We start from the raw sequence: 72,089 nt of genomic DNA, 5'->3' as shown, positions 1-72,089 counted from the left end.
GATGTTATTATCAAATTGTTTGTAGTAATTAAAATTTAATAGCATCCTAATTTCAAATGGTAACAGAAACTCTAAATAAATTTGTGTTTAAATCTTTTAGATTGTCATTTAAGCCGTAACTTAAATGATCGTCACTGGAGCTGCAATGGCCCCTCAAAGCTGTCCTGCGTGGGTCAGACAGGTTTTTATCCTTCTACGTTATCAATCACTGGATGTGGGCAGGGCCCAGGAATGTGTGACCTTGGGTGAGGTGACTCCACAGCTGAGGCAAATGCTGAAGGATCTGAGCTACACTTGCAGTACTCTAGTAGCTGGGGCAATGAAGGAGAATCTGGGGGCATAGCTCATGTCTCCTGCAGTCTACCAAGATCAACTTCATGTACACACAGGAAGCGGCTCTTCCAGGATCTCTCCTCTTGCTGGGAGAAATGTGGGAGAGGAAATTAAGTGGGAAGAACTGTATTGCCTGCACTGCAAATGATCTTGGAATGCAACACATATTTTCTCCCTTCTCCATTATCCGCTGTAGATTTCCCTTCTCTTCAGCTAGCAACTCTGCTTAACCTTGAGGCTTCCTGGGGACATGATCCAGAAACTCATCCTTGAAGAGCCTAAAGCCCTGATCCCTGTGACCTTCTCAGGTCAGGATTGCTGCACTTGTCTATTTACCATCAAAACAGGGCAAAAGAGTGCCAAGAGTCACCTAAGTGCATCACCTGAGCTTGATCCACTGGTATGGGGTCGCACCTAATTTCATGTTCAGAGGACACATTTCCCTCAGAGGAGAAGAATGAGTGGGCCCATGACTGTGAAATCCATTAGCTTAACACAGGGCCTGGCCCGAGAAAGCTGCCATCCTCCTCAGCAAATGTGCAAGGGAGGAAAAGGAGTTTGCTATGCAGCTGAAATGAGTGTGTGTGTGTGTGTGTGTGTGTGTGTGTGTTGAAAACAATCTGTTGCATAGACAGCACGATTAGTTAGCTCAGATGGCAGCTCAGGTGGGTCTCTGAATCCATGACCTCTGCTGTAGAATAAAGCAGTCAGCTGGACCTCAGCTCCTTTCGAAAGGGGCTGTTTGATGACAATCGTTCAATGGAAAAGCGCCGCTGTAGCCGCCGCGAGAAAGCATTTCCGTTTCTGCCACTAGAGGGCACCGCAGCCCAAGCCCCGAGATGAGGTTGCGGCTAACCTCACCGCACTGCAGCCGCGCTCAGACATCGCGTTGGTTTTTGCCCTATTGTACCGTACGGTATTACACTGGGTTGCATGAAGTGAAGTTGTGTCATACGGCATGGATTTGTACGGTATTTAATTGGATTGCCTTAAAGAAAATGCTACTTGCTATTATATTTTTAAATTGATGCCTATAACTGATGCCTCTAATTGTCATTTTGTTTGATATTGGTGGCTGAAATTGAAACACAGCAAAGCATAATTCATGTCAAGAATTCTTAATCAGACTCACCGAGGAAGAGATGGCGTGGTATAGTTGAAGGTGCAGGGCTGATTCATTCGATCTAATGAACCGTTGCCTCTTCAGCGCCTAGACCATTGCTTAGGCAGAGTAGGCATTCGAGAGCATATTTCAGTGAACCAGACAGGGTTCTATTCCGTGTATACTACTATCTGGGTGAACTTGGGGAAATTATTTAATTAAATATTTCTGAAAGTGGGTCCCCTGATTACCCATAATAGATTCACCTGGGTGTTTATTTAAATGTTACTTTTTTAAAAGATTTATTTAGTATCAGAGAGAGAGAGTGCACACAAGCAGGGGGAGCAGCGGCAGAGGGAGAAGCAGGCTCCCCACCAAGCAAGGAGCCCGATGTGGGATTCGATCCCAGGACCCCGGGATCATGGCCAGAGCCCAAGGCAAATGCTTAACCCACTGAGCCACCCAGGTGCCCCTAAATATTATTTCTTAAACTACCTTGGACCCAATACACCAGCACACCTGTGCGGTGATGGTGGTGTTAGCGGAGAACCTGCATTTTTAATAAGCATCCCATGTGTATATTAAAGTTTCAGAACCACCGGTTTAATCTATTCCTAGTCTTGGTTTTCTCCCTTTCTTCATCTGAGGAACTAATAAACTAAATCAGTTCTTCAGTCCTGGTGTCATCACCACTTGCAAGGGCTAGAAAATGTCAGTCCTCATCGTTGGAGAAGCAAAGCTCAGCTGGGAAGAGTGAGACTGAGCTTCTTTCCATCCATCACTTCTAGTCCCTCAGCCGCCAGCACTGGCCCTGGATATGAAGTCCCCAGATGAGACAACTTGCAACTAAACAATATGAAAAGGGCTTGCTCAGCTTTGTTAAGATTCGGGGGAAATAGTCCTTTTAAAATTCTCTTTCAGGGTATATTGTCTATTAGGCTAAAAGTTTCCCCCCGAATATGGTATTGGCCTGAGATGTTCAAATTCTCAGACCGTGATATGCCATGCTGCCTCATCTGGGGAGGCCAGGAGGAGGGAACAGCAATCCCGAACACGCTGAGTGACCACCAGGAGGCCACCAGGAGGCCACGGTCATGAGAAAACACTGCGCGGTGTAGAGAGGACAGGAAGGTGGGGCCCATTGTGTAATGGAGAGCCAGAAGCACAGAGCCTTGAGAGTCACTGTCAAGACTTTTCCTCTGAGTGAAATGAGGAGCCATTGAGCTTTTTCAAGCAGCATGAATGGCAGGATCTAAAAAATGGGCTCTGAAAGGACCACTTTTGCTATGGTGCTAAAAATAGGCTGGGTGGGAGTAGCGGAATGGAAGAAAGAGACCCCTTACTAGGTTTTCCAAAATTCATGAGTGAAACCATGATGCCTCCAACCAGATGGTAAGGAGAGGTGCTAATAATTGGGGCATTCTAGATATATTCTGAAGAGAGAACGAATCGGATTTGCCCATGGATTGGATGGTGAGAACGGGAGAGGGGTTGGGGCTGTCTGTGTTTTATGGTCTGAATACCTGGAAGGACTACCGTTTACTGGCATGGGAAAATTGCAGTTGGGGTGGGTGCTGAGCAGGAGTTTGCTTTCATATATTAGGTTTGAGATGCCCATTGGAAATCTAAGAGGAGAGGTTGAGTTGGCAGTTGGATTTACGAGTCTGGAGGGGAGGGGCAGATTTAGGCTGGAGATATAACTTTAGAAGTCAGCCATATATAGAGACAATAGTTGCCCTGAGGAAGAAAAGCACAGTTTTATAAGACCAGCTTGTAACTTACACAAGGTTGTTCAGGACCACTTTATTCATAATCGTTAAAAACTGGAAAAAGCTCAGGTGTCCAGCAATAGAAGAATAGATAAGTAAGCTGTGGTATATACAGTGGAATATCACTCAGTCATAAAAAGGAATATACTTCTGAAAATAACAGCCAACTCAATGAAGCTCACAGAAATGATAATAGAATAGATTGGTGTGTGTAAAAGAAGTTGGGCACAAAAAATACACATTGTATGATTCCATCTACCCAGAACAGGCAAAACTAATATGTATGGGGTAAAAATCAGAAGAGTAGTTGCCTCTGAAGGGCAACCCCTGCAAGAATCAACTGGGAAGGCATATGCGAGAACTTTCTGGTGTGATGCTAACTTCTGTATCTTGATAAAGGGTGGGGTTGCATTGCTATATGCATTAATCTCAACTCATCCAATGGAACATGTAAGGTTTGTGCATTTCACTGTATGTAAATTATATGTCAAAAAGAAAAAAAAGAAACAATGTTTGCTCATATACAAATTTTGAACTCTAGCTAATAACATTAATGATATGCATACAAAGGTGTTCAGGGGTAAAACCAACTGATTTCTATAATTTACTTCGAAATATATCTAAAAAAGATGATAATGAAGAATGGATGGATGGATGGATACATTGGTCTGCAGTTTTAAAAACAAGTATTGTAAAGTGTTAATGGCAGAATTCATGTGGTGAATATATGGGTATTCATTGTAAATTCTTTCTACTCTACGTTGAAAATTTGTTATGAAAATTTTGAAAATGATGAAACTGCTGGAAAAAAAATCAGTCTACTACAGGTTCAAAGCATAGGTTACTTTTATACCCTTAAACTTCCATCTAAGCTTACTAGAATTCAAGTCCCATGGGAGCTCAGCTTCTGTCTTCCTGTAAGCTCTGTGACGATGTCTGTCACAGCACACGGGGATGCACCAGGTACAGGTATTGGACTGTGACTGACTCAGCGGCTCAGTCAGAGGTAGTCTCAATTTATCTACTGAACTGGGAGACAACGCCACAGTTAATTGATATGGGTTTGTACTGGGGGAGAAGAGTTTGTCAATAAACTAGAGGAAGTTCAGGAAAAGAGAAAAGGACTTCGCTTCTTGGGACATTTTAAATACTCCCCACTCTCTGATGTGCTTGGGCTCTGAGGACAAGTGGGATGTAATTCTTATCTTTGCTCCTCAACAGGGAAGGTACTTTTTCCTTTGGCTTCATTTAATAGTTTTAAAAATCTTGGATTTTCTGCAGTTTAAATATGAGTTTTGGCATTTATCCTGCTCGGTGTGCTCTGGGCTTCCTGGCTCCGTGGTTTGGTGTCTGGCATTAATTTGAGGGAAATTTTCAATCATTCTTGCTTCAAATATTTCTCCTGATTCTCTCTCTCTTTCCCCCTCTTCTGGTATTCCCATTAGGAGTACTTGTCCCACAGTTCTTAGATATCCTATTCTGTCTTTTTCAGTCTTTTTTTCCCTCTTTTCTTTTCTTTTTTTTTTTTTTTAAGATTTTATTTATTTATTTGACAGAGAGAGAGAGCACACAAGCAGGGGGAGCGGCAGAGGGAGAGGGAGAAGCAGGCCCTTCGCTGAGCAGGGAGCCTAATGCGGGACTCGATCCCAGGACCCTGAGATCATGACCTGAGCAAAAGGCAGACGCTTAACTGACTGAGCCTCCCAGGCGCCCCTCTCTTTGCTTTTCAGTTTTGGATGTTTCTGCTGACATATCCATAAGCTCAGAGGTTCTTTCCTCAGCCACGTACAGTTTACCTATGAGCCCATCAAAGGCTTTGTTCATTTTTCTTGCCATGTGTTTGAGCTCTGGCATTTCTTTTTTATTCTTTCTCAGAATTCTCGTCTCTCTGCTTACATGGTCCACCCGTTCCTGCATGTTGTCTGCTTGGCATATTGGGAATGTGAGTTTTACCTCCGGGGGCTCTACCAGAGTAAATATCAGGGAACGTACTAATCACTGGTCTGATAATTTCTGGTCTGATAATTCCAATATTCCTGCCATATCCACCTCTGGTAATTAATAAATTAATAAATAATAATAAATATCAGGATAATTAATATCAGGATATTAATATCAGGATAATTAATAAATATCAGGAGTTTTACCTCTGGGGGCTCTATCACAGTAAATATCAGGGAACACACTAATCACTGGTCTGATAATTTCTGGTCTGATAATTCCAACATTCTTGCCATATCCAACTCTGGTTCTGATGCTTGTGCAGTGTCTTCAAATTCTTTGTTTTGCCTTTTAGTATGTCTTATAGGTTTTTCTTGATAACCGGACATTGTGTGCTGGCTCAAAGGAACTGAGGTGAATAGGCCTTTGGTAAATGTGGTGGTGAGGTGGGAGGAGGGGAAGTGTTTGTTCTCTCTCAGTCTTTCAGTGAGCTTGTGTCTCTGGACTGTGAACTTCACACAAGCTTCTCAGTTTTCGCTCCCCCTCAGGAGGGACCAGATGACTAGAAGGGTCTGCAGCTGGGTATTTTCCTTCCCCACATGGAAAGCTACAGGAGGCTGTAGTTGGGTATTTCCCTTCCTGCAGCTCGGTTAAGTTCTAGTCGACTGGTTTCCCCTGCAGGCAGGCCTGGTTAGGAAGAACCGAGTGCCTTGGGGTGTATTCCAAAATGGAACCACTCCCCACTCCCCACCCCCACACCAGAAGTGTGAGGGGACGGTTCTCTGGTGTTTACCCTGAGGATCTGGTAGAATTCCTGGAGAGAAAACTCACCAAAGTGCTCCCCTCCCAGCCCAATGACTGGGTCCCCCTGGAGTTTCTAACTCTCAGACTTGTCCACATGAGCCTCCAGCAATTCAGCAACTTCATTCAGGTCAGGTTTTTCTTACCCCTGCCCTGGTTCCCCCAGAGGTTTCTGCTCTTGGGTTTCTTTCCTGGTAAGTTGTGATTCTCTGTACCAGGCTGTAGGTTTCTCCAGTTTTCTGGGAAGCCGTTGGCCCTGTGACTTCCCCTCCCTTATGGATTTAGGAATTTTTGGTCCATTCAGGTTTTTACTTGTTGTTTAGCAGAGTGGTGACTTCCAAGCTCTTTACATACCACACCAGAAACCAGAAGTCTCTACTTTGTTCCTTAGATTTGCAACTGAGGCCGTGAAGAGGTTCCCTGTGGCAGCTGAGGGACCTGCCTTCACAGGAAGGATCCTCGGAGGCCTGGACCTGAACAGAACAATTTAGGACACTGGCAGGATAACTGAGGAGAGCAGCAGGATCCTCTCCTCATAGATGCACACACCACTTTGGCCCCTGCAGAGATGACAGATTTGGAAGCCTTAACACCAAACATTCCAGCTTGGACATCAGCCTCGGTCCCAGCAGAAACCCAGGGAAAGTGGTGTGGCTTCGAATGGTTACAGGAGGGCATCAAGGACAAGAACATAGGATGGCAGGGCTAAAAACCCTGGGGGAGATCTAGAAGCCCTTAGTTGGAAGGGATTTTGCTGGGGCTGAGTTCTGGTGCCATTAATTAGAGAACAATTGGCAGCGAAATATGGGGCTTACCATTTACCCCATGTTGAGCCATGTTTCACCCCCTTGTGAGCGTCCATGTCTCTTTTTACAGTGTTTCTGGGTTAAGTCAAATGATTAGAGCAAAGACAGTCAGGAATACGGCAACTCTTCATTGGCAGCAAAGAAAATGTGTCCAAATTTGCAATGTAAAGAGCCATAAATAGGTCAGATACAGTTGACCTTTGAACAATGCAAGGGTTAGAGGCACCGACCCCAGCTCGTTTGAGAATCCTTGTGTCACTTCTAACTCCTCCAAAACTTAACTACTAATAGTCTACTGTTGACCAGAGCCTTACCAATAACATAAACAGTTGGCTAAAACAGTGCATAATTGATATGTATTACATACTGTATTCTTACAATAAAGTAAGCTAGAGACTTCAGCAATCAGACAACAAAAAGAAGTAAAAGGCATCCGAATTGGCAAAGAAGTCAAACTCTCACTCTTTGCAGATGATATGATACTTTATGTGGAAAACCCAAAAGACTCCCCCCTAAAACTGCTAGAACTCATACAGGAATTCAGTAAAGTGGTAGGATATAAAATCAATGCACAGAAATCAGTTGCATTTCTATACATAAACAACAAGACAGAAGAAAGAGAAATTAAGGAGTCGATCCCATTTACAATTGCACTCAAAACCATAAGATACCTAGGGATAAATCTAACCAAAGAGGCAAAGGATCTGTACTCAGAAGACTATAAAATACTCATGAAAGAAATTGAGGCAGACACAAAGAAATGGAAAAACATTCCATGCTCATGGTTTGGAAGAACAAATATTGTGAAAATGTCTATGCTACCTAGAGCAATCTACACATTTAATGCAATCCTTATCAAAATATCATCAACTTTTTTCAAAGAAGTGGAACAAATAATCCTAGAATTTGTATGGAACTAGAAAAGTCCCTGAATAGCCAGAGGAATGTTGAAAAAGAAAAGCAAAGCTGGTGGCATCACAATTCTGGACTTCAAGCTCTATTACAAAGCTGTCATCATCAAGACAGTATGGTACTGGCACAAAAACAGACACATAGATCAATGGAACAAAATAGAAAGCCCAGAAATGGACCCTCAACTCTATGGTCAACTAATCTTTGACAAAGCAGGAAAGAATGTCCAATGGAAAAAAGTCTCTTCAACAAATGGTGTTGAGAAAATTGGACAGCCACATGCAGAAGAATGAAACTGGACCATTTCCTTATACCACACACAAAAATAGATTAAAAATGGATGAAAGACCTAAATGTGAGACAGGAATCCATTAAAATCCTTGAGGAGAACACAGACAGCAATGTCTTTGACCTCAGCCGCAACAACTTCTTCCTAGAAACATCGCCAAAGGCAAGGGAAACAAAGGCAAAAATGAACTATTGGGACTTCATCAAGCCTTTGCACAACAAAGGAAACAGTCAACAAAACCAAAAGACAACCAACAGAATGAGAGAAGATATTTGCAAATGACATTTCAGATAGAGGGCTAGTATCTAAAATCTATAAAGAACTTACCAACTCAACACCCAAAGAACAAATAATCCAATCAAGAAATGGGCAGAAGACATGAAAAGACATTTCTCCAAAGAAGACATCCAAATGGCCAACAGACACATGAAAAAGTGCTCAACATCATTCGGCATCAGAGAAATACAAATCAAAACCTCAATGAGATACCACCTCACACCTATCAGAATGGCTAAAATTAACAAGTCAGGAAATGACAGATGTTGGCGAAGATGCAGAGAAAGGGGAACCCTCCTACACTGTTGGTGGGAATGCAAGCTGGTGCAGCCACTCTGGAAAACAGTATGGAGGTTCCTCAAAAAGTTGAAAATAGAGTTACCCTATTACCCAGCAATTGCACTACTGGGTATTTACCCCAAAGATACAAATGTAGTGATCTGAAGGGGCACGTGCACCCCAATGTTTATAGCAGCAATGTCCATAATAGCCAAACTATGGAAAGAGCCTAGATGTCCATCAACAGATGAATGGATAAAGAAGATGTGGTATATATACACAATGGAATATTATGCAGCCATCAAAATATGAAATCTTGCCACTTGCAATGACATGGATGGGACTAGAGGGTATTATGCTAAGCAAAATAAGTCAATCAGAGAAAGACAATTATATGATCTCACTCATATGTGGAATTTGAGAAACAAAACAGAGGATCATAGGAAAAGGGAGGGGAAATGAAATAAAATGAAACCAGAGAGGGAGACAAACCATAAGAGACTCTTAATCACAGGAAACAAACTGAGGGTTGCTGGAGTGGAGGGGGGTGGGAGGGATGGGGTGGCCGGGTGATGGATATTGGGGAGGATATGTGCTATGGTGAGTGCTGTGAATTCTGTAAGACTGATGAATCACAGACCTGTACTCGTGAAACAAATAATACATTATATGTTAATAAAAAAAGAAAAAGAAAAAAACACAAAAAAATAAAAAATAAAGTAAGCTAGAGAAAAGAAAATGTTATCAAGAAAATCATAAGGAAGAGAAAATACATTCTTTTTTTTCAGATCTATGCTTTACTTTTTTTTGTTTTTTATTTTATTTTATTTTATTATTATGTTCAATTAGCCAACATATAGTACATCATTAGTTTTTGATGTAGTGTTCAACAATTCATTAGTTGCGTATAACACCCAGTGCTCATCACAACACATGCTCTCCTCAATACTCATCACCGGTTACCCTATCCCCCCACCCCCTCCCTTCTGTAACCCTCAGTTTGTTTCCCGGAGTCCAGAGTTGAGAAAATACATTTCTAGTACTATACTGTATTTGTTGGAAAAAACCCATGTATAAGTGGACCCACAAAGTTCAAACCCATGCTGTTCAAGGGTCAACTGTACTAACGTGGAAAAAGGAGAAACTGGTGATTTGTGTCCGGGAACTATAGTTTTAACATCAGGAGCTCAACATCATGGGTTCCTGCAGCCTCAAGTTCCCCAACTTTATAAAATAATGGCAGCAAAACCTCACTCAAAGTGAAAGACGGTAACCAGGGAACCTTCTGGCTAGAAAACAGCAATGGAAATGTGAGCCTCTAAGTTTCATGTTCCAAGGAACTGTACCCAAAGCTTAAAAAGCCAACCCACTGCTTCTGATGACAGCTGACATGGAGTTCTAAAAAGAGGTGCTGATGTGTTTGCACATTCTCTCTGTTTACTCATTTTATCCTCACAACAACCCCTGAGACACGTATTACTATTTTTGTCATTAGTCCTTTTCTAGGGATGGGGAGGCTAACACACGGAGGCATGGGGACTGGAGAGGGGTTTGGATCCAGGCCGTTAGTGCTACAGTCCCTGGACTCTAGGGGCTCACTCCCTGGGGTCCATTTAGAAGGCACTGCACCTCTAGCAATTTGGGGGTGGTGTCTTCCCGGTTTTCTATGTAAAGTATCATGTCATCTGCAAATAGTGGAGGTTTGACTTCTTCCTTGCCGATTTGGATCCTTCTATTTCTTACTGTTGTCTGGTTGCTGAGGCTGACTTCCAGTACTATGTTGCATGAAAGTGGTGAGAGTGGACATCCCTGCTTTGTTCCTGATCTTAGGGGAAAAGCTCTCAGGTTTTCCCCATTGAGGATGATATTAGCTGTGGGTTTTTCATATACGACCTTTATTATGTTGAGGTATGTTCCCTCCAAACCTACTCTGTTGAGGGTTTTTATCATGAATGGATGTTGTACTTTGTCAAATGCTTTTTCTGCATCTATTGAAATGATCATATGTTTCTTATCCTTTCTTTTACTAATGTGGTGTATCATGTTGATTGATTCACAAATATTGAACCACCCTTACAACCCAGGAATAAATCCCACTTTATTGTGGTGAATGATTTTTAAGAATATATTGCTGGATTTGGTCTGCTAGTATTTTATTGAGAATTTTTGCACCCAAGTTCATCAGCGATATTGACCTGTAGTTCCCCTTTTTAGTGGAGTTTTTATCTAGTTTTGGTATCAGGGTAAGGCTGGCCTCATAGAATGAACTTGGAAGTTTTCCTTCCTTTTCTATTTTTTGGAATAGTTTGAGAATAGGTATTAACTCTTCTTTAAATGTTTGGTAGAATTTGCCTGTGAAACCATCTAGCCCTGGACTTTGTTTGTTACAAGTTTTTTGTTTTTGTTTTTAAGATTTTATTTATTTATTTATTTATTTATTTATTTATTTATTTATTTACTTGCTTACTTACTTATTTATTTTAAAGAGAGAGAGCACTAGCCAGGGTAGGGGAGGAGCAGAGGGAGAGTCAGAGAAGCTCAAGCCAACTCTGTGCTGAGCGTGGAGCCCCACTCAGGGCTTGATCTCATGACCCTGAGATCATGACCTGAGCCAAAACCAACCAAGAGTTAGACGCTCAGTCAACTAACTGAGCCACCCAGGTGCCTCTACTGGGAGTTTTTTGATTACCAATTCAATTTCTTTGCTGGTTATCAGTCTGTTCAGGTTTTCTATTTCTTCCCTTTTCAGTTTTGGTAGTTTACATGTTTCTAGGAATTTATCCATTTCTACTCTCCGATCCAGCAATTGCCCTACTAGGTATTTACCCAAAGAATACAAAAATACTAATTCAAAAGGATACATGCACCCCAGTGTTTATAGCAACATTATCTCCAATACCCAAATTATGGTAACAGCCCAAGTGTCCATTGACTGAGGAATGGATAAAGATGATGTGATATATATATATATATATATATATATATATATATATATATACACAGTGGAATATTAGCCATAATAAAGAATAAAATCTTGCCATTTTCAACGACGTGGATGGAGCTAGGGAGTATTATGCTAAGCAAGATAAGTCAGTCAGAGAAAGGCAAATACCATACGATTTCACTCATATGTGGAATTTAAGAAACAAAACAGGTGATCATAGGAGGAAAAAGGAGAAAGAGAGGTAAACCAAGAAACAGACTCTTAACTCTAGAGAACAAACTGATGGTTACCAGAGGGGAGGTGGGTGGGGGGATGGATTAATTAGGTGATGGAGATTAAGTAGAGCACTTGTTGTGATGAGCACTGGGTGTTGTATGGAAGTGTTGAATCACTATATTGTACACCTGAAACTAATATTATACTGTATGTTAACTACACTGGAATTTGAATAAAAACTTTAAAAAAAAAAAGAAAAAGCCACTGTACCCTTGAGACTACTTAATTCTGCAATTCAATTTCATTCCCCTGATACTGGTAAAAGAGCTTTTTCTGCAATAGCTTCCTTGTTCAGATCTTTGCTTGCAGGAACACGTTGGGAGGTTGGAACCTTTGCCTGTAGGATAGGAAAACGACAGATTAGGGGAATGGAATGTCACATATCAAGACATGTCTAGGAAAAAAAGATTTAGAACATTGAGTTTCTTTGACTCCTTCCTCCTTCCTTTCAACAAGGGCTTTCTGACATTCCTTCTCTCATTGACAGGCATCTACATAGTCCAAGACCAAAAGAAAACACCACACTTTCTCCCTAAACTGTAAGTCTTCTGGGCATTGCAAGGACTGGGATGCATTTGTCTGCCAGTGGTCAGTTGTAAAGGGTGAGCACAGCTAAAATGTTAGAGAAGGTTTGATCTAACATTACATAATTGAAGAAATGTCTTCATCTCTGCAGCAATTATGTAATTATAATTGTAGTCACCACTTAATAGAATAGCCACTATTGGTTGGGCAGTGTCATATGTTCTCACTAATCCATAAGATAACCTTATTATCCCCAGTTTACAGACAAGAAAACTAGAGCTTCTGACTCCTTCTCTGGCTGTCTTCACTCCACCTACACCGAATTTTTCTGTCTTTTCATTTTCCTTGCTCCTTTCTGTCAAAAGCCTTTTGCATACACTGTTAGTTCTGATTATATGCTATTTCCCCCACCCTCTAACTTGTAATGCAGTTTAGAATTTATCTCAGTGTGTAATCATACATTCATTAGTGTCATTTTTTAAAAAGATTTTATTTTATTTATTTGACAGAGAGAGAGAACGCGAGAGAGGGAACACAAGCGGGGGAGTGGGAGAGGGAGAAGCAGGCTCCCTGCCCAGCAAGGAGCCCAATGCAGGGCTCGATCCCAGGATCCCGGGATCGTGACCCAAGCCAAAGGCAGACGCTCAACTGACTGAGCCACCCAGGTGCCCCTCATTAGTGTCATTTTTAAATAATGTCTGTCTCCCACCTGATCCTCTGAGGTCCATAAGAGTGGGGATGGTAGGTGTCTTTGCTTATTATCATATCATAAGAAATTAGTGCAATACCAGGGACATGGCAGGCACTCTAAAATACAGGTTGCATTCGTTAATTTGCCCTAATTAGCAGGGCTAAGAGTCAAACCAAGTTGTGCCTGACTCCAAAGCCTGAACTGTCTCTATTGTGCCATGCCACCTCCAACATATTCATGGCACTTTAGGAAAATAAATAAGCCTTAAATTAATAACCTACATAGAGATGCCAAGAAAATGGAGCCTGGCAGATAACAGGACAATCACAATTGCAAAAGGTAAGCCTTGGTATGAATGTCATTGCAAAGTCTTTCAACCTTTGAATTTACGGAGACTGATCTACCTGTCTTCTGTCATAGTTATCTGTCCCTCCGTATATCTAGAAATCTGTGGTTTGGGTGTCCACCACTCTTCCTACTCTTTGCCCATCCCAGACTGAATTTCAGTGGCTGCCAGTCCATGTTTGTCACTTAGATGGGTAGATAGATAAATGTGATAGAGATACGGATGATATAGATGATACAGATATAGATATGTATATATGTCCATCCTTTGGGAAAGGATTAAAATGGATACTGGAGTCACAGTGGAAAAACAAAATTTCAAACTATGAATTTTCTTTTCTAAAAAAAATTTTTTTCACTGTTCACAGTCTATTTTCATTTTTCCCTTAGTTCCACCCTCAGTTATAACTCATAACTTCAGTCTTGGAAATGTCAGTTTCTTGCTTTAGAGATCCTTGCCCTCTCCTACTCACACCTCAGCAAACAGCAATATGGTTACCATTTATTAAGCAACTATTATGCGCCAGGCACACAGTACTTCACTTACATGCCCTTGTGCAATAGGCTTCCCATCTAAGGTCTCTATCAAGGTTCTCATTCCCCAGAGTAGGGCTCCAAAAGGCAGAGTAACTTCCCAAGGTCACACCTCCAGTATGGAGCAGAACCAGAATTCAAATCCATGTGCACCCCCCCCCCGATCCCAATGTCTTTGTGTTCCTTCTGTCACACTGAAAAATGGCTAGAATATTTGAACCCAATTTAAAAGAAGTAATAAAGCCAGTCATCTCAATGGCAGGGGCTGCTTGACCCATATGAATACTGGAAGGGCAGATGACAAGCTACACTTACCTTTCCCTTTATTGTCTCAAACTTTCTCTCCCTGCTCGCTTCCTTTCTCCACTTGCTCCTGCATAAAGGAAAACAAAGAGTACTTGACTAGTCATCTGGCACATGTCTAAAAAATTAATTCTATATTAGAATTAAGAAAGATAAAAGATTTAAAAAGAAAAATAGGAAGTAAATGTCATTAATTGAATGCCTTCTTTATTCCAAATGCTTTACAAAAGGTGACCCATTGAACAACAATGCATACAATCACATTTTGGAGATGAAGTACACTTGGACAGGTTAAAAAACTAAATCTCAGCATTTCATTATGAGTCATATCTTTTCCTTTTAGAAACTTAGCCAATTTCATCCACATGCATGGATAAATCACCAGCCAAATGCTGATTACTCCCAAAATTTAATACTCTAGGTCCCATCTGTCTCTTTGTTCCCAACCAGAAATTCTCATTTTTTTGTTACTAGAACCTCTTTACATTTTTCAAAAGTATTGACAACCTCAAAGAATTTTGCTTCTGTAGATTATATGTATCAATGTTTACTGTGTTAGAAATTAAAACTGAGAAAAAATTTTAATTTACCTATTAATTTATTTAAAAATATGAATAAATTTAAAAATTAATACATGTCAATTACATTTTATGAAAAATAGCTATTTCCAAAACAAAAAAAAATGTGCTGAAGAGAATGTCATTGTTTTGCAGTTTGCAAATCTCTTTAATATCTGGCTTAATAGAAATAATTTGGGTTCTCATATCTGTTTCTGCCTTTAATCTATTATAATATTGACAAAACTGGCATCGTACACAATATATAGTTAGAAACAGGAGTATTTTAATAGCTCCTCCTTTTTATTCTAACTAATAAAAGGACACTCCCAGAAGATACATAATTACATTACTCAAGGGTTTAACCTTGCTCCACAAATATATTGTTTGATGTTACAAGAGTTTACCCCAGGAAGGATCCCTTAGTGCAAACAGGATATACACCGGGAGCTGCATGTTGTGGGTGTAACCAACACAAGCCCAACTATCTCATTTTCTGAAACTATACAAGCACCTATACCTAGAATAAATGACCTGTATGTAGCTGGAGTTCTTAAGGGTGGGATAGAAAGCAATTGTGATCCTTCTAAGAAAAATAATAGTTGACAGCTTATAACATTTTAAGTCTGCCATTAAGTATGAGAACTTTTGAATGAAAAACTAAAACCATACACACATGCTTAGTTACTTCCACATATGACTACTGAGCCAAGTGTGTGCTGTAAGCAACAGGATGGTTTGAATAAATGTGAAATGATGGGAGCTGTCAAAACTGTGGTCCTTTAGTAATAACGTAGACAAGGGTCAAGAACACTCCACTTATAGTCTGCATTAATGAGAATTGTGTTATTTGTTTAACATTCATATGTCCATGAGACCTAGCAACTTCCTAAATTCACGTATTCTGTCCAGAAATCAGACCAGATATTCCAGTTTTTATTGAGAAATATGGTCACTATTACAATACTCCATTAAAGAATGCCCAGGCTATGACTTGACTTTCTTTCTTTCTTTTTTTTTTAAGAGTTATTTCTTTATTTCAGAGAGATAGGGAGAGAGAGCGTGCACTAGTTGGGGGAGGGGCAGGAAGAGAGGGAGAGAGAGAATCTCAAACAGACTCTCTGCCAAGCACCAAGCCCGATGCGGGGCTTGATCTCAGGACCCTGAGATCATGACCTGAGCTGAAACCATGAGTCCAAAGCTCAACCGACTGACCACCCAGGCACCCCATGACTTGACTTTCAGTATTATTCAACTGCTTATATTGAGATTTAAGAACATTGACCTTAATTGCTTATAAGCTATTGTCACATGGAACAAAATTTTTTATGTGTTATTGTTATTGTTATTGCTATTATTACTATTGCTATTATTTTATCCATCTTTTTCCAAAACTTGAAGAGTGTGAAGTGGGTGTATGTATGTGTTGGAGGAGAAGAAATGAAGAAATAGAATGGTATAAAAATTAAATTGGCTAACTGCCATATTTAGAAAAAAGCAATCATTGTCACATTCTGTTGGATTTATGTTTTGTACACAATTACAATATTAAAAGGCAGCAACATTTGGGGTAGGAGAATGATTATTGCTTATTTCATTTGAAAAGGATTCTCCACTCATTTAGAGAGTACGTTTATTTGTTTAAAAACAAACAAACAAAAATGTTGAGGATCCCACCTCTTAAAAATCTATCAAAACACCATTACACCCTGGGTTTCCTACTGTCACCGAAGTTTGAAAGCATGTATGCTTTTAAGTCTCCTCTCTCCTGTGACAGAGAAGACTGAATGGAGTCCATGTCAATGTTGAAGATTGTAGCACCTCCAGGGCAGACTGTCTTACTCACCTTCATGTGGCCATGCCTCCATCTGCCTGGCACACAGCAATTTTTCAATGACTGAGTAAGTTGAATTCTCTCCACTGGCCATTACAGTGTTGAAAATAGTTTATATTTAAGATTAGAAACTTTCTCTTAGAGAGGAAACATGCTTAGAAATAGAAATTATTTTTATCACTTCTCAGTATTATTTTTCATTGCTCAAGTTGTAAAAGCAGTTGTGTGGCTTTTATCCCCATCATTAGGACAAATTATAGCCTGATTCCAAAGTTAGCCTTCAGCCCTACAATATAACAACAGAAGGTGAACCTTTTTCAAAACTCATCAACTATGTAAATGTTTTTAAATGACCTATACATCAATAACAGCATTGCTTTAATGAAAGTTTTGGAGGAATTTTAAAAGGCAGTTTCTCCTCCCTTATTTTCTCAACAAAGGAAAATTTTATTTTTTAAAATCGAAGTTCTAAAGTTTTTCTTTCTTTTTTTTTTTTTAAGATTTTATTTATTTATTTGACAGAAAGAGACACAGCGAAAGAGGGAACACAAGCAGGGGGAGTGGGAGAGGGAGAAGCAGGCCTCCGGCAGAGCAGGGAGCCTGATGCGGGGCTCGATCCCAGGACCCTGGGATCATGGCCTGAGCCAAAGTCAGACGCTTAACGACTGAGCCACCCAGGCACCCCTAAGGTCTTTGTTTTCATAGGAAATATATTATACATTACATATTCATAAAGCTAAACAGGAAATAACGGTTTACTCCTTAAATTCAAGATCAATGTTAGGATTTTTCTCAGAGAATTAACATTATAACTGTAATTTACTTAGATCTTGAAAGTAAAAATTCACAATTATAAAATATGTTTATTTTAAACTTTACATGTTGGAAAAGTAACTTATCATGTTGCATCATTATGAATGGCTGGCTTCCTTAATAAGGCAATCCAGTTAGGTTTTTATTGGGAGTCCCCTCAATGCTTAGAGTTATTCTACTTACCTTTTTACTTCACTTATTGCCTAGCATAGGCCTCAAGTACAGCTTCAGATATAAAATGAGGTGCATGGCCATGCAACAAGCTGATAGTGTTTTGGGTCACACAGTGTTAGAATCAGGCAATTTCTTGTTCTTCATATATTTTCCTCAAGTTACAATCATCTCTAAATGTTCTTCAGAGGTGATTTAGTGGTCTGTGGAAATGACCTAATCTAATGATAACCCACATTTCTTTTTGTCTCCTTTTTTTTATTTTTAAAGATTTTATTTATTTATTTATTTAAGAGAGAGAGACAGAGCACAAGCAGGGGGAGGGGCAGAGGGAGAGAGAGAAGCAGACACCCCACTCAGCAGGGAGCCTTATGTGGGGCTTGATCCCATGTGGGGCTCAATCCCAGAACTCCCGGATCATAACCTGAGCCGAAGGCAGATGCTTAACTGACTGAGCCAACCCGGCATCCCTTTTTGTCTCCTTTTCTGCTCTATTGCTATGGGTCATCATATCCCTGCAGCAGGATTGTGGTAGAAACACATTGTAATCCAAGTACTTCTCTTGATTTCCAATTAATGAGATACTGGTGTGCATGCATGTTTGTGTGTGTCTTACAAAAACAGACCAGATGTATTCTTCCTCTCGTGCTCTGAAACATACCACCTCAAAAGTTAGTGGCTTAACACAACCACCATTGATATAGCTCATAGTTCTGTGGGTTGGCAATGTGGGCTGGGCTCAGTGAGACAGTATTTCTGCTGTTCTCAGCTGGACTCATTTGTGGGTCTTTAGTCAACTGCAGATGAGTTTAGAGTTTAGGCTCTGCCTTTAGGCTGTCAGCTGGGTAATGGAGCAACTGGGCCAAGGGTCTCTCATCATCCCACAGGCTAACCCAGCCTTGTTCATATGATGGTTCTGGGCTTGAAGAGCAACAAAGGTGAAGCCTCAGGGCCCAGCTGATTTTTCAAGCCTCTGCTCTTGTCACTTGGAACTGACCCATTGACCAAAGCAAGTCACGTGTCCAAACTCAGAACCAGTGTATGGAAAGTCCTTCCAAACAATACAGGGAGGCATGAACAAAACAGAGTCATTCTTGCAGTCAATGTAGCACTCACTAGAGTACCCTAAAAGAAGGCATTAACCAAGAAAAATATCTCCTTTTAGGAGCCTTTCTCCCCTAGACCCGAAGTCAGTTGCTAACATGGATTAAACCTGCTGGCCTAGGAGAAATTGCCAACGACAATGGTTAATGGTGAAATCACTAAATATAAACTAAATTGTTATCATTCCACAGTGAGAAGCTATTTATAATATTATAAGGCTAGAATAATCAAGAAAATTTTGGAAAAAATGCTGATCAGATTGTACTGCCAGACATTGAGCTGTACTATAAACCTATTAATAATGGGAAACAGATGCCCGTGTAGCTACATAGCTCAATGGAACACAATATAAATTCTAGAATCATGTTAAAAAATAGATATGTCCTTAGTACTTGATAAAAGTGTCACTCTAAGTCAGGAGAAAAGTAGATTTGTATTTATTGGCTCACTACATATGTATGAAGCCATCATTATTTGTTCCTGAACCAGTGTTTCTTAAACCTCTGACGTGGACCCAGCATTGTTCTAGGCACAGAAGACAGAGCAGTGAACCTAGAAGTCAAGGTTCCTGTTTCCTTAGAGCTAATGGTTTAATGAGAGGAGATGTAAAATAAAGTCACCGAAAACAATAAATACATATTCAATAATACATAAAACAGTCAAATGCATTCAGATAGTGATAACTGCCATTAGGACAATGGAATAGGGAACTGTGTTAGAGAAAGATTGGAGGGAGGCCTTATTTGGACAGGATGGCCATGGAAGGCCTCTCTGAGGTGGTTACATTTAAGAAAAACCAGAAAAATGAAAAGAGACCAGCTGTGATGAGAGCAGAGCTTTCTTGGCAGGACAGTAACAAGAACAAAGGAAATGAGGCAGGAAGCAGCTTGGTCTGTTCCAGGAACAAAAAAATCAAACCAGAGGGTTTAGTCAGTTGAGCAACTGACTCTTGATTTTAGCTCAGGTCATGATCTCAGGGTCCTGGGATCAAGCCCTGCACTGGACTCTGCGCTCAGCGTGAAGTCTGCTTGAGACTCTTTCTCTCCCTCTGCCCCTCCCCCCTCTCTTTCCCTCTCTCTTAAAGAAAAAAAAAAAAATCAAGCCAGAGCAACAAGTGTAGAGTCAGTACCATGGAAGCCGAGAATCAATCAAGTCGAAGACGTAGGGAAGAACTGGGCCATGGGGGCCTCTGAGGCCATGGGAAGGGGGTCAGGTTTAGACTTGATCCCAGATTCGGGGGCAGCCAGCAGAAAGGTTTTCAGCAAAGGAAATCAGAGGTGGTATTGTGACCTGATTTTTGTCTGTAGAAGATTATGCTGGTTACAGGTGGAGAATGCACATAGTGAGACAAGAGTGAAGGCAAAGACCAATTAGGAGGTCATTTGCAGTATCTGAGGAAGAAATGATGCTGGCCTAATATAGGGGATAGTGGAGATGCAGACTAAGATATACCTCCAGACTTGCCGATTTACTGGAAGTGGAAGAAGGGAAGGAAAAGAATCAAGAGTGACTATTAAACATTTGGCCTGAGCAACCATGAGTCTGTTTGCCACTGTGCTAAGTTGTGTGGATATAAAGGAGACTAAGACATAGTCCTTGCCTTGTAGAGTTCATAATCTACAATTATTTAATAAATGTTGCTTGGTTAATAAACTACTAGTTTAGAAAAATTAAGTTAGATTTAAATATCAGTTTTTACATCACAAAGTCTAGATGTGTTGAAATGCTAAATTTAATATATGAATACTACCTAAATAAATAAGCTAGAAGAAAATAAGTATGCATATTTATATCCTTTAAGGATGGAAACACTTTTTAACATTGAGATCTAAGTGATAAGGGAAAATATTAATAGATTGAATATTGAAACTTTTAAACTTTTGAATGTAAAAAAATATACAATAAACAAAATTAAAAGGAAAACAGTACTTGGGAAATATACTCATAGCATATATGATGAAGAGTTGATGTCCTAATATGTAAAGAATCTTGAAAAGGTGAAGCAAAGAATACAATAAATAAAAAAGCAAAAGTACAGGGTAAGTCTAAGGAATGAGTTCAAGCTTTCAGATAATCAATAATACACATATTTAAAATAGGATATGATTTTTTTTTACCTTTCAAATTGGTAAATAAAAAAAGAAGAAGAATCTAGGAGTTATCTAAGGAGTATAAAACTGACACCTTTTCGAGACAAATTCTTTAAAAATGCACATTGCCTTTCCATTGGCAATTTCATTTTTTGAACTTATCTAAAAGGCATTTTCATGGTTGTATGCAGCTATATATAAACATTTTCTGAAGTCTTGTTTACAGTAATACAAATTTCTCACAATAGGAAACTGATTAAATAATACTTTGTATGGTATAATATAGTGCAGCTAGTTAAAATCACATTGCAGGAGAAAAACCTAACTGACATATGGTCAAGTGTTCATAATATGTTTTATGTGATAAAAGCAAGTTATAAAACATCAAGGCAAAGGTAATAACATTTTGGTAAATACCCATAGAGAAACTATGTCAATGAAGGCATTCACCAAATTGTTTGTAGTAACTCTATTTGAGGGTTGGGATTGTAGGTGAATTTTTCTTCTGCATATCTGTGTTTTTCAAACTTTCCGCATTGCACATGTGTAATTATGTTTTTTTTTCATATTACAAAATAAAAAATCATATATTTATAAAAGGGTAAGTACTTGAAAATAAAAGGAGTCACTGAGCCTCTAACTAAAGGTAACTAACTAGAAAGCAGAAGTCAGAATAAAGGCTTCAAGGATGCTTGTGATAAAAAAATGCAAAACAAAGTTGCCCTGATACTGATAACAAGCAAATGAGCCCCATAGAGTGGAGACAGTGGAGGAAGAGCATAAACTTAGACAAAGAAGTTCTGGAACCTGGGGGCCACAGACACTCCAGGTCCTGTTAGTCATCATTCAAAGGTCAGTCCACACTGCAGGTGGTCCCGGGGCCAACTAATCAAGTGAACACTGACAAGTAATCCCAAGTTACACTGTCCTCATATATGAGGTTGTAGAAGCTTTGATGGTGACCTAATAAGCCCATTGGCTTGATTCTGCTCAGTTTTTTGTTTTGTTTTTTTTTAAGATTTTATTTACCCATTTAACAGAGAGAGAGACAGCGAGAGCAGGAACACAAGCAGGGGGAGTGGGAGAGGTTGAAGCAGGCTTCCCGCTGAGCAGGGAGCCCGATGTGGGGCTCCATCCCAGGACCCTGGGATCATGACCTGAGCCAAAGGCAGATGCTTAACGACTGAGCCACCCAGGCGCCCCATGATTCTGCTCAGTTTATTAAAATAACCTTCCAACATGATAAAGCCAGTCACTCTTGACCCTCATGCACAAGTTAAATAGATAAACTGTCTGACCTCTTGAACATACAGAATCCTTAAAACACCATATTTATCGAACAGGTAACCTGCCAATCTATAATAATGATCAGTCTATGACTTTAACATTTGAACTCAAAAGACACCACACATCAATTCGGCTTACTGTACTCATTGTTGAAATTATATTGAATTTCTTTTGAGGGCTCTAAGGTTTACACTTGTAAAGATAACATTTTTTTTTGAATTATCAATAGTTGCTTCACATGTGAAACAGATAAATGAACAGTGATACTAAAAAGTGTGTAAGCGGGTGCGAGAGTGTGTGTGTGTGTGTGTGTGTGTGTGCGCGCGCGCGCACGCGCAAGCGCGCACGCAAACAAAAGCACTTTGTATTCCCACAGCCTCTGTCATTTGAGGGTCTCTAAGTCTATGGGGCCCTTTTTGAAACTGGAGGTATTGAGGAAGAGCAAAGTCCCCAAATTCAATTCAGTCAGTTAACAACTAAATTGTTATCCAATTCCTCTTTTGTACTTCATTACAATAGTTTTCAAACTTTGATGTCTACCGGATTCTTCTTTGGAGCTTATAAAAATACAGATGCCTGCAGCCTACCCCAGACCTAGATCAGAGTCTCTTGGGTGCTGAGGCCCAGAGGTATGCAGGTTCAGCAAGTTACACAGTGGTTCTGGGGTGCCCTGAGGTGTGAGAATCACTGCTCTGGGTGAAAAGGTGCTGGCAGGGAAAGGAGGCGGCATAAGGACAAAGGAAAGAAAATTAGACATTTCTAATTCAAAGACCACATTTTAAAAAGGAAGACGTGAATAGTGGCATTCATTCCTAGGTAGCATCATATCTTATGAACTACTCATCCGTAATCTGGATAGAGAGTAGAAGTCAGTTTTAGAGTCAGTCCAATTCCGTGGTTAATGTCCATTCACGTCTCAAGATGTGTGTCAGAGAGCAAAGGAGGGTTCCTATCAGCTGCTCCTAAGAAAGAAAGTAAACAGTCCCAACATGCACCGAGGCACAGGGAGTGGCTCAGGTTTCTAACACTTCCCTGCTCCGGCGAACAGGGGTAATAATTAACAGCTCCTTGGGCTTGATCGTGCGGAGGGGCACTGCCAGGCGCAGAGCCTCGAGCCGCCCCTCCTCCGCACTTGGCTCCGACCTCAGCGGCAGGTGAGTGAGCCCTGCCTTTTCCTGACAGTCGCAATTGGTAATTTGTGACCGAGCGCGGGGAAACAGACTCTCCGGAGCAAGTTCAGCTCAGTAACTCAGGTACAAAGGCTTCTCCTGGCCCCAGTGTGAATCACAGGTGAAAAATGGGGGTAGGGAAAAGAACCCCTTTCATCCACCCCCTGAGGTCAGGTTGAGGACAAGTTATTAGAAAGCAGAATTCATGGGCAGCCAAGTTGAGTTGTGTGCAGCCTGAAACCCGGACATGGCTTTTCCTTTTGATGGTTTCCAGAATACCCATTCCTGACCAAGGTAAGCATGTGGGGAGGAGGGAAGGGCTTGGAGGTAAGTGTGGCCACTGAAGCCCTTCTCTCCCTTTCCTCAAGGGAAATAGCTCAATGAGCGCTTTATCTGAAATTGCACTTACCCTCACCAAGTACTAGCTCCTGCGTGACAGCCCCCTTTTCTTGAATCAGCGGGCTTGAAAGTACTTTTAAGTGAGGGTTCTGCTAAACTTTTATTTATTTCCACAAAGCTACAGAGGCATATCCCCCTAAAAATTGAAGAGGATTTCTGATATTAACACTTCACCGAACAATGAATGACTATAAATAATTAAATGGGAGTCCATGAGTTAAGGATACCAGTTCTGAAGCAGGAGAGCCCTAAGTTCAAATCCTGGCTTTGCCACTTACTGGTGTGTCCCTTAGCAAGTTACTTCACCTAAGTGAGCCTCAGTTGGCATACCAAGATATGCCATTGGGGCTTTGATAGGAATTAAAGACTTATAGCAAGAATTCTGTAAGTGGTACCTCCAGTTAGCATTAAGAAATAAGCTCCACCAAAAGGGCCAGATCAGAGAGGGTGAGCTAAGCTGGGGAGACCAGACCGTGTGAAGGTGGTAAAGGTAGACTGGTTTCCGGAAAGTGGGTCTAGGATGTGAGCAGATGGCAAATGGGCAAAACATCACCTCTATGAATGGCAGTGAAATTATCTGGCTTCTTGCTACTTTTCGAACAGAGTACATAAAGTGACAAATGCAAAATTATTACTCAATCACTTTTACTTTGGAAAAGTCACATTCATATTAACTTGTTATTTCTAAACAGAAAATATAATTTTGTAGTAGGAGAGTTACACACAACCCCATATTGTGGAATGCATGACATTTAGTTTTATAAGACAGATGGCCCTTGAACAACTTTGATAAAATAGACCATGTAGTCCATGACTGTGTATTGTTTGTGTTGAAGTGTTACAGACTTTCATTTGTGTTTATGGACAAGAAACATACAAGAACGATACCGTGTTTTGTTGGTCTTTACCTCTGAACTTAAAGTATAGGGAAGTGACCTTACTTTATGAAACTTTATTTAAAGGGCACTTTTGTTAATGTTGCTGTTAGTTTTATTAATGTTGATAAATTTGAGGAGGGGACAAACTTAGAAGTTTTGACTAGCAAAGTATTCTCATTGACAACGTTTTATCTTTTCACGTCATTAATATATATTTAAATGGTTTACAGTTGATCCTAGCTTAATATCATCATTGTTTTAATGGATTCTTATTTCAAACTGCAGATTTGAAATTCTCCAGTATACTTATAATTGGATATTGACTAGATATTTGTGGATAGAATTCTAAAGCCAACCAAACTGAACTTTACTATGTTATTGTCCTATGGGGTTTTATTGTGTTTAGTGTTTATAGCTAAAAATTTATAAAATAATCTCATCCATTTAGAATAAATTACAGTATCAGTAGTCACTAACTGTTCTTCAAAGATGAAATATTCCTTTATGCTGAACAGATATGGTTGGAACTTCTTAAACCAAGTTATATAATACTTCTTAATGGTGTATGTCTACACAACAAACAGTAGCCCCAATTGAGATAAATCTACTTAACCATACCTGAGATTAATTTGAGATTAATTTATCTAACCACATAAATGTGTTAAGTCTTTGTAGTTAAATTCTCTTTTAGCATACATATATTTCTCTACTATTTCTAATGTGTATATGTTTTACGATAAACTATTAAATGCTTTGTTCCATCGAGAGAGAGATAACCAGCAATGATTAAGAAAAAATTAACTTTCCCAATTATATTGGAAATAGTGTAACACATATGTAACATGTTTTTTAAATATGTAATTCAAAGTTTCATATTTGATACTTGTTTTAACTTTTAACTTCCTAAATTAAGAAGCATCCTATACTTTTCATTGAAATAGAAATCTAACACTAACCATCAATTTACTTGTACAGATTCATTGAAGATAGGGAATTTGGGATTATTAGAGATACATGGGCTTCCTATAAAAGTTTGATTTTTATCTTGCCATTTGCAATGACATGGATGGAGCTAGAGAGTATTATGCTAAATAAAATAGGTGAGTCTGAGAAAGACAAATACCATGATTTCCCTCATGTGTGGAATTTAAGAAACAAAACAAACAAAGGAGGGCGGAGAGAGAGAGAGGCAAACCAAGAAACAGATTCTTAGCTATAGAGAACTGATGGTTACCAGAGGGGAGGTGGGTGGGGGGATGGGTTAACTAGGTGATAGGGATTAAGGAGAGCACTTGCTGTGATGAGCATCGGGTATTGTATGGAAATGTTCAATCACTATATTGTACACCTGAAACTAATATTATACCATATATTAACTATGCTGGAATTAAATATTTTTTTTAAAAGTTTAGATTTTTAAATGTAGGTCAATCAGAAACACAACCTCTGAGAAAGAACTTCTGAGTATTCTCTCTTTGCCCTGAAGTCTAGTGTTAGAGAGGGTTAGGTTTTGTTGCAGAAATCCATCTATGTCTTTCAAAGCTATCAGATATAATGATTTCATCACTTCATAACCTCAGTTCAAGTAGCGGACAAATGCTGCTGCTTTCAGTAGTTGAATGTGAAGGTGTCTCCTTTTTAAGTGATGACAGTGCAATCTTAGTCGCCGGGATGACCGAAGGACCAATTCTCCGTCATCATCCCAGAGCCTGGCAAATGGGGCTCAAAAGCAGAAAGTGCTCCCTCTGCAGCCAACACACAAACAAGAAAAATGATTCACAGTCCCTGGGAAGTCAAGTTGAGAATTTCCTCTTGAAAACTAGATGAAGCAGAGAATCCTTGGGCTAGACCACAGCAGCAGTTCCAGAAGATGCCTTTGGCAGACTGAGCGGCTCCCTCCCAGACAAGTGGTGGCAAGATGCCTCAAGTCCTGAGGTGGCTGCAAGCTCGAGTGCTTCTGCTACAGCTTCTGTCCCCTGAGGACGCTCTGGGGAGAATCCAGCCACGGCGTTAGTGCCCTGTCAGTACGCACTAGAATAGCAAAGGGTGACATTTCACATGGGGTTCCACTGGGACTAGCGGGAGTGACACGTCTGGGTGTTTGAGCTATATCCTGTCCGGTCCTGTCTTAAAGTCAAGCACTGTAAGACATTTTTATTTGCATCTCAAAACAAACATTTCCCAATTGCAACACATATCACTTAATAAAGTGGTAGTTTTTATATACCGGTTTCCCACTTTTACCATCTTTGTGAATGAGGCAAATTCTTTAGAAAAATGTGGAGCCAGATGTTTCCCAGAAACCACACTTCTCTGGATTCTTTTCCTGTTTTACTAAGAATTCGATAATGGGTGGAATTACCGATGTTTTTTTTCTCTCAGTTCCTTGAAGTCATATAATTGTATACAGATCTGCTCTTCTCAACTTCAAGGTTCCTGGTCAGAGCTTAGAGGAAACATCTCTATTTTGGAGCTGAATACATATTTGTAACTTTCCATTGCTTCTTCAGGCCAAAACAATATTAAAAAAAAAAACAAAAACCACATGTGTACAGCCCTGAATATAATCTTACTTCATAATTTAAATATACATTTGCTATTCCAATGTGTTATTTTCCATTCTTTATTTTTTTTAGTAACCTTTATGGTTTGTGTTATGTAAGATATGTTCATTGTGTATGATTTAGAAAGAACATATCAAATCAAGAAGAAAATAATTATCACTCATAATTTCATGGCTCACAGTTTTATGGTTAATATTTTAATATATCTCCCTATATATTGAATATATTCATTCTTTTACATATGTTTTTCCCTATATACTTGCATCCATACACTCACTCTGGGAAGTACAGAAATGAAATAAGCAATAATCCTACTCAAAAGGAACAGTTAAATTCAGTAAAGTAAAATATAGTCAGAGAGAGAATGCAGCAAATCATGAGAAAGCTGCAGATATTTCACTGGGTGAGTTCAGAGGCAGGAGAAATTCTCTTCGGCTGGGAAATCTTGGGACGTTAGCACCTGTTTTCTTTCAGTTCGTTGTGAAATTATGACTCTTTTGACACCCCATGCACCCAGTGGCCCCAGGAATAAGGGGCTGCCGATCCAGAGAGAGGCTACCCTTCTGGGACTAGCACCAGGAGCAGGCCCAGAGAGGGAGCTCATGAACCCTTTGTTAACTACACGAAGGAGTGAACCAAGTTTCCTCTCTTAAACAAGTAACCATTTAATCCATGAGAGGGCACAGGAAGGTACTTTAGGTGACTGGCCCATTTGAGTTCATCAGGGCCGGGGTTCTCCTCACATCTTCTGGCCTCCTTCTGGTAACTGGCCAGTCCAGGCAAGCTCCCGTCTAGGCAGGATACAGAGCGGGGGGAGGCCAAGCACGGATGCTCTCTGCTGGGCTCAGGTCTCAGTGAGCTGGTGCTGTCTGATCCTGCCCTTCTCAGGCTCCTGAGCTCGTCTGCCTGCTTAGACCGAGTCTCCTTTCCTTGTCTCTGCCCTTCCCTGCTGAGCCACTGAGGCCTATCTGAGCTCAGACCTACCTGGTACTTCTGGGACTATTTATTTCTCCAGGACTGGATTGCTGACCTGTCTGATTTCTTATCTCATGAGCTCTGTTCAATCTGAACAAAATGAAAAAACAAATAACCGAACTTACTGAATAATAATCTTATTTCATACACAGCCTAAGTCAATAAACTCTGGCCTCAGGACCAGAGAGCTTATATGGTTTACCCTTCCAGTTAAGTACATAGATTTGTAACAACTACCTTCCTCCTCAAGGCATAGTTTATTATGTTCTACCAAACTAATTGCGAATGTCCAACATAAGACCTCTAGGCTTCTAGAATTATCATTTTTCCTTTTTTCATAAATCCTCATCTCTGCATATCATGACCTCTGTTGTCCTTCTCTTAAGCCTTTTGAGGAAACTAGCACTGACCCTTAAATCTACCAAATCTCTATAATTTAGAAGATATTCACAAAGGTCCTACCAGGTTTTAAATTGCTATGAATCATGGTTAATGGGAGAGGGGAAACTGTTTGAACTCACAGATCTATTTCTCACCTTGATAATTAATAATCAAATGAGACTTTGATCAAATTACATTTTTACCTTTCGGATATTTGGACTGCTTATATAGTCAATATTATTTCCTGTTCAATTAGCGTATATTGCCCATGAACAAGAATTTTATCCTGTTTTTATTTTCTTCCATAAATTCCTTTTAACTTAGGCTTCCTTCCTAAGGTCAGAAAATAATGTAAGTGTTTCTGAAATCCTTTAATCACATCTGAAATCTTCTGACTTGCTTCAGCGTAGCTCACAGGTTGACAATATAATTCCACAGTAATGTTTTGGGATCTTTAATGATACCTGAGCTATTTTCTTATAAATACAAATAGGGAGTTAACCAGAAAGCTCTTGCAATGGCTTTCAGCCCATTACTGTCAATGGCACTTTGTGATTGTAAGAACCTTCCATTGGTGATTCTTCAGTTCAATATATACCCAACTTCTAGTCTCAGCAAATCTATCATGTTAACTATGAAATCAAGAAAACTTTATAACTAACAATAAATCCTTCAGGCACATCTGCAACTTTACATTTAGTCAGCCACTCAGCAAATATTAATTGAATTCCTTCCATGTTCCTGGCAAAATTCTAAGAGCTGGATGAACACAGGTAAATACAAAAAGCCCTGATCCAAAGCAGTTCGTGTTGTGCTTGGGGAGGACAGACATGGAAATAGATGAGATCCTTTCAGATGCTGTCACGTACCTACATGGAAATCATGTGGTAGTGGCTGACTGAGACTTGCTTAGGGAAAGCCTTTGAGAGAAGAGATACTTGGCCTGAGATTGGCAGGATGGGAAATAGATGTGAAAGGCTCAGGGCAGGGTGCTCCCAGGAGGAGCAACAAGTATAAATCTCTAAAATGGGAATGAGCTTAGGGAGTGACTGAAAACCAGCAAAAATCCCCAACATAGATGAAATGTAATCCATGGGGAAAATAAGGGAATGAATACTCAAAAGATTGACTGGATTTTGTGGGTCATCATAAGGAAGCTATATTTTATTCTAGTTCATTCTTGGAAGTCATTGCAAGTGTTTAATCATGGGATGATGACGTTTGTTCAGTCTTTAATCACCCTAGATGCTGTGTGTGCAATAGAATACTAGTCACAACGTGGATGCTGGGAAACTAATCATGAGGCTGATGCAGAAATCCAGGAGAAAGATGACGATGATGACTTGGCTCAGGGTGGTAGCATTGGAAATAAAAGCTTTTGAGGTTCAGGTGACATATTGGAGGTACAGTCAGTAGGATTTACTTTTGGATTGGAATCTGGTTATAATGAAAGAGGAAAAAATAAAACTGAGTCTTAGTTATGGTGCCTAATTGAGTAAATGGGAAAGAATTGTGGAGGAGGGAATTCTGGAAACAGAAGAAAGTCTGTGGCCATGTCTTGGCCATGTTGATTGATATGGAGATGCCTGTTAGACGTTCAAGTAGAGACTAAGTAGATACCGACATGAGTCTGGGAGTCTGGAGTTCAGCAGAGAGATTGGGCTAGAGATGGATTCAGTTACCTGGGAGAAAGCGCAAACATGGAAGAAGACATAGCTGAGGATGGACTAGTAGAACCAGCCAGCATCCCATGATTGTACAGAGTACTCCAGAGAGGAAACTAAAATGTTGAGACCTGTGAAACAGCAACAAAACAAAACAAAACAAAACAATAAGGCAAGTTGTTGTGGTTACTGCTTTGTCTGAAAACCTCAAGAAAAGAAAGGGTTTCAAATGCAGGAAACAATCAACCTTGTCAAATGCTGCTAAGAGGCCGAGAAAATGAGGAAAGAAAATGAACCATTTGGCAAGACATAGGCCACTGGAATGTGGGAGGGGAGGTACAGGGAGGGGCAAATTAAAAGGATAGATGGTAAATAATCGGGATCCAGGAGAAGGTAGTGTTTGGACAGTGAGGTCACCACTGGGGGATTCTCACTAGGGGGCAACAGTAACCCTTTTTGTAGGTGATTAGAATGACAAAGCCTAGGGGCAAAACTCCGGTTTTAGAAGCAAGAGCAAGGGCTGTAGAACCAAACCCCCCAGACCAAATCCTATGAATGAGTAACTGGGATTGGTTGGACTCATGGAACATGCTACGTTTTTGTCCCAAGGCAGCCTAAAACACCCATGTGACTTCTGACCTACACAGAGTGAATCTGCCTGGTTGGCTAAGCTCCCGTCCCTTCCAGCGTGAGTCCTCCTTGAGACCCCCTTCCGGTGATGAGCTATCAAAGAGGATATATGCCCAACTAGACGAGCACCAGTCTTTGAGCAAGAAGATATGAGTAGGAAAAGCAGTAAGGTATAAATCAAGAACGACAGTAGAAGGTGGAAAGCAGAAAATGGCATCACAGCAGGTGCAGATAATAGGCTCTGGGGAGACTTGATAAGGTCCCACTTGAGCAGAGACGAGGAAGAAGCAGAAACCTGGACCTCAGCCTCTGGTGACGAGGGCCCTCTCATGTGAGGTAACTAACTGGTGAGAAGAGACTCAGTGCTTTGAGATCCATTAGACTAGTAGGCCTGGTATTTGAGAAAAGCTTCAATTTTCAGGTTGGAAAAGTAAGTGTTGGTGGAATTGCAGAAAACCTGAATGTCAGGTTGGGAAACTTGGATGGTATTTGCTAAGAATGAGATCCCAGGAAGGTTTGTGAACAAGAAGATGATGTGATGGTCAGAATGCTAAAAGCATAAAGGGAAATTAGCCAAGCACTCAGTTTAGAGACTGTTACAATCTGCCGGGCCAGATGTGCTCATAGCTTTCAAATAGATTATATAGTTTCAAATAACATGCTATAAGAAGACTATGCATCAGGGATTTTGTGAAAACAGCTTTCCTTTCTTTTTCCTTTTTCCTTCCTTTGGGTGATGGGGTGGGGGGAATTGCTATTCTCCTGGAGAAAGAGGACAAGCAATTCCTTCTAAACACCTTACTCCAACCAAACTAAGCTAATTTGGAAGTAAAAGGAGGAAGTCCCTCCCCCTCTTTTTTTAAATAAAAAATTAAACATTTCTCTCTAGCCTAACTTTTTATCCTGGTGATATCCCCTATGATTCTATAGGCTTGAATCAATAGTAATTAAATATTTAATTCGGCAAAACGGAATGACTAGAAAATATTATACTTAAAATCTCTGGTCACACCCTAATGCCATTTAGATGAAGACATAAAGGAGGATGTTTTTCATGTCTGACCACGGTTTCCAGAGCCTGAAGGAGACTTGAAGGATGTTACGTCACACTTAATCAACACTTGCGAGTCAGAGCTTGATTTTAGCTGCCTGGAAACTTAAAATTGTGTTTGCAGGACTGGGGCAGGGTTCAGCCAATTTGGGATGGGTGGCTGCAATAGAAGAAATGTCTTCCCTTGCACAGACTCATATAGGAGAAAACTCGTTCTAGAAATACTGTAAAAACAGACTTACCAAATCCTTCCTTGCCTTGGGACAGTGATTCTGGAGTTTTTCGGTTTACATAGTGCATTTTCCTCTTTTCTGCACATCTCCAAACGTTGCCCTAGGATTTCTTCTCTACTTTAGCTATCTTGTATTCCCACGTTGACAAAACATTTCAATGATTATAAAATGTCTTTTTTGGGGATTGTAGAAGCCTTTGGGAATTTAATATCTTCTTAAAGAAAATAACACTGAATTGCTAAGGAAGCAGAAGTTCAAAACCGACTGAAAATTTTTTTCACAAGTCTCTGGAAATTCTCTTTAAAAATATGATAACAGCAAGACATCTAATATTTTTTCATAAATTTCTGGAAATTTTACTATAAAATATAAAACCAGCAAGGCTTCAGAAACATCATTCCAAGCCAGGCAAAGTTCCTTATACAGTTTCTCCTTTTTTTCCCCTCCTTTTTATACTTCTCAATAAAAAGTAACCTTCGCACCAAGAAACAGCACTTTCAAACATCCTGAGCACATCTGTGCATTTATAGAAAGATAAAACAGGAAGATAACTTCTGCATCACTAAAACCTGGTAGTATCAGAACTGTGGATAAATCGAAAAATGAAAAAAAAAAATCCCTAGAGTGATTCCAAATCAAATACTAAAAATTCAGAAATCGTATTTCTAACAGGAGTTATGCCAAATTTAGCCATACTGGATACATTCATTACCAAAAGCGTAGCTAATACGGCCACCCACTGGAAAGTGATTTTCAGCACAATTTTGATCCAGGGTTTCACTTACAAATTTGCAAATCATTTGCATTTATCATGGGCCAGCACTGTGGTTTGTATCGTACTTTCTTAGAAATATCACTCTATCCTGTCTGCCTTTCTCTCTCCCTATCTCTCTATTGCATAGCTGTCCGCCTCTCAAATTCATTACCAAGAGGAAGACCGTATGTCAAGTTATATATTTCTGGTTCATTTAGTATTTTTTCATATGCCTCTTTATGCCCATTTTTCTTTAGAGATTGTTTTAATTAAATCATATGTTCCTCTTCTATTACTACTTATTTGCCTTAAATTACGTGAAGAATATAATTTTCAATTTTAAATGGGAAGTATATCATGAGAGATAAAATGGATTTTTCTCAAAAGCACATATCGAGTAAGAAAAACAGAGGAAAACACCTAAACCTCTGAAAACTTATATGGGGGGAGTGGGGGCGAGAGCAAAGAACACATTATTACTTGTTCTCAAACAAGTCACTTTGTGAACAATTATGAAACGAAGGTTTAGAGGCTGCCATTTGGAAACTCACTCAAAGCAAGTTGTAGTTACAACTCTGAACTCTGAGCTTAGTTTCTTACCATTGAACATTTTGGAGGACATCTGACTTATCCTCATTTTAATTCCCTTAGATATAGAAAAAGTCTTTGAAAAGAATCTTAGAACAGACCAACTGATAGGAAATCAAAGATTTTAATCTGTATAACCTTTCTGAAATGCAAAAACAATGTTGGTGAAAAGCAAAAAGTAGAGGTCTTAAAGACATTTAGACTTTGCTTCGAATGATCTGTCCCATTACTTACAAAGTGTCAGAAATACAGGTAAGAATACCCACACCTTGCTGGGATGGTCTGAGGATTAAACACGATAACATCTATAAAGTGGCTCACATACAGAGTATAAGATCCATGGCACATGGAAAAAAAAAAAAAAGAAGGCTCTTTCCTTCCCTTCCCTCCCCAACCCAACCCTCATGCCCATGTATGAAACACTACTTAAAAATTTTCCTGAAATACGTTTACACGCTAGGGACATGACAAAGCATTTCAATTTAAGTCAGAAACTCATTTCTGAATGCATCACACGAATATACCAGTAATATTATTCTAATGTCTTAGGGTATCCTCAGATGACTTCAGAAAAGGGGAAATGAGGACTGTCATGGCTCATCAGCACTCTTCGTGGATCTTCGTTAATGAGAGGACATTCATTACCAGGTAATTATATGCCTGTATTACATGTTATGCTGCTCCATCGTCATTTGTGGATTCTGCCCTCACACCGTGTCATCCTGAGCATGATATATGACCCAAAAAATCAATAATATGAATCAACGGTGGAGACATTGAATAGGAATTTGAATAAATATGGTTAAAGACTGCTAACCCATAACCTCTCATGGAACAATCACTTGTATGTCCTAAAGAGTGGTCTAATTTCACTAAATACTAAATTTCTATTTTCATAGTTGGCAGAATTCTCAGGAACAGCCTCAAGGAAACGCCTCAGGCTCCTCATAAATGATATAGCCAAAGAATTAGCCCGGGGGCCCCAAACAGGTTTTTCTCTCCTCTTCTCTCCCTCCCTCGTTCCTCAGGACACACTTCATTTTCACTGTGTCTCTCTTGATGTTAGGTTATGCAATATACGGGACATCCACAGTTGTTTTCTTGCTCACAGCAAATAGCATCTTATTATATTGGTTGGGGAACAATAGGGCAGGGACTTGAAAACTGTAAGAGTAAAGCTGAGGACTGAGTTGGCTAAGCTGGAACAGAAGCGGATGAGGAGAAAGATGACATAGTAAGAAAAAAGAAACCAAGGGGTCCTGGAACAGGACCCACGTCTCACCAGGAAGAGGAACAAAGCCAAACAAATGACAGAGGGAAATTGATGTAAATGATGCCGGATTGGGCCATAGGAAAGCAGAGAGAACAACTGTGGTCCAAAATGGAATTAGAGTCACACCTGGAGGATACATATGACTTATACAAGGTGAGAAGAAGAGTAAAGTAGAAGATAGTGGATCCATCTATTCATTCCTCAAGTACTTATTAACTGCTCCCTGTGGACAGGGATTCTTCTGGACCCTGAGCATTCAACAATGAGCCCCCCCCCCCCAAAAAACCCTTAGCCTTATGGGGTTGCCTCCTAAAAGGGGGGGGATACAGTGACTGTGTAAGATAAATGAGTAACAATATATATAATTAGATGCCGAAAGGTATGAAGAATAAAAATAAAGCAGAAAGGGAGTAATGAGGGCTAGGGGAGGACAGCAGGGAGTCATGATGTCCTTGCAGATGGCCCGGGAAGGCCTCAGTGGGGAGGTAGCATTAGAAGAAAAGTCTGGAGGAGGTGAATGAGCAGGCTGTGCAGGTAGCTGGCTGGGAGCAAAGGGGACAGCGGGGTCACAGCCCTGAGGCAGGTGCATGCCCCTAAGAGTGGAGGAAGCCAGTGTGGGGAAACGAAGCGGGAAGGACAGCAGAAGCTGAGGTTCCTGACATCATGGGCCAGAGCGTGCGAGATCTCACAGGCCGTTGTGAGACTCCAGCTTGCCCACTTATGACAGGAGAAGCCACTGAGGGATACTGAGCACATGAGTGCCTGGGTCAGTCTGGCTGTCCTGTTAGGAACAGGCTGAAGTGGGGACAAGGATGGAAGCAGAGAAATTATCAAGGAGCTGATAGTTCAGGGTCGAGATGATGGTGCCTTGGGCCTAGGGGGCAGTAGTGGAGGTTAAAGAAAAAGGTCAGATTCTGCATATATTTTGATGGAAGAGACAATGAAACCACATTTTGGTGGGGGAGGGGGAGGGTCTGAGATTCTAGTGACCCTTATTTTGTGTCATATTTTGAATTGACCAAACTGAGGACTGATCGTTTACCTTCTGTAACCCAGAGCCCCTTTCAGGCCCCGGTATCCACTTATTAATGGGAGCTCCAGGTGGTAAAATAAAATATTGTAACATTTACACAAACACCAGACTTAAAGATAGCATTTCTCAAAATGCGGTCCATGGGCCACCCACCCCCCAATCAGACAAGTTGGTAACAATGCAGATCCCGGGTTAATCAGGTCATTCTGATGCATACTCCGGTCTAAGAACCACTGCCCGGAGGAGGAAGGGATTAACGTTTGAGAACTTCTGACCACCTGAAATAAACAAAAGCCAGGGGAAATTATAAAGAGTTGTCAGTTGTCAGAAATTATAAGAATACCACTGACCACCTGTGATATCCAACGTGTCACAAATCTACCGAACACTTCCATTCATTTATTCTCTGGACAGGGAGTCATTCAGCTCCCACTCCATACTAGGTGAACGAGACAGAATTTACAAGCTTATGAAGGGATTTTTATTTCCCTGCACAGAAATACGTGAAAAATAATGGAAATTACTAGGAAAATAGGATCTGCTTAACGGAAATTTTGGCTTCAGCAAATTTCATGAGAGCTACATATGATCAATAAAATCAGAGGTCGTGATATTAATAGTGTAGCAGCAATATAACATTTATGTCTTACTGCTGAATGAGAATTCTCTGAGTTTAGAAATTTCCCTGGGTGAAGGGTGTTGGCAGAAGTCAGCTTCATGCTCAAATGACTAAGTTTCCAGCTGCCGTTTCATTGCCTGGGGTCATCACTGCTCTGGTGCAACACATGGTAAATATTCTAAGTGAGGTGAGTTTAAAAAAATGGTTCCATCTGGTTGCTTTCAAAGTACTTTCACTTCAGGTCCTAGGCTGAAATCAGGGCACTTTAGAGGTGAGTAAATGCCAACCGTGTACTTGAAAAGTGTTCAAATCCGGTTTGAGAATGCAGATCAGATTTCATTCTCGGAATGGTAACTTTTTCTCCTACTTGGGAATCTAATACAGACCCTTGCAGCGGCAGACCACCAGGCACGTGTGCGTTCCCATCCTCAGTAAAGAGCTTTAATTAGCATGATGTAATAACGTTTAGCCGAAAGTGCGTTATTCCAAACAGTGTCTTTTTCCAAGCATGTTGCCCAGGCACCCTTTGCTGAAACAAAGGAATCAGCCACCTGCACCTCTGAGCACATTCAGCACAAAGAGCCAGTGTTCTGGAGGCTGCTCCTACCTGGCCAGGAGAGCCAGAGGGCAATGTTTGCCCAGTTTCCATGGCCAGGGTCTTCTCTCGATCAGAGGAACTGGAGCAAACGCTGCGTGCCCCAGCGTGCTCTGCAGGTAGGCTTAGGAAGAGGGCACCACTCTCCTGAAGGCCACTGGACTGTCTTCAACAAAGGATGAGAGAACCCTCCCTGACATATTTATTTTAAGGAGTCAGGATATTAAAATAAATCAGGGACCAAAAGTTCGAGACCTGTTTGGAACCATCTCCTTTAAACATGAGAATTTTTTTTCTATGTGAGGATTGTTTCTAAAAATTTGTTTTAACATTTCCATTATTAGGTTTGATGACCTAATGAAAACAAAAGGAATTTTCATTATGAAAATTGGATATCATGTTAGTTACTATGTCAAAAAATGCTCAATAATGTCCCCCCAGATCCATGAAAAAGATCATTTATTAAGCTTTCTTTATATAAAATATTTTTCAATGAGCATTGACAGTCATGAAGCATACCAATATGACTGTTATTCCCAATAAAATTTACTTATTCCACATTTACCTATTTTATCACTTTGGTCAGCTAAAAAATAAGATCATCTATCTCTCCAAGATACACTGAAAATATTTCAATAGAAAATCTGATAAAATCAAAATTCAGAGATGAGAAATACATTAACTTATGGAATTTACTTGAATTTCTGGATATGTCAGTTGGTGACACTGGTGAAAGATTTTTTTTCCCCTCTAAAAATATGTCAGGGGGCACCTGGGTGGCTCAGTCCATTAAGCGCCTAACTCTTGATTTCGGCTCAGGTTGTGATCTCAGGGTCGTGAGATTGAGCCCCATGTCAGGCTCCGCACTCAGCTCAGAGTCTGCTCCAGATTCTCCCCCTCTCCCTCTGCCCCATCCTCCTGCTTGCGTGCTATCTCTCTCTCTCTCAAATAAATAAATAAAATCTTAAAAAAAACTAGGTCAGGATTTAATTTTCTATATTTTCTTCCCAAAACAATTGCTGAGAACATACCATAAGCCAGAAGTTGTACTAGAAACGAATATGGAATTTTTTTTTTTTTTTTTGCAAAAACAGAACAAGAGATGCCTGAAGCTACAGATTTCCAATTTGAGCCTTCACCAGAATCACCTGGAGGGCTTGTTACACGAAAGATGGCAGTGCCCCATTCCCAGATTGTGACTCAGTAGGTTTGGATTGGAGTGAGCATTCCTATGTCTAAGTTACCCAGGTGGTGTAGGTTCTACTGGTCTGGGAATCACACTTTGAGAACCACAGGTCTGAAGGCCTGATAAACTGAGCTGAGTGTTCAGAAGGAAAGGGACCCTTTAGAGAATACGGACCTAGTCTAAGGAGGGCGCGTTCCCTGAGATCTGAACAAGGAGGGGGCAAACTAGTTTAAGAGAGTGAGTGGGAGAGCATTCCTGACGTGGGGAGACTGCTTGAAATCCTTACGGCCAGAGGGAGCTCAGAGTTCCAGACAGTAAAAGTACCCAGTGTGGGTGAGGGACAGGACACAGGGAAAAGCATCTCTTAAAAAGTATGTTAGGTAAAGCAGATGCTACGGTGTGTTCTCTGTGCTCTGTATAGAGTGTGGAGTATATGGAGGATGCCCAGAAGAGAAACAAGGAGGTCACTTAATATATATCCTTTCTTTTTCTTTTAAGATTTTATTTATTTATTTGACAGAGAGAGAGAGAGCACAAGCAGGGGGAGCGGCAGGCAGAGGGAGAAAGAAAAGCAGGCTCCCCACTGAGCAGGGAACCCGATGCGGGACTCGATCCCCAGACCCTGAGCCGAAGGCAGACACTTAACGACTGAGCCACCCAGGCACCCCAATATATATCGTTTCAAATGTAAAGGAGAATCAGTGGTCAGAGTCATGGCAGTGTCACAGAAGAGCGAGGAAAGAGCCTGTGTACCAGGAAAGCTCCTGTTGTGAGCTCCTGCTCAGGGACGTGGCCAGACACTCTGGTAGCAATCCCAATGGTCTAAGAGGCTGTTGATGAATTAACAGAATAGAGAGCTCATTTCCCCATCCCTAGGGAACAGGGGGCCTCGGGCTCAGGAGACAACGTAGCCCTCCTCAGCAAGCACAAAAGCCTCCTGTGTTCGTACACAAAGGGTGTTATTTGACAGCGAGCCGTGTCTGCTCCAATCATGACCAGAGTTGCATGGCACACTTGTGTTTACTTGTCAGCTGGTTTAAAAAATGTATAAGGCTTGGATTAAACAAACCTGAAATGAAAGTTTGACACGTGGGAGAATGAGAAGCAAGATCACAGTATAAGCTACATACCCACCCAGTTGCTCCATTCCCTCATCTCTATACCCAGCCGTGCAGCAAGTCCAGCTGGCTCCCCCTCCAGAAGCCAAGCCCTTCTCCCCATCTAGTCCAAGCCCCCATTATTTCTTGCCTGCGCAACTGCGGCAGCCTCTTTATTGGGCTGCCTGCTTCCATTTCCCGTCCCGATAGCCACTGCCCCCCAGCGGCCAGGATGGCCCTTTACAGTGTGAGGCACAACATCTGCTTAAAGCCTCCGAGGTTCCTATTACAGACTCCTTACCGTAAGGGGGCTCTAAGGCCCAATGTGATCTGGCCTGGACGACCTTTAGAACCTCATCTTTAACCACTCTTCACTTCTTTCTCTCCTTCAAACATGCCAAGCTTAGTCTTGCACACAGGGCAATGCATCTCTTGCTTGGGACCCTCTCCTTGACTCTTGACTCTGCTGACTCCTTCCCATGACCGTGGTTTCAGTTCACTATGGCAGTCCTCCTGATGGCACCCTCTGACATGTCTTCCACCGTGCATTGCATCACAGGATCCTGTTTTATTGTGCTCCCAGTATTTATCCCTGTGTCAAATTAGCCTATTTCTGATTTTGCTCTTCTGTTTTCCTCCTACAGAAAGGAAGTCCCGTCACTGCAGGGGCTTCCTTGGCTGTATACCCTGCTACCCCCAGCATCTGTTACATTGTCTGTTACACAGTAACCCCTCAAATTTTTGCTGATCATGCATGAGTATGGAAATAGCCAACCTCAGAGAACTAAATCAGGACCTTAGTGTTTTGACATGCGCTACCCTTCAATACTGTTTCACATCTAGGGGCAAAGTGATGACACCAGGGCTTCTCTTTGATGTCCATGCGGATTTCCTGGGCATCTTGGGTAAAATACAGATTTTAATTTCTAACAAGATGCCTCCCGGGTGTTCAGACAATACTAGGATAGGAGTCACTTTATTTAAATCTTGTTGTAGACATATTAACGGCCTCCCAGAGATGGCAACATCCTAATCCCCCGAACCTGCGAATATTTCATGTTGCACGGCAAAGGAGAATTAAGATTACTCATCAACAACCTTAAAATAAATTATCTAGATGGGCCCAATGTAATCCCAAGGGTCTTTAAATATGGGAGGGGAGGAGAGTTCTGTGAGGAGAGTCTGTGTCAGAGCAAGGCTGCTGAGAATGGTCATTGCTGGCTTTGAGATGGAAAGGGGGCCAGGACCAAGGAATGAGGGCAGGCTCTGGAAATGAGAAAGCAGGGCAACAGGTAAATAGGGTCTCTGATTCACAGCCCTAACACTATTCACACATCGGTAGCTGTTCTCTCCAGAACATTCAGCTGCAACAAGAAAGGGGACTATTTCATCAAAGTGGAGGTAGTTTCAAGTCCTTACTTTAAAATAGAAATATAAAAACCGGTGCTGATTTGTGAACAGTATGAGGGCTGTGAACCAGAGACCATATGTCCCTGTGTTTCAGGCCAGAGAAGACGATTGTAGAGCAGAGATTTCCTTCCTTCTTTCTTCCCTGTCCACACACTACTCGGGCTGCCCCTAGGAATTCAGCTGTGTGTGATAACAGAAAACAGGGTCTGATATGGGAGCAGCACATTGCAGCTGCCAACTGGAATAATAGGTTGTGAATTTTTTTTAGGCTTTTTCATAAAAGTCTTTAAAAGCCTAACCCTAGAGGAAAAGGGAAGAGATGAGTATCTTCCCTCATCTGAGGTTGTTGGAAAACACGCTAGTGGGTTAAAATTTCAAATACTGAGATTTACCCTTAGAAAGGGATTCTCTTAAAAATCAGATGTCAGATCTAGAGCACACGCCTGTTTTCTTCAGAAGCACTGGCATTTTAACGAAAGATACACTCCTTCGCCTCTCCCTTTTTATCCCCTTTTAGGTCTTATCCACATCTAGTGACATTAGTCTGTGTAGCTAAAGCCCCTCTCTTCAATGGTAGAGTTCATCATCAAGAAAACCACTTTGGGCATTTTTCTTTGTTTTGTATCCACCAGCAAGCCATCACTTCAAGTTACTTTGTAATACTACAAAATTATTCCTGAGTCTTTAATCCTTTTGCTCTTACCTGAGTTCTCGGGGTTGAGGACCCAAGAGAAGCTGACCCACTAATGGCTCTGGGCCAGTTTTTGCAGGGCTCACCAGGAAAAGATGAATGCCCAGAAAACACAGAAGTCCAAAATGGCCAAAAGCAGCCGAGGGGCGATTGTGGCGGAGGAGACGCACATCTGGTTATACTACCTTATTGATCAGATTTGTAGTGGAGTTCATGCAACTCCCAGGTCCTTTTTATTATAGGTTGTCAGCAGTGAAGAGAGAGTTGGGTCTTAGGATAGAACTGTTTGGGAGAACAAAGCGAACAAAGCAAACAAATCACAGGCGCCCTCATCCCGACCCCCAGCAATAATTACCAATACTTTAACAGAATTACTAGAAATGTTAGAAACCCTTCCTCTTTGAAAAAGGCAGTCCCTTCAAAGGAAGTCAGGAGAGGTAGACAAATTCGGGGTTCCCGGATCATTCAGCGTTTGCATTTTTACTGCCATCAAGATAGACCTCTTCTTCCCAACTTCCGCTGTTTTCAAACAGTGGAGCCCAACCCCTTCATTTGCAATGGAAATGTGAAGAACCTGCTTGGCCCCCTGAGGGAGGTGTCTATGCAAAGGTTGAAAGGCAGTCTTCTTTCTTCATGTGAACCAGAAGAGGAGGCCACAGGCAAAAAGACCCGGAGCTGTAGCTGCTGGTAGGAGAGCAGCTGCAGAAGTTTGCCATTTTAATTCCAGGATTCACGTTGACAGTAATGAAGGATAAAGTGGGTTAAGAGAATTCTGCTACCATTTGCAGACATCACGCAGACGTCAGTAATATGAAATGATGTGTTGTCTTGGCAAATGGCTTCGTGATAAGGCTTTACTTATTTTTTTCTGTTGTCCTAGTTCCTGGTTCCACCTTTCCAAAAACATACAGGAGTTTATATTACGCTTTTATGGAAGCAAAACTATGACAACATTATACATGCTTTGTGCACTTATTATATAAAGTTGGGGAAGTAGACAGAACTACAACCCATAAAATAGATCATCGTCTTGATTCCCAGCACATGGTCCCAGCTGGGTCACCTTTACATGCTTCACTCATCGTTCTTTTATTAAAAACATAGTAAGTTTTAAATTCAGTTTTTTAACCTAACACGAAATTGTTGATCTCATAGCTCAAATTTAACCTTAGGAACAAAATCCATGTGTGCTGGGGGGAGAACCAAATGCATAAGACAGCAAGTTAGCATTTTTATTCTGCCTCAATTTTTCATCTCTTTGAAGATATTTTTTCAGATGTCTCAGGTTCCTGCTCCTAAACATGGCAATATGCACAATAGAATGTTGTTTCTAATGCTGTGGTCACAATGCAGTTCAGTGGCTGCCTGATCTGGACCCTGGACATTTTTCAGCAAGTCTCCATGAGGCAGAAGTCACATAAACTCAGGAAGCACAGCTGTGGCCAAATACGCCTTCCTAGGCTAAGCTGGGCTGTATTTTTCTCTGGTTTATTTCGTGTCATGTGGCACAAACTTCTGAAGTTTGTGTTGGGTTACATTGTACAACAGTATTTCTGGTTTACCTTTATTGGGTTCAAATAGTAAGAATCACTTAGCAAAGAGTGGGACAGGGTTTTTGGTTTCCAGGAAAGGGATCGGATATCCACTTAATTACACTGTATATCATTACTACAACAAGAGCAAGAACTCTTATTACAACTAAAATTTGACATCCATTCTATCTATGGATGCAAGGCATAACTCCGTTCCATCCATCATGCTGTCCCATGTCCGTGAATATTACAGTTTTATAAGATCAAATAAAAATGTTTCTTCCGGGGGCGCCTGGGTGGCTCAGTAGGTTAAGCATCTGCCTTCGGCTCAGGTCATGATCCCGGGGTCCTGGGATCGAGCCCTACATTGGGCACCCTGATCGGCGGGAAGCCTGCTTCTCCCTCTCCTACTCCCCCTGCTTGTGTTCCCTCTCTCGCTGTGTCTCTCTCTGTCAAATAAATAAAAATCTTAAAAAAAAAAAAAAAAATTGTTTCTTCCGGCCGGCTAAATAGCATGATAAGATTGAGGAACTCATTTCTTGCTAAGTCCATTATTCATGGCAGACGTTCAGTGTGTGGGTAATTCCCATCTGCTGAGCGACTGCAATTCAGACCACAAAGTACAAAGTACACCTAAGCATTTTACAGTTGATTCTGGATCCACTGTTGCTCATAAAACCAAGCTGGGAGCCTTAAAGGAACAGGAGCCCTGAGCCCTCTTCTGCATCCTTGCCCTGCATCTGTCATCCCCATGTGAAGTCTCTTGCGGTTAGCACTCTTCACGAGCTGCTGTGAATAATTCTGGGTGTCTATCAGCCTCTGTCAGGACCTGATCTCTGCACTGCCACTGCACGGTGCCAGCTTCTGTCTTGAGAAGCTTATTCTTCTAGCCCTTCATTTAATTAGAAGTCCGGTTTATATGGAAGTTTGCCATTCCTCAGTTTCCTTAAAACATTATCTGTATCAGGGCGCCTGGGTGGCTCAGTCAGTTAAGCGTCTGCCTTCGGCTCAGGTCATGATCTCAGGGTCCTGGGATGGAGCCCCGAGTCGGGCTCCCTGCTCAGCGGGGAGTCTGCTTCTCCTCTGCTTCTGCCCCTCCCCCCCGCTTGTGCGTGCGCCCGTGTGTGTGCTTGCGCACTCTCTCTCTTTTTCTCTCTCTCAAATAAATAAATAAATCTTTAAAACACTATCCATATTACATACTGTTTGATTTTTTTTTTAAACCTTATTGTATATTACGATGCAGTATTTCATGTTCCACAAAACCAAGCTTTCACAAAGTCAATTTCTTATGTATCAAACATATAGTGTATAGGCTGTTTGAACTTTATGTCTATTTCATGGGCATCCCTGTGGCTTCTAGACTTCACAGATTTTTAAACTGAGAAGATTGGATGTGAAATCCATTTCTTCTCACCCATTTTATGTTTTGTTAGGGCAGCTGAATAGTTGCTTAGCAGTCTGATCGAGGCTGGGTGGGGAACTTTTTGGTGGCTGAGAGGGAAAGATACCCAGATGCTTGTTTCCTTTCTTGAGGGGAGGAAGGTCCATATGTAACATTTAAGCGGATCCAGAAAATCTGTTACAGTCACCATTGACAGGGCACAGTGTAAATTAAATCACTGCCCCCTTTGCTGACTAGGGACTGCCTAGATAATTCTTTTGTGGTTACCTTCCGATGTCCTAAATCATGTAATCCCTTTACTTATTTTAGGGCCCATCTAGACTTCATTGCCTTCTGTACATGTGGGACACTTGAGCACCTTTCCATGGAACACAACCTTGCCCCTGCACCTCCACCCCCGTACAGTTGGAATAGTCCCACTCATCTCTGCTGCCATCTTGTCCTGAAATCTGTCTCCTGTAAGTTCCCTGGTGGCCTTGATCATCATGTCTTTCTTTGGCCTAGAACTTTCAGTGTTCAGTAGCTGCCCCCTCCCTGCAGGGTAGAATTTTAAGCTTCTTAAAATGGCTCACGAGGTTCCTGTCTGCTTCTTCAGCTCATTGCTCACCACTGCCCATTTGCATGTTCTACTCTTAGAATCCCAACGCTCTGAGCTTTCTTCACAAAAGCTATAGAAGTAGCCCCGTGTCCTTGTGAACATTCTCTTTGCCTGGTAAGCTCCTCACACTCTTCATGTTTAATTCCCCCCTCCAAAGTTCACAGTAGGCCACATCTATTCTTGAAACTCTGACCCATCCTCAGAGTATGACTGAAACCCCCGGATTGGGCTCACACGGTCACTGATGAGTGCCTGAGTGAATGACCATTCACTATTAGAAGACACAGGCAGACACGGATAATCAACTTGACAATCACTCTTCACGTCCTGTGCCTTCAGTGCCAACAAGTCAGATTAACATGTTGCAGGCTAGGTTTTATTAGCAGGGTTATATTAGACCCGTTGTTTCATCCGATACACAAAAAAATCATCTTCAAAAGTTCCTCTGGTAAGGTATATGCAATTAAAATATAATGCTGTTTTAATATTTGCAATGCATTCACCTTTGCTATAGTTGTTTACATGACTTGTGAGCTTTCTTCCTAATGCCTCACTTTATCCCAACCCTTCATTTTACTGAGCTCTACTACTCTTCCACACTCCGGAATCCTTCAAAGTGCCATTAATATTCAGTGAGAGAGATCCTGCCTGTGGTAAGAAAAATACGGACAACTTCTGTGGTATTCAGTACCCTGTGTTATACTTGGGAGGGGTTGGCCGACTTTCTCTGTAAAGGGTCAGATAATAAATATTTTAGGCTTTGTGGGTCATGTGGTTTCTGTGACAACTACTCAACTCTGCAGTTACAGCAGAAATGCAGCCACAGATAATAAGCAAACAAATTAGTGTGGCTACATTATAATAAAACTTCACTGATAAACACAAATAGCCCAGGACCACAGTTTGCTGACTCCCTGGGTCATCTGGAGACTTATTTCTGTGGGAGAAGATTCAGTCAGGTTCTGTTCAGGTACAGAAACATTTTCCAGGTGGCTTGACCTCAGAGAATATCTTCTAAGTATACATGGTCCTGAAAGTAAATACTTTGAAAGGTACTTGTAATGTATCTTATTGTGCGGTTTTATCAGAGACAGAAGCTGAGGGAATAAGATTATATAAAAATTCATTTGCCTTAATAACAACCCTCACAGCTCAGCATATCAGAAGTTGCATCCCAAGTGAACCAGAAATTTCTATATGCTGCCCTGGTACTCAATAATGAAAGCTATAAAAGCATTCATGCTCCTTACCAGTACAATAATTTTTAGAAAATATCCCGCAGTAATGACTCCAGGGCAACAAGTCCCTTGTGTGTGCAATGATATTTAGAAGAGAAATATTCATCAACACTGAAATTCTAAAGTAACTCAGTTGGGAATGGAACCATAGCATGGAAGACTTCTGTAGAATGTTTTTGTGTGGTGACTGTGTGAAGTATATGGAACCTTGGAAATGTGCACATTAAAATTACAATGCCAGATGGAAAGAGTACATTTACATGATCTCAAGCAGAAAAATCAATATACATGAATTCTGTCATTCAGTATTCAATAAGTATTTATTGATTAAGAGCCTACTATGAACAAGTGTCTGCTCTAGCACGGGGAAGACAATAATGAATAAAATAGACCAAAATTCCTGCCTTCATGGAGCCAATATTCCTATGGGAGGGAGACAGATATTGAGGATCAAAAGAATTTTAAAAAATAATGTATTTGGAAACTTAATAGGAGATTTTTTCCCCATAAAACTGCTTATATAAAAAAGTCTTTCCCCCTTTATTTGGTACGTTTCATTTTTTAGGAATAAGAATTTCTCTGATCATTTCATTCAACTGGTGTTCATAGAGTTCTTACTATGTGCCAAACACTCTTCCAGGCACATGGAATATAGTGCAAACAAAACATACAAACACATCTATTCTCATGGAGATATGGTCTGGTGAGAGAGATCGAATATAAGACAAATAAGTAAAATATGCTCAAGGTTAAAGGTGACAAAGGGGCAGAGGTAAGAAAGCAGGTTATGAATGTCTGGAGAATGCAAACTTTTAGATTGAGTGGTCAGGAAGGACTCCTTGAGATGGTGAATTCTGAGTAAAGAGTTAAAGAAAATGTGTAAAAAGTGTGACAGTGGGTTGGGGGTAAGAGGGGAGGTCATTCTGGATAGGGGGATCAGCAAGTGCAAAGGCCCTGAGGTGAGAATGTGCCTGGCATATTTAAGGAACATCAAGGAGGCCAGTGGCTAGAGTGTAGTGAGTGAAGGAAAGGATAATAGGAAATGAGATCAAAGGGAAACAGAAGACCAGATCACATCTGGCCTTTTAAGTCATCGGAAGGATGTTGGCTTTTATCCCGAATAATGAAAAGATATTGGAGAGTGCTGAGCCGAAGAGAGAGATGATCAGGTTTGCGTTAAAATAATACCTGCTGTTACAACAGACTACAGATACAGGAGGCTTTTAGGAGACAGTCGCACTAATCCAGGTGAGAGAAGATGGCTCGGACCAGTAGGATAGTTAGGAAGGGTAAGGATCTTAGGCTGTGGACGCACAGGCGAAGGATAGAGGAGGGGGCAGGAACCAGTATTCCCGCAGCCAGATCCCACCTGCCACGAAGGATAAGTAACTCGGGAGCAGTGACCATTTCTGAACTGTTACCATACCGTGGGTAGGAAACACGATGTCAGGCACATACTAGATGCTTAATTTAGGCTGATTAAATGTTGCAAAACCAAAAAGAAATGTGAAACCAGATCTCTATTTTATGGCTGTCTCTTGTCACAGAACAGTCTCCCCACCACTTTGCCCTCAGTCATTTTCCCTTCTTTGGTTATTTATTTATGAATTAGCCTCTCCAGTGTTTGTTGATGTCCCAAGAAGACTTCCATTCTCAATGACCTGCAGTAAGTGAAAATGACAGAACAGTAAAGATTCCATTGAACCATTTCTACCTCATACCTGTATGAACTGAATGCACTGTTTTTGCCTCTTACTGTTAAAGAGCTCGATTGTAACCAAATGTAACTTTTTTTTTAGGGAACAACTTAATTCTTTATTGAAGACCTATAACATTTTTTATGGGAACCAGAAAAATCTGCATATTTTATATGGACAGGTAAGCCCGTCAAAGAAATACAATACAGTTTGATTCCCAGAAAGGAATTCCTTAAAGGTATAGAGGAATCAGGATGAGTTGGAGTCCATAATCTAGCGGCACAAGTGGTCTGGAAAAACAGGTGACTCTTTGACTTGATCATGATTTTTATTTTTAGACTATATCACAAAATCCCAGTCCTGGAACATGTGACTTTTTTAGCATTTTTGGGGATAGGAAAGCATTTAAAAATAATTACAATGACCTATTTACTTTCTATTTTTACAACAGTGTATAAGTATCTTTTGCACAGCAATTACACTGGAAATCTATCATAATACTTTCTGACAAATGTACCAGAAAGTATAGAGAAGGTGGTGTCATCCCATGGTGACATCATTTGTAGTAGAATTTGAAGATACCTTAAGTCTATACCAATGGGGGATTGCTCAAATATATATGATATGGGCAGTGACATAGTTTGATTTGGTCGTTAAGATGAATCAGTTAGATTCCAATGGATGTGTACCATGTTATAACAAATTTTAAAATGTGAAAGAAACAATTCAGAAAAGTCCTGAAGCTAGAAAGCATTTTTAGGCACGCAAATGACAGGTTGTTGTACAAACTGCCTTAGATTTTTTTATTTTTCCTCTTCTTCTCCTTCTTTGAATGCTTCATTCTCCACATGTCTCTCCACTCAGTCTTGTATCCTAATGGAGCTCACCTCACATCTTTACAATATCTTCCTGGTCCCAGGGAACTTTAGACTTTTGTACCTCTGATTCCAGTCTTCAAATTTGATGGTAGAGCATTGACTTTAGGCCACTGTGATTTGGCTTAAAATAGTCATTGGGACAGAAGGAAACTTACAAACCACTGTGGCCTTTACTAGAGAAGTTAAATGATTTAGTTCAATTGAACATTTCAGTTACCTTCCCAAATGTAATAGCAGAAGGAAATAACTAATCTCTTTACAAAGAAATGGGCATAATTTTAAATTATTTCAATATTGTCCTATATCTTAGATCTCTAATATATGTAATTATAAAGATAATTTAAGAAAATTTAAGAAAAGATCAAAACTTTAAAAAATTACTGTTTATATTTTACTTGAAGTTTCTACAAAATTCATGATGTTAAGGTATTTGTTTCCTTTACGAAAATGTTGGAATTTTGATGTTCTGAACATATAATTTGAGGCATATTCTTTCCAATTCTATGAACAGTGTTCAATTTATAATACAAAAGTCATTTAATTTTTTAAAATTACATGAAGTGAAGTACACAGTGAGACTATCAGATCACTTAATCTTTCCATCTTTACTTACTGGTCAATAAAGTTAGAATTCAGAATTTTCTAAATATCCTTGGTTACAATAACAGACACTGTTCAAAGGGGAAATATGGAGGCTAACATGTAGCTTTCTTAATCTCTGGTTAGTTAAGCAAATCTTGATTGTCTGCCATGTGCCAGACACTGTTCTAGAAGCTGTAGATATAGCAATGAAGAAACTGAACAGAATGTCTTGCCTTTATGCTCCTTACATTATAGTAGACAGATAAGAAACAAAATATACAATATATCCAATGGTAGTAAAGATTGTGGACAGTAGCAAAGCAGGGGATCTAAGTGGGGTGGGGGAAGAGGACCACTTGACCAAAGACTCTGAAGGATGCGAAGAAGCCAACTTTGCAGAAGTCTGTGGGACACACATTCTGGACAGAGACAGCAGCTTGAGTAAGGGGCCGAGCCTGGCTACTATAACTGAAGTACAGCAGGGAAGCCAGGGGAGCCGGAACCTTATGAGAATGGAGAATTAGTAGACAGAGTAGCTAGAGACATAACTGTGAAAGGAAAGCCCCAGGGGGTGTGGGTCTTGTACACCATTGTGAAGACCTTAGCATGTGCTTGGAATGCGATGGAAAGCCACAGGGGAGTTTTGCATAGAACAGTGACATTATCTAAAAGGATTCATTTTAAAAGGATCTCTCTAGCGATGGGGAGTATAGGGAAGGGCAAGAGAACAATGAGAAAGAAAACTCTTGCAATAATCCAGGCAAACAATGACAATGGCCTGGGCCAGAATCATGGTAGTTGATACAGTGAGTGTGGTCACGTTAGGGATATAATTTTTTTTTTTTTAAAGATTTTATTTATTTATTTGAGAGAGAGAGAATGAGAGAGAGAGCACATGAGAGGGGGGAGGGTCAGAGGGAGGAGCAGACTCCCTGCAGAGCAGGGAGCCCCATGCGGGACTCGATCCCGGGACTCCAGGATCATGACCTGAGCCGAAGGGAGTCGCTTAACCAACTGAGCCACCCAGGCGCCCAGGGATATAATTTTTAAGATGGAGCTAATAGGATTTGCTAATGCGTTGGATGTTGAGTACAAAAGAAAGATTAAAGGCGACTTTAAAATTCCTGGCCTGAGCAACTGGAAGGATAAAGGTGCTATTTGCCAAGATGGGAAAGACTTGGAGAGGAAAACATTCATGGGAGAGAGATCAAGAGTTAATTAGGAAGATATTAAGTTTGATGTCAGGTAGGCAATTGGACAACTGGAGCTCAGGGGGAAGGTTTGGACTGGAAATATAAAGTTGGAAGCTATTAGTTTAGAGACAGCTTATAGGGACCCTTGAGATCACCAAGGATACTGGGGTAGATCTAGAAAAGAAGAGGCCTACGGATTTTAGACGAGATTAAATAAGTGCACACAATCCATGTTTGCATGGAATTTCCTTCTTCTGTTATAATTCCAACTTAAAAATTAGTCAAATGCTATTGATTTTTTCAAATAAATAATTTCTGTTACACATTTAACACCGTTTTTGTACATTTTCCACTCATCCTGCATAATAGTTTTGTGAGTTAAAATTTCCTGTTCAGAAATGAGGAAACAGCCACTAAGTCTCCGAAGAGCTGTTCTTCGATTTCTAGTTTAGTATAGTGTTTAGTTCTGTTTTAATTCGAAGATAACAGAGTTAAACTTCCAGTTCATTGAAGAATGTTGGAGTTCAGAAAGCATTTTAGCATACCATGCCCTCTGGTGGGCATGTCATTACCATTATGACTTACTCACTTGGCTGGTTAAAGCTGTTTCCAAAAATGAATTATTTTGAGGATAAATTGAAAAGCCAAACAACCCCACTGGGGAATTTATTTTTATCTATTAAAATGTCTTACAGACTTGATTTCTACATTTTCCGTTAAAAGATTTACTTTCTATAAATAATACAAAAACCGTGTTTGAGATGATTGATTTCTTCCCCAGACAGAAGATGGAGAACCAATTGTTGAAGGAATGTTGGACATTTCCTGGGGAGTAAAACGGCCTATACAACTGAAAATCCAAGATGAGAGGCAAATCCCTTCTTTTACTAAAGTGAAGTCGCCAGATGTCTTTTCCAAAAGGTAAGCTATCTTTCATGTTTTAACTCCTTAGAAGATCATCCTCATATTTACTTACCTTTATTGTGTGGACTCTTAAAGATGGAAGCTCGAATGCTTATAACACGATCTCATCTGATCCCCAGCCACTCTGTAAAGTAGGTGTTCAGAACCCGGGGCTCTGAGAAGCTGGGTTATTTGTGCAAAATCTCCAAATACCATGTAGCAGACCTCAGGTCTATCTCTCTGCTGTGTTGCTTCTCTCCTGGAAGACTGAATTCCTTTGTTAGAAAAGACAAAACATATTGGGGCACCTGGGTGGCTCAGCTGGTTAAGCAACTGCCTTCGGCTCAGGTCATGATCCCAGGGTCTTGGGATGGAGCCCCACATCGGGTTCCTTGCTCAGCGGGGAGCCTGCTTTTCCCTCTCCCTCTTACCTGCTACTCCACCTGCTTGTGATCTCTCTCTCTGTCAAAGAAATAAATAAATAATCTTAAAAAAAAAAAAAAAAAAAAAAAATATATATATATATATATATATATATATATATATAAAGACAAGATTCCATTAGGCCTGGCGTGGTCACGGAAAGGGGGGATAAAATTTCTCCTCTCCTTGGAACAGAGGGCTCTTCCTGCTTTCTGGAAAGGAGCTTTAATTATGCACCACCTGATTGTCCTGATCCTGTTCAACAGGGCACGACAAAGTTGCCCTTGAAGCTCAGTAACTGCACAAGACCGTCCTCTGTGTGGGTTTATGCAACTGTACCCTGAATACAAAAGTTGGGCTGAATTTTTTCATTCTCCTTTGCAATTTTTAGAAAAATAAACATTCCCAGAAGGAATCGTACATATTTTTTTTCTTTTTTCTTCCTAATTCCCTACTTTCCCTCCTTTTTAATCCTCAACTTCCCAGCTCGTCTCCTTATTTCGTATATGTGGAGGTACCAAGCCTTCTCCTTACCCATCCTGCCATCTATAACATCTATAACCAGATGGGCTGGAGTTTTAGGAAGAGAGGATGAAGAGAGAGCCAGGACCTTTTCCTCAATCTGATCTTCCACCATAAGCAGGGAGAACCCAAGTATCACCTTGAGGGAAGCCCCACTTTTGCTTTGGAAAAACCACTGACGCCCCACTATGATTTGCACCTGGCCAATTTGCTCAGACATGATGCTCCAGCAGTTCTGAACATTTTGTAATTCTCTATACATACCTTGCAGCTTCTTACTTTCCTTCCTCCCTGCTTTTCAACATCCATTTGCCCGACTCCCTTCTCTCAGTCTTTTCAGATTCTGGTCAGGGAACAAGGTAACACATTCTGCAGAAAGCATTTTCTGACCCTTTCTTCTGTACGAGGTGCACTGACAGTTTTTCCTAGGTCACTTTCAAAATACACCCTTAATTGCATTTTTATGCACCTACCTCCCCCTCTGACCTGCGAGCTTTTTCAGGGTATGGAGCATGTCTTATTCATCTGTTATCCTGGTTGTCTGCAGTGTGCTTGGCACAAAGAAGAGACTCAAAATAGAGTCTTGAATACAGCCCACAAGCCCGGTAGTGAAATTAACCTCTGCTCTGTTGTGAAAATTGTCTCCATCTACTGCTTCTGACTAGCCATCCAGGCTAATGGTTGCCGATGGGCGAAGGGTCCAGTGTTTGTGGAACAGCAGAAGGGAGACCACAGACTTGGGCAACCTGATGAAGCCCCGCATCCCTCACCGTCAGAGGCCAGATGACTGATGGGGCTGAAGATTCTAAGTGACTAGGAGCATCCTGTAAAAGGAGAAATTACCCCTGGGCTCTGCTTTGAGATAACCGTGCAAGATATGAATTTGGCAAAATTAGCTATCATCATTCATGTTACCTAAAAACTCATTGCAAAGTTCTCTGAGCAGCCAGCTGCTTTTGATGCATTTTCATTATTTGAGTCATGAAAACTTAATAAGTATGGAACATTAAGCGAAGATGTCAAGGAGATTCAGTGAGGTACTTGTGTTATTACATGAAGCCTTTTTTTAAATAGCTACCCCAAGGTATTTTTAAATTTTCAAATTAACATTCAAAACACTTGTTCCTAAAAATCCTCAATTTGGGCACAAGTTTCAAGAGACCAGGTGGGCAAAGTAATATTGATGCCTCTCCATACACGGTGGCAAGTTAAAAATTAATATTCTCATGATGTGCCTTCCATCGACACCAACGGCATTTTTCAGTGTTTATCAGAAAGAACATTGCTGTGAACTAAACAGGAACGATCTTTAGTTTCAAGTTGAGAAAGAATTCCCTAGAGAACTTAGCTTGCCCTTTACCACAGTAATGAAACTTACTAGAACATTCGAAGTGAAGGGTATCAGATCCTTCTGGAGGTTAAGAGTGATCAGAAAGAGATGCTATCCCTCTCACACTCAAGAGCAAGATTAGATTCAGTTGTGGTCAGTCAGCCAAGACTCTTTCATGGGAACCAGCTCAACACTCAGCTGGAAGGGGCAGCATGATTTGGAATGGCTATTCCTTGGCCTCTGGTTCCCCAGCGGGGCACATGGCCACCTGACGTCCTATTCTTTGTTTCAGTCCAGTCCTAGACACAGTCACTCTGGCTGCCCCCCCATAAGGGGGCATTCGCTTAAATTCTGAGCATTGAAGGAAATCATATGAAGAAAGGGACGATTCCCTCACTCTCACTTCTCAAGTCCCCTTTCTTGTCCTGGGTGCCTGTGTGCAGAACTTCTCCCTCTGCTCCCACAGGGTCCCAGATGTGGGATCTGCAGTGGGTGGACATGGAGTAAAAGACGGGCAAGTTGTGTACTCAGTGGCAGGAAGGGCTGCAGTCTGGTCTTTCGGTTCAGCCATTGAGAGCGTCATCAGTTTGTCATGCTAATTTGTTTTAATTATCTTCGAAATGAGTCACCCTGAGTCAGCTTAAAGGGAGTGGTAGAAGCTTAAATATAAATCAGTTTGTTTGAACTGTGACCACTTGTGATCCTTTATGGAAACAATCCTGTGGGCAGTACTTTGATCTTTCCTATCTGGTCCAAGTATTTTGTTTCGAAAATCTTTCAAAATTTTTTTTTCAAAAAACTCCCAGCCTTACTGAGCTTACGTTTGCTTGCACCAGGTTTCAGTTCTGTTTTTGTTTTTGTTTTTTTTTAATCTTTGTGAAATCAGCTTTGGCACATTTTGTACAAATCATGACAGAATGACATAAAGAACAGAAGCCCGGGGCACCTGGGTGGCTCAGTCGTTAAGCGTCTGCCTTCGGCTCAGGTCATGATCCCAGGGTCCTGGGATCGAGCCCCGCATCGGGCTCCCTGCTCCGCAGGAAGCCTGCTGCTCCCTCTCCCACTCCCCCTGCTTGTGTTCCCTCTCTCACTGTGTCTCTCTCTGTCAAAGAAATGAATAAAAATCTTAAAAAAAAAAAAAGAAAGAAAGAACAGAAGCCGGACAGGCGTACATTTGAATAACTTAATAGTGTGTGTGTGTGTGTGTGTGTGTGTGTGTGTGTGTGTTTTACAACACAGGTAGAAAAATGACCACATTCCCTTTGTTTATCAAATTACTACCTCCTTTTTATTTTGCAATTCATCAGAAAACTTCCCCACAGTTTAAATTTACCACAGTACACATCCTGAAGCATGGTCAGAGCAGTGCTAACGGTCCCGTGCTTGGGCAAGTTACACTATGTGATATTGCATAAAGTTCCATCCAGTTTTCTTTGAACAACTCTGGTTAACTGCCCTCAAGTGTAGTCATGTGCAACGACTGTATGTGGATGTCTCTTCGAATTACACAATCCAGAGCTCAATACTGGTGCTCTCAGAAGTGGGGCGCCTGGGTGGCTCAGTCAGTTAAGCGTCTGCCTTCTGTTCAGGTCATGATCCCAGGGTCCTGGGATCAAGTTGAGTCGAATCTCAAGTCTTGCATTGGACTCCCTGCTCAGCGCGGAGCCTGCTTCTCCCTCTCCCTCTGCGTCCTCCCCCTGCTCATGCTCTGTTTCTTTCTCTCTCTCTCTCTCTCTCTGTCAAATAAATAAATAAAATATTTAAAACAAACAAAAACCCTGGTGCTTTCTACTAAGATGGGTAGGGAGGAAAAAGGGCCAAACACTCATGTACCGAGCCATGTTTGTCCCCCTGTATTTGTGTGACACCACTAAACTGTAAGAAAGTGAGGACAAGTGTCAAGTCCGCCAACATTACCAAGGATTTTTGGAATACCACTGGTGTGGTGCTCTTGGGCATTCTCATCTTCCCCATATGAAATAGCTTCAGGTTGCCTTCCCATTTTAGTTTCCGCTTTTCATTGGTATTGAGCCTTCCCCATTGCTAACACTCTTTCTATGATAATAACATCTGCCTCCTTGTGATAATTAATCTCTTATAGATTGGGGAAGATGGGTAATTTTATTTAGTTTAAGAATAACTTGATTCTGGGGCACCTGGATGGCCCAGTCGTTAAGCCTCTGCCTTCAGCTCAGGTCATGATCCCAGGGTCCTGGGATCGAGCCCCGCATCGGGCTCCCTGCTCCGCGGGAAGCCTGCTTCTCCCTCTCCCACTCCCCCTGCTTGTGTTCCTGCTCTCGCTGTCTCTCTCTCTGTCAAATAAATAAATAAAATCTTAAAAAAAAAGAAAAGAATAACTTGATTCTGAGTCAGGACCTGAATAGGTCTCCTTTGAGTTCGTTATTACCCATAGTTCTTGGACTTTTCTGACATTTAACTGGCTATCTTCTGGATAGTAGAGCTTATGGAAAAATTAACTAACAAATACATTAGGGTTACCTTATTTACATCATAAGACTAGTATGAGGCTCAAATAATATAAAAGTTATAAAAAGACATCAAAAGGATTCAAAGATCAAGGGAGAAAATCATGTTTGTCATGTTCACCATCACTAGTCTGAAGAAGAATTTTTCGTTACTGTTGCCACCAGTGACATTTGGATAGAATTAGTGCTACAAATGCCACATTTGGAAAGAGTATGTGCCCCCACTTATGGGTTTTGGTCATAAGGAAAACAGACATTATGGAAGAGATTTTTAGTAAGAATAAGACCAGTCCCAGCAGTAATAGTATCCATTAACCTAGAGAGACCCAGGAATATCTTAGATCCCTAATGGTTCCTGGCCTACCATGAAATGGATACAGGTGATGATGATGAGGATGATAATGAAGATGAGGAGGATTTTGATAACTTTTAACACATACTGCATGCTTACTATGCATACCGGGCACTGTTTGAAGAATTTTACACATTATCTCATTTAATCTTCTCAGCAGCCCTATCCTACCTCCTACTAGTATCATCCCCATTTTATATGTAAGGACACAAAGGCACAGAGAAGATAAGTAACTTGACTAAGACCAGATAAATAAAGTAAAGGTGACTCTTGGCCCTGCTGGTAAAAATAAGTAGTTGCCCAGCTTTATGTATTCTAATCACTAGAATGCATTGAAAATTATTAGTATCCTATATATAAATCATAATGTTTTAGAAAAGAAGTTTCTCATACACTTTCCTCCTTTGTAAATTGCATTCATAGTAGTAAAGAGCTTTAAAAGTGGGCACCACATCTTACTGAGAGCCACTCTACCTAAAAAGGCTCTGAATACAATAGGAACTCAAAGCATATAGGCAGAAAGAACACTTTTATATCTAAACTCTCCCAAGAACATTGTGAGATATCTGTGGAACAATGGATTATGTTGATTTCTACTAATTCCATTTGAATACACATTTTATAGAATCTATACAACCTTGCCTTTCAGGGTATAACTGAATTATTATATCAGATTTGCTTAAAATCAGTATGGAAAAACACATGCTGACCATTCTGGTATAAATATAATTTTAATAATATCATAAAATTGTCATAATTTAGGATATGGCTACCTATGCAGGCCCTCAGTACTATATTAATACTATAAGTCTGAAAACCATCATGAATAGAATTGATGTCATTTACAAGATTTATTACTTTTCAGGGGAATGACACGCTGGGGAGAGTTTGATGATCTTTACCGTATTAGTGATCTGGACAGGACCCAGATTCCAGCGTCTGAAGCAACAAATTCCCAAGAAGGTAAATATCAAATTCTTCCTAATGGAGAGACTTCTTTTTTAATGTAAAGCATGAATCCTAAATGTTTCTCTGAGGTTTAACATTTTACACACCACCATTTAATAAAAAAAAAAAATCTCTTAGGATCATACTAATTTAAGTCACTACAGTGCTCATATGATGTTTAAGAACCTTACTTTACTATATAAAAATACCATTTTTAAAATTACATCAAATCACTTAGATTTACTAGATTAGGGAAAGCTAATGGTTTGAATAAATTTGTATACATAAAATTCTTTAATATTTTCCCCAAGGATTAGGATCATTTATTATACTCAGTAGCTTTTTATGTTGGACCAATCCCCTCAGATTGGATTCTACATCTTTTTAGAAGTTGAATGTTTTAGTTAATAGATAGTCACATAACACCACTTCCCAGAAAGAGGCAGATATACTGGAATCACTATATTTGATAGAGTCATTTCAAGCATTTATTTTAAAAAGAGAAATCAGCGTGAACATCAGATAAGTTCATATCGAACTTGACAAACCAATGGTAAATGGCAGCTCCTATGACATGTGACCTCAGGAGCCATAATGATGATGTGATAGTAGTAATATTAGGAGTTGTCACTTACTGAGACTCTGCTAAGTGTCAGGCCTGATATTATGTATCCTACATAGATTTGGTTTTCATATAATATATGGAGATCCAAGGAGGAAGGAGCTGATGACTGAGGCTGGGGGCAGGGTTCACATTTCTGGGCTGGTCCTATTACCAAGCTGACTTCAGACGGAAAAGGGTATCCTGCCGACATTATCTTCATGAATCAACTAACAGCTTCCAATGTTTATGTATTTTTTCCAAGCCTTTCTCAATGCAGTCCTTTCTGCCGTCTCCATAACAACCCACATTCAATAACAAACATGATGCTCCTTCCAAGATTCCCTTATCTTTGTCTGATGGCTGTTGGCATCTTTTATATACGGGTCCTTCCTGTTAGCCCTTTGAAAACACCCATCTAAACCCAGGGGAATCCCAATTTCTTGGCATCAAAGCTACCATAAAAATCTATCGGTATCTAAGCACCAGTGCTAGAGAAAGATGAAATATCTCATGCCTATTGGGTGATATGCTAATTACAATAGGAAATTTTTTAAAATCCCAAGGTAAAATGGAACAGTTTCCTACTGTTTGAAAACATTATAGTTCACTGCTTAGCTACATATTTTCTTATCAAATACATATACAAATCCACCCAAAGAGGTAGGTGGCTAAATGATATGGCCTTATAACCTTTATTCTTCCCAGGTTATTTATCTTATCATAGTAGCACTCTGAAACCTTATGCAAAAGAAGAGCCAGAATCCCCACTGCTGTATCGCACCATGAGCGAAGCAACCCTGGTGAGAAAAAGGATGAAGCCTCCGATGGTGGACAGAAAAAACTTACAGAAGCACAGGGCCTCTATTAACGGGCACTTCTATAACCATGAAGTGAGTTATAATTCCATTCATGTCCTTTAAAATAATGTCTGTTTTTCTAACAAGACCACTCAATTCAACTTACAATTAAAAATAGCCATTGTAAACTAGTGGTCGTGTATCTGATATTTATCGGGTACTCTCTCTGGGTTAGGTATTAAACTGTTTTAAATTGGATTTTGATGAATTATCTCATTAATCACTAAAACAATCCCATGAAATAGGTACCATTATTTTCCCTCCCTTAGATGCGTTCATTGAGGGTCACAGAGGGTAAGTAATTTGTGTTAGGGCACACACCTTTTGAGTAGCAGCTCTGAACTTGAATCCAGCTGTGTCTGAGTCCAGACCCCAAGTGTTAACCAACGTGATGGGTGAACCCTATCTCAGGAGCGGCTCTGCGCCAAGCACTGGGAATAGCAAGATGACTCAGTCCATGCCTTTGCCATCATGGAACTCAGGTCTCGGGCAAGGAAACCCATACATCAATCAATGGCATTTGAATAATGCAAGTGCCACAGGAGAGATTGGTTCCAAGTACATTTGAACACTAACATTTAAATAAAGAAAGAAAACCAGCCGCAGACCTGTTATTCCAATAAATCAAATTTCTCATTTCACCACGTTCCATTCCAGGCCTTGTACATATATACATATTTTTTTATGCAAGCATAGTTGTACTTTAGATATAATTTGTATTCTGATTCTTCACTTAATGTGTTAAATTTATGTGTTCCTTTCCACCGTTTTTGTAAGACATTTCACTTTGCTGAAGGTAGGAAATATATGATTTTTTTCCCTAGAACTCAAATTTTTCATGTCATGTACTTCAGCAATTATTCATCCATTCATTTAATAAATACTTAAAAAGCACTTACTCTGTGCCAGGTATCATTCTAAGCCCTTTAATACAAATGTTAACTCATTCATCTGAAGCTTTTCTCCTGGAGGGCTTTCTGCCTTATTCCTTCTTCTACCTTGGGAACATAGCCATAGCGTGCCTTTGGAGGCTGGTGGGGAGAAACCTCCCTTGTGAATTCTTTGATCAAATTAGGCACTTTTCTGGCTCCAGAATTTCCTCTTAGCCATAGAGTAATATTGACAGTCCCCCAGAGATGTGCAACTACCAATTGCCCTGGTTTCTATGCCTCATAATTATGCTGTGTCATCATCTTGTGGGGGTGATTTGTGTTAAAGAAGGCTGTGAAAACCCCCTGTTCCAAATGAGCAGCTTCCAGATGGGAACCCCCCTCCCCCCCGCTGTGCTAAGAATGACATTGGCCCTAAGTTGGCAGCACTGTATAGTGGCTAAGTGCTTGGGTGCTGCGGCTTGACAACCTGATTTCCAATTCTTGCTGAGCAAAGTTAAAAAATACCTCCATCTCTTAGCTGTCATTCCTTCATCCTTCCTACTTTGCAAGGTTGATGGGACCAAATGGAATGAGGTGAGCTAAGCACTCAGCACAGTGTGTGGCACAAAGGAAGAACTCAATTTACATTAGCTTTATTGTTGTTGGTTAACAGAGATCGAGCTGGAACTACACATATGTCCTACAGATGCCACAAAACAAAGCCCCAAGCCCCAAAGCACTGTATCAATGGATCTGCCGTGAGAGGCATCTAGGAGTTTAAGTTGATGTCGTTGTAAGATGTGTTTTAATGTCACAAAACCCCATGAGAACACCAAGATTGTCAGGACATGAATAATACCCATATTAGAGGCTTAGATTATGGTATTTGTACATAAGTTACGACTACTGACTTGACCTGTGGTATATTTCTATCCTTGCAATAAGAATAAATGATTTTCTTCTATTGTGTGTTTTGGCCAACAAAACTAATCTAACGCTCTGAAAAACATGATTCCAAATTCATTGTATGTTGGCACTTTGGAAGGGCTCTTGGAGATCATCTAGTCCCACGCTCTTATTTTATAAATGAAATCCTAAAGAGGTCTGTTTAGGCCTTAATGTTAAGGGGTTGACAAAGTTGGAGTTAGAAGACACTGTGATCTAGGTCCTATCCCAATCTAGCGCTGTTGCCAAACTCCATAAATATTCTTCATATAAACAAAATGAAATCACATATACCCTCCCCTCAGTGCCAGATGAACATATGGGTCTCCAGGGCACCACAGAACTCATCAGCACTGGTCATATGTGTCATAGAGTGACTCATCAATGCCTCACAATGTGCACAAACATTGAATTTTCTCAAACTTAGCAAGAGTTTATTCCAGATATCCTCTATATATCTACTTCGAAAAATTATTTCTATATCCATATTTCAATTCATACAGATGCTACATGTCTGCTGAACCCACCTCATTTTATTTATTTATTTTTTTAAGATTTTATTTATTTATTTGACAGAGAGAGACACAGCGAGAGCAGGAACACAAGCAGGGGGAATGGGAGAGGGAGAAGCAGGCTTCCCGCCGAGCAGGGAGCCCGATGCGGGACTCAATCCCAGGACCCTGGGATCATGACCTGAGCCGAAGGCAGACGCTCAACGACTGAGCCACCCAGGCGCCCCCCCACCTCATTTTAGAGTCTTGGAACACTACTCATATTACTTTTTATTTGTGTTTAGTCATAATTAATTTATTTTAAAATCTTGAACCACAGGAAGAATGGTCCCTGTTCGGCGGGAAGCCTGCTTCTCCCTCTCCCACTCCCTCTGCTTGTGTTCCCTCTCTCGCTGTGTCTCTCTCTGTCAAATAAATAAATAAAATCTTAAAAAAAAAAGAAAAGAAAAGAAAATGTTTCGAACATCCTCAAATGATGTTTTACCTAACTTACTCTAGAAACGATGTAAAGCTGCTTAAAAGAATACATAATATCCCAACAACAACAAAGAAAGCAAGCACAAGAGAACAAAATTTTCAAACTGGTGATTTGGGATTTTTTTCTTTGCGCATAAGAAGGCCAGGTTCAACATATTGACTCCTGTTAGTTTGATGTAATTTTAAGAATTTTGTTTCCTTCCCAGACATCGATTTTTACTCCAGCCTTTGGATCAGAAACTAAGGTCAGAATAAACAGTAATATGAGGACTGAAGACGTAATAGAGCAACTTCTCCAAAAATTTAAGGTGATCTTTATCATGAAACTGAGCTATAACTCTCTTGAATATAATTTAACTGTAGATACACAAATGCACTCTTTGAAAAAGACCTATGAACATGTAAATCTAAATTAAGTTGTTCAGTTCTGAAGAATCCTCTTATGTATCACATCTTTTCATAATTGAGCCTTGAGAAATTACATTATTCCTAGGGAGTAGAGAAGTTTTCATGTCTAAAAGTGCAAAATGAAAGTGAGGAAACAGGTAGGTAATCTGGGTCTGGTTAGCTTAGAAAACATCTGACAATGACCAATCCATCAAATATGAAAGAATTCATGTTCTTTTATTTTTTTTTCCATTGACAGATTGAAAATAGTGCCCAAGATTTTGCACTTTACATTATTTTTGCAACAGGAGGTAAGCTTGATCACTCTTTTAATAGGATTCCGGGATGCTGTAGTTTTCTGCCCGTAGGGAAGGCAGAAGAGCAGTTAAACCTCATTCTGTGGAAGAAAGGGAAGGAAAGGAGAAAGAAGGAAAAGGGGAGGGTGTTTTAGAAGGTTATTTATATTTCACAATTTCAGAGGAAGATGACTCAAGAATAAGGTACCCTAGAAGAGCTTATAATACAAAAGAGTTTGCTTGTTGGCCAGACATTTAATTACCTGAATGTCAGTCAGAGCCCCGGGGTGGGGCAGGGGGGTTGTCTGTGAAAGTTCCCAAGAACTGTTATGCATTGAAGTCCTTGACTCTATACCTCTTTTTGGCTTTCCCTTCTCATTCTAGCTCTCACTGGAGTCATCAATGCATAGCATTTCTCTTGTTATTACCGCTTGCTTAGCACAGTAACTGCCACACTGTTAGGAGTGTTCTCTCTCCCTCAGTAGAGGAAAATATGCACAGCTCGGGGGTCGGGAGCAAAAGGTTAGCAGCAAGACATTGGGAAGAGGCTACATGTGGGGTGCTGAGAGCAGGGATGAAAGAGAGATTAGAGAAAAAGCTAAGGCAATACTGAATGGTATTTTTGAAAACCCTAAAATTGTTAAATTGTAGAAATATCTCCAGTTATAGTTTAAGTGTCAGAATGTTTGAGTTGGAAATTGAACAGAATAAAATAATAATTTTTGATGCCAGGACAACTGTAAGAAAATGAAAGTTGGGTCTTTAAAAATATACCAGACTAAAGCCCTTATAAATTGAAAGCTTAAAGTATAAGAAATATAATATAAATTTTAAAAATCCTAAGGGTGTGTGTACATATATATTCATATTCTCCTTGTTTAGGAAAAAACTAAAAGGTATAAAATAAAAAGCAGAAATAGACTGTATAAAAATGTAAAAGACACAGAGTAGATTATGAAAACTATCAGATAAAAGATTAATACCTATAATATCAGAGTTCTTGCAAAATTATAACAAAAAGACAATTCAATGAAAATAGAACCCACAATGCAATATTATCTCACATTTAGCAGATTGGCAATATGTTTCAGAAGGATTCTACCTATGTCTGTGTGGTGAAGGGTAAAAGGGTATTTTCATGCAACGCTCGTGAAAATATGACTGTCTTTACTTTTTTGGAACTCATTCTAACATTATTAACATTTACAGGATACATATCCTTTAACCTGGCAATCCCACTGGTGGGAATCTACTCCACAAAAATAAAAGGACTAATACCTATAGATTTATGTGCAAGGCTATTTATAACGACAAAAAATTAAAGACAAAGTCACCTGTCATAGGAGAATGATTAAATAAGTCGTTGTTAGGCAGCCATTAAATGGAGTGTGTTAGATGTATACCAGTTAAATGGAGGGAATTCCATAATATTGATTATGTGAAAAACTCAACATGCCTACAAATGTCTATAATATGATCCCGTTTTTTTAAAAGAATTACAAATCCCGTTTCAACATGTGGTATATAAGATCATATGATCAGGGAGAAAGGTATGAAATGATAAATATCAAATCATGAACATCGATTACCCAGCTAGGGTGTTAGGGTGATACAGAGTAGAGTACAGAAAAAGGAGGAACAGAGAAGCAAAAAAAAAAAAAAAAAAAGTAAACCATTTTTAAAAACATGGCTACAATAAAAATAGCAAGTTTCACACGACCACCTTTATGTATTGTGTGTTTGTGTGTGCGCATAAAGACGTATACGAAGGGATGGCCACACGAAGGGTAAGGCTGATGGTCTCAAAATTCTGGGATTCCAGGTGCTTTTTACTTTCTGTCTTACACTTGTCTCTGTAGTTTCAACTTATAATAGCATGTGTGGTTTTTTTAAAACTTTATTGAGGGATAATTGGGAATAATTGACAAATATAATTGTATATACTTAAAGTATATAATGTGATTATTTGATATACTTTTACATTATGGGATGATTACCAAGATCGAGATAATTAACACATCCGTCACATCACATAAAGCTTTGTGTGTGTGTGTGTGAGAGAGAGAGAATACTTCAGATCTACTCTCAGCAACTTTCGAACATACAATACCATATTATTAACTCTAGTCACCAAGCTGGACATTAGATCCTCAGAACTTATTCTTCTAATAACTGAAAATTTGTACCTCTCTCACCCTCTTTTCCCTCCCTGACAGAAGGAGTTATTTTTATAATCAGAAAAAAATGTCTATTTTTCACCGCAAAAATGTAGTTCTTTAAAATTTTATCTGTAAAAATCATGTTTTATTTATTTTTTCTTTTTTTGGTGTCAAAAATTCTCGTACATAAACTCCAGAACAGAAGATAATCGTAACTAGCACCTGTTAGGGATCAGGAACAGAGAAAAGAATGGAACCTCTAGCACCTGTTTAGGTATCAATCTGGAAAATAAAGACAGGTGTGTTTTAACACCTTGTATCCACTAAGCCCATGATCTATAACAGTGTTTTTCAAATTCTAGGGCATTTCAGAATTACCTGAGAAGTTCATTAAAAATACAGATTCCCAAGCCATCCAGATCCAAGAATCCCAGTCTGGGAATATGTATTTCTAATAATTATCCCAGAAGCAAATTTGTGAAGCAAGAAACCTTGCTCTGTAATATTAAGAATGCAACAAACTGAGGATGCAAAACCAAGTTAATATAAGATGTAGAGGTCAGAAGAGGATTCTAGTGCGTGAATAAGATGAGCTAAATTACCGGGCTTCTCCCTCGCTTCAGAAATGTAGAGGAATTAAAGCAATGAACTCTGACTCTGTGGAAACAAGAATGGATAATATTAACTTTAATTTTGCTCTAGATCCTCTGCAATCCCACCCAGGGGATGAGAACAGTTCTGATTCTTAAAACTATTAAGAGCCCAAGGTAATTGATTTCATAAATGACAATGTAGAAAGGACTAACTTGTCTACCCTTTTCCCCTTTCAGTCTATTTCAACATAGCAGACAGACTGTTCTTTAACAATGTAAGACAGACCATATCACATCACTTCTCAAATCCTCCAGTGGTCTGTCTTCCACTGTTTTATGCTTCCAGAGTTTTATGCTGGTCCCACTACATGTTGTCTTCAACTTTGAATAACCCTTCCCTCATCTTCATGTTAGTCACCCTCGTCCCTTGCTGCTCTTTGATAGCATTAGGCATGCACTGACCTGTGGAGTGACTGACTTATTTACTTACTCTGTTTGGGACACACTTCCCCCAAATAGCTCCATGATTCCATACCTCACCTCCTTCAGTCTTTATTTAAATGTTACGTCTTCAGTGAGGCCTTTCTCAGCCACCCTATCCATAATTGCATACGTGTCCCCTGTACACACCTATTTACACATACACATTCTTCTACCCCTTTCCTTGCTTTATTTTTCTTCTGAATACTTATCACTAATACATGATGTGTTTTATTGGTTTATCTTTCCTTAGCCTCTGTGTCCTCCACTAGAATGTAAGGTCCATGAGGGAAGTGATTTTATTCTGCTTTCTTTTATAAGGTGCCCAGCACAGAAAACAATGCCTGAAACATAGTCGGAACTCAAAAAATATTTGAGGAAGGAGAAAAGGAGATGAATGTAAGGGCACTGTGTTCTGTTCATGTTTCATTCTGATAAAAATGAAATTGCGGATGTGAAACTATTTTGACAGAAAGCTGGAAGTGCTTTGGTGGGTGGGAGTATTTATAACTTTTGGAAATTTGAAGTTCTGGGAATATGCCAGATTGGAAGTTACTTTCTTTCTCATCTCATTATTATGGCTGAATGGGTGAAGCCGTCAGATGAATGAAATAATAAAAATACCCATGATGTGAAAAACATTATGAATATATTTTCTTCTTAGATTTTATTTATTTATTTGACACAGAGAGAGTGTGTGCACACAAGCAGGGGGAGGGGCAGAGGAAGAGGGAGAAGCAGACTCCCGGCTGAGTAGGGAGCCCAACGCTGGCTTGATCCCAGGACCCTGGAGCCATTACCTGAGCCGAAAGCAGACACTTAACTGACTGAGCCACCCAGGCTCCCCTATGAATATATTTTTAAGGAAGATCCAAGGATTGGATTGGGGTGAGAAACAAGGGAATCATTGAAGATAATTACAAAGTTTTGGACCTGAACAACTGGGAAGATGGAAATACAGTAACTGAACTAGTAAAGAATCAATAAAAATTTGTTGAATGAATGAAAAATTATAAAGTTTTTGGGTGTGTTGCTTGATAAAAGCATAAGTAGAACTAATTTGTCTGAACATCTGAACCAAAGGCAAGGCTGAATTAGAATCTGAGATACAGGTCAAATTTAAGAGATAGCAAGAGAAAGGAGTCCATTTGTAGTTTTTTTTTTTTTTTAAAGGTTTTGATTTAATTTACTCATCTGAATAAGTGCCTCCTGTTGTATGTTTTTAGGTCTTCTTCCAACGTGAGCTGAAGAAAGAAAATGAGTGGACAACGTATCTTTCTTTCTCTAGGATGGATCCCTGACTATGGTTGGTTCTTGTTTTCCTTTGCAGAGCAGAGACGGCTAAAGAAGACAGATGTCCCGCTACTGCATAGGCTCCTGCAGGGACCTTCCAAAGACAATGCTCGCATTTTCCTCATGGAGAAAGATGCAGAAGAAATTAGCAGTGATGTATGGATCCTGTCACCCCAAATCTGTCTTTGCTTTCTCCTGACTCAGCACCTCTCACAGAATCTGCTTTCTTTTTGGTTTCATTTTGTTTTTTCCCTTTCCAGGTGGCTCAGTACATTAACTTTCATTTTTCTCTCCTGGAATCCATCCTTCAAAGATTAAATGAAGAAGAGAAGAGAGAGATCCAAAGAACAATAACCAAGTAAGTCAGGAGCATGCATGCCGGGTGCCTATTCCTTTAATAGGTCCAGGGCACAAAATGTGTTCAATTTTTAATAACTCTTTTTCTCGGGCGCCTGGGTGGCTCAGATGGTTAAGCGTCTGCCTTCGGCTCAGGTCATGATCCTAGGGTCCTGGGATCGAGTCCCGCATCGGGCTCCCTGCTAGGCGGGGAGCCTGCTTCTCCCTCTGCCTCTGCCTCTCTCTCTCTCTCTCTCTCTCTGACTTTCATGAATAAATAAATAAAAAAAAAAAACATTAAAAAAATAACTCTTTTTCTCCTTCTCATTTTCAGATTCAGTACAGAAAAGGCTATTATACTGAAATGTCTTCACAGTAAACGGGTAGGAAAAACGGAGACAGCGGTTTAGCAGTACAAGCTGCAATTGCTAAAACACTTCAAGAGAATCAGAGGGATATTACTATTTGATGAATGCATGCATTCGACCCTTGCATGCATACAAATATATATGAACTGGAATCTGTGGGAAATTGAATGTCAAAAAAGCTTGTCTCCCTTTGAAGTGATGAGGTTAACTAGGGTTCACAGTTGCACTGAAAGGGGCTTGAATTTAGTTTCAGTAACTGAAACAAGCTTGGATACTGTGTATTCCAAATACTTTAATAGTAAAACACTCAGTGAACCCGAATCTAAATGGTGTCTTCAGATGTCATGTAACTTAAGCTTCTTTTAGCTCAAACTGTCAAGAGAACTAGAGCATCATCAACTGATTCTGAAATGATTCAGAAGTGGGCACACTGAGCATTGCCAGCTCTTGAAATAAAAAAGAAGCACATTCTCACCCTACCAAGGAATCAGAGCGGGACAGTGTTTCGCAGCTCCCTGAAAACTCTAGCATCTTTACGAAATCCAGGACTGTCTCTATATGGTCGGTGGCTTTTGGCTATCTGTAACATTAGAGCTATCTGTCCTTTGGGATGGAAAAGCTTATGGGCTCTGTTAAGAAATCTAAATTGCAATTTTCTCAACCTGAGCCCTTTTATACCCCACTCTGTTCTACTCATGACTTTCAAAAGTATTCTTAAGCATTTTTAATGTCAGTTGAAGTAGTTTTCTTTATTTTTCCAAACAAGTATGCCACAGAGATTTAATATATTTAATCAGCTAGGACAAGATTTGGCCCACAGTAACCATTTGTTGCCAAATGAACACAACGGATAATGCAGAACTTGTAGCTGAAGGTAGGCAAGGGATCTGGAGTTCTGCTCTTTTTCTCCAAGACAACTCAGTCCATGAGTCAACTGTCAAGGTACTTAAAAGTCAGCTGAAAGCAATTGGAAAACAAACAAACACTGAGAATGCCACAAGTATCATCTATGATTTTATTTATGAACTCTACGTTAGAATGGAGTTTTAAGCAACACTGTTCGATTCTCTAAACTATGTCCATTTGCACTCCTCCTAAGCATTGTAGTAAATTGTTTGGGCACATTACATGTACTAAGGGAGAAGGGTTGTATGTAATAAGCCCAAGCTGGAAGATTAATTATCAAAATTAAAATGCAACACCTTTTTAAGATAAAGGTATTACTTCTTAGTGGCACCAAAACCGAAACCTAAACCAGATCAAAGTAAAAGTGGGCTATGACCTTCAAGTCCTAGGAAATCTTCTCTTGAGGAAAACAGAGGCTTGCTTCACTATCCTTCCAGCTATCAGTTAATAAGAAAATGATCTCATCTTGCCAAAATGGGGCAAATGAAATAGTTAAAATTCAGTATACTTATAAAAAATTTTAAGTAGTGTCAAGTGCCTGCCATAAATGACAGATTAATCATTAATATATTGAAAGCCTACAAGATATGTAAGAAAAATACCAAGATGTGGATAGAAAAAAAAAGAAACCACATAAAAAGTAAAATCACAGGAGAGGAAATACAAATAGCTACTAAGTGTGTGTGTGTGGGGGGGGGACTTGTATCTTAATGGTGATCAACTGTATTAGTCTGTGTCCAATAAGGAGATAGAAACACAGTAATTTAAGCAGAAGTTTAATATAAAGAATTGAGCTAGGATGATAGGAGAATAGAAAGAAAGAGAGCTCTAAAAGGTACCCTAAGGCTGAGGAAGAGGACCCCCAAAAGGGAAAGTTTGGAATCAGGGGTTCGGAATTCACCAGAGAGGCTGTGGTTGCAGCCCATGGTAGAGGAGAAGTTCGCTGCTTGCCAGCGCCACAGTCATAGGACAAACAAGAACAGCCTTTTGGGGTGCGGAGCAGCTGGGGTAAGTGGGCACGTGTGCAGAGGGCCTTGGGGATTCTCTGCAGACCCAAGGCCCAGATCACATCGTGTCTGTGTCTGGAGGTCTGCGGGAAGTTTGGAGGCCCAAAGAAAGAATCGGGTACTGCTGCAGGTGTGTCTGGACTAGGAGCTAAAGGGGCTTCCTTTGCAGGAACCCAGTGCAACTCTGTGCATGATTTGGGCGGCAGCGTCTACGAAGCTGAGGAGGGGGAGCAGAGAGCAGAGATTTGTGCGAGGGCATAGACCTGCACTCAGCTCCAGGCTATGCTGCCACGAACAAAATAAAAAGCTGGAGAAGGGGTTGGGGACACAAATGGGAAAGAAAGCTGCACAGGCAACTAGCCCTGGAGAAAGCACACTGGGCAAAGCAGTGGAGGAAAAAAGTCCACCTCCCAGAAGCCTTGCCAGTCTACCCCTGGAGTCAGGAAAGCCCGAACTTCCTCCTACAGTGTTTCTTCAGCGCCCTCTACTGACGAAGCACATCATGCAAAACGTAAAGGAAGCATTTCATTTAAAGGGTCCATATCCATTTTCACAGAACCAACAGCTGTGAATGAATTTGGAGCCCAGAGTCAATAAAATACTTTTGGTCTATTAGCAAAGATTAAGAAATGATACTAAATACTCAATAAATTACAATGAGATAACCACTCCAGCTACTGGTAGAAATACGAATGGATATAACTTTTCTTGAAAGCAATTTGGTAGTTCATCCTATAATTCAACTTACAGGATCTTATATTGAAATAATCAGGCATACAAAGACATTATGCAAAGATACTTATTATATTGCTATTGTGGTAAAAGGAAGAAAATAACCTAAATGATCAAAAATAGAAAGAAATGATTAAAGAAGGGGAAAAAATTTCCCCAAGAATGGTATGCAGCTATTAGAATTATGTTTCCAAATAAACTTTAATTATAGAAGAAAATTCTTCTTACGTATCTAAGTAAGAATATACATACAAATATTCAAAATATCTCTTACCCATAAAATGTTTATGTATGTGTGTGTGTGTGTGTGTACACTACATACAAAGCAAAAACACATTAAATATGGTTATATCTGGGTTATAGAATTACGGGTGAATCATTTCTTATTTTTCCATGCTTATTAAATATTCTATAATCAACACGTGTTACTTTTCAAATTTGGAATAGAAAAGTTATGATTAGAAAGTTACCAACCAGGGGCGCCTGGGTGGCTCAGTTGGTTAAGCGTCTGACTCTTGCTTTCCACTCAGGTCATGATTGCAAGGTCTTGAGATGGAGCCCCACATTGGGCTCTGCGTTCAGTGTAGAATCTGCTTGAGATTCTTTCCCCTTCCTTCTCCCTCCTCCTCTACTCCTCCCCCTGCTCACACTCTCTCTCTCTAAAATAAATAAATAAAATCTTTAAAAAAGAAAGTTACTAACAAAAAGTAGCAAGTACATGTAAGCACAGAGTTCTACTAGATGCAAAAACATCAAAGTATTTAGTAAGACATTAACTTCACTTCTGTGGTAGTTTTAAAATATATTCATAAAGCCTTTGATATTCCTCCTTTCAAGAGGTAGGACCTAATCCTCCTCACCTTGCAAATGGACCGGACTTAGGGCCTCAATCCTGATGAATAGAGGAAAGCAGAAGTGACAGTGTGTGACTCTGGGGCTAGGTCACATAGCACTGTAGCATCCTCCTTGCTCACTCTCTTGGATCACGGGCTCTTGGGGAAGCCAACTACCATGCTGGGAGCAGCCCTGGAGAAAGGCCTGCATGATGGGAACGGAGACCTTTGCCAAAGTCTGCAACAACCAAGGCCTCCTGGCCCCGTGTGCTGGCCCCAGTCAAGCCTTCAGATGACATAGCCTTATCTAACCGTTTGACTACAACCTCCTGAGAGACCCTGAGCCAGAAAACCCAGCTAACCCACTCCTGGATTCCCGATCCTCAGAAAACCTATGAGATAAGAAATGTTTGTTGATGCTAAATTTTAGGGTAATTTGTTACATAGCAATAGATAACCAATACAATTTCTGAGACAAAAATTTATTCGGAAGCATCTTTGCATAATACGAGAACATAAACTTTTGTCATAAAACTCTTTATCCTTGTTCTCGGTGGCTCGAATATTTCACTACCAGTTACATATTAGTTCAAATTCGATCCTAGATAATGTTAATACTTATTAATGGTAGAGGACCTGTTACATTCATCTTTGTATACTTCACTGTACTTAATGTTGTGTCTTGTGTAGAGGATGCGCTTGATAAAAATCAACTGAATAAAAGACTTAATGACCTAGTGAATCAGTGAGTAAAAGAATGAGTGAATGAGTTACAGGAAATATTTTTTTCTAAAAATCTCCTGTATATATGCCTCCTTTTCACAAATCTGACCTGGTAGCTAAAAAAATATAGAATCTTTTCTGTCTGGTTTCCCCAAATTTGGTGGTATATTTTATTATCTCTTGGCTATATGAAATATTCAGTTAGGCAGTGTTGCTATGGAATTTTGTTTAGGGCCCTTCATGTCGGTTTCAGGAACTGAAGGAGAAAGTCCATTTTCAAGGCAGTTGATGAGGTAGAAAAGATGGCAGGTGTAAGTGTGATGTTGCTATATCTACATGTGAAAGGAGAGGAATGGGATGCAGTTAGGACAAAACCCTCAATGGCACCCATTTGTCTTCTAAATAAGAATAGCTAACACCTATTAGATTGAGCCATTTGAAATTGTCAAG

At 40.2% G+C, this 72,089-nt stretch overlaps 1 protein-coding gene across 9 annotated transcripts; it reads left to right on the top strand.

Moving 5' to 3' along the window:
* The first annotated feature begins 23,022 nt into the window (after nucleotides 1-23,022).
* Nucleotides 23,023-71,658, top strand: RASSF6 (Ras association domain family member 6). 9 transcript variants are annotated; one of them, XM_078068767.1, is made up of 12 exons: nucleotides 23,118-23,136; nucleotides 33,818-33,916; nucleotides 44,419-44,567; nucleotides 47,745-47,823; nucleotides 51,077-51,216; nucleotides 57,177-57,274; nucleotides 58,569-58,753; nucleotides 61,733-61,834; nucleotides 62,173-62,224; nucleotides 66,772-66,890; nucleotides 66,995-67,092; nucleotides 67,405-71,658. In XM_078068767.1, exons 5-12 carry the CDS (start codon nucleotides 51,107-51,109, stop codon nucleotides 67,478-67,480), a joined length of 840 nt encoding a protein of 279 aa, XP_077924893.1. In that variant the 5' UTR covers nucleotides 23,118-23,136; nucleotides 33,818-33,916; nucleotides 44,419-44,567; nucleotides 47,745-47,823; nucleotides 51,077-51,106; the 3' UTR covers nucleotides 67,481-71,658. The 9 variants fall into 9 exon arrangements, 4 of the variants coding, with proteins under 4 accessions (XP_077924892.1, XP_035933926.1, XP_077924893.1 ...); XM_078068766.1 differs by lacking the exon at nucleotides 44,419-44,567 and having other exon boundaries at nucleotides 23,023-23,136; XM_036078033.2 differs by lacking the exon at nucleotides 44,419-44,567 and having other exon boundaries at nucleotides 23,102-23,235.
* The last annotated feature ends 431 nt before the right edge of the window (nucleotides 71,659-72,089 follow it).

Source organism: Halichoerus grypus, chromosome 3 (genome assembly GCF_964656455.1).
Source record: "Halichoerus grypus chromosome 3, mHalGry1.hap1.1, whole genome shotgun sequence".
Taxonomy (NCBI): domain Eukaryota; kingdom Metazoa; phylum Chordata; class Mammalia; order Carnivora; family Phocidae; genus Halichoerus; species Halichoerus grypus.
This window is presented reverse-complemented; position numbering and strand designations above follow the sequence as displayed.

Excerpts from the sequence above, each read along its gene's own strand:
- RASSF6 (XM_078068766.1), top strand. The coding sequence starts at position 33,849 with ATGAGGACTGTCATGGCTCATCAGCACTCTTCGTGGATCTTCGTTAAT. Across the intron at positions 57,275-58,568 it reads AGCAACAAATTCCCAAGAAG|GTTATTTATCTTATCATAGT; the intron begins GTAAATATCAAA and ends TATTCTTCCCAG. Across the intron at positions 67,093-67,404 it reads ATCCAAAGAACAATAACCAA|ATTCAGTACAGAAAAGGCTA; the intron begins GTAAGTCAGGAG and ends TCTCATTTTCAG.